The 72,089-nt window shown below is 39.7% G+C and overlaps 2 protein-coding genes across 3 annotated transcripts in view; both read left to right on the top strand.

Moving 5' to 3' along the window:
* LOC128701831 (apolipoprotein D) overlaps positions 1 to 14,314 on the top strand; it is a 73,395-nt gene extending 59,081 nt beyond the window's left edge. The window contains exons 2-6 of one of the 2 annotated variants that reach the window (XM_070099854.1): positions 411 to 541; positions 5,636 to 5,760; positions 9,922 to 10,016; positions 10,610 to 10,720; positions 14,049 to 14,314. In XM_070099854.1, the coding sequence (XP_069955955.1) occupies positions 413 to 541; positions 5,636 to 5,760; positions 9,922 to 10,016; positions 10,610 to 10,720; positions 14,049 to 14,179 (591 nt within the window). In that variant the 5' untranslated portion in view covers positions 411 to 412 and the 3' untranslated portion in view covers positions 14,180 to 14,314. Of the gene's footprint in view, positions 1 to 403; positions 542 to 5,635; positions 5,761 to 9,921; positions 10,017 to 10,609; positions 10,721 to 14,048 lie in introns of both variants that reach the window. The other variant, XM_070099853.1, reaches the window with a different exon arrangement.
* A 6,486-nt stretch (positions 14,315 to 20,800) lies between these two features.
* Positions 20,801 to 67,167, top strand: LOC128701832 (apolipoprotein D). The gene is made up of 6 exons (XM_053795753.2): positions 20,801 to 21,007; positions 49,512 to 49,645; positions 54,439 to 54,563; positions 61,922 to 62,019; positions 64,032 to 64,142; positions 66,721 to 67,167. Exons 2-6 carry the CDS (start codon positions 49,514 to 49,516, stop codon positions 66,888 to 66,890), a joined length of 636 nt encoding a protein of 211 aa, XP_053651728.1. The 5' UTR covers positions 20,801 to 21,007; positions 49,512 to 49,513; the 3' UTR covers positions 66,891 to 67,167.
* The last annotated feature ends 4,922 nt before the right edge of the window (positions 67,168 to 72,089 follow it).

Genomic DNA, 72,089 nt, shown 5'->3' with positions numbered 1-72,089 from the left:
TGGACAAATAACAATTTTTAATTTTTTTTTGGGTAGAATAGTTTGTTGGTGAGTTGTGCAAAGGACCTGTCCAGTTGGGCCGGCGCGCGTCACGTGTTTAACCGTTGTGGGATCTGATAGTGAGGTGTTGGCCAGACCCCCTTATATAGCTTCCTTGGATGCTTCACTTTCATAGTTCCTTGATAATGTGAGTAGTCACGAAAGCGCTTGGAATTTCTCTATTCTTTCACAGTGTTTTTTTGCATATTCTGAAATCACCTGTTTACTGTGATCTTATTGCATATATATATATATATATATATATATATATATATATATATATATATATATATATATATATATATATATATATATATATATAAAACAAAATTAAAGTTAAGAATAAGTATTAATTAAGTTACAGGTTACAGATATGATGCCACTGAGTCTATGTCTGATGGTGATGATGGTGGTGATAGTGGCGCCACCAGCAGCCACTCAGGTCATCTTCGGAGGTCGGTGTCCCGTTCAGAACGTTGTCCAGAACTTTAACGCAGCCGGGGTGAGTACAGCCGTGTTTATTCGTCTGTGTTAGTGGAGGTCCAGTACCAGCCTCCTGGGTGAGTACAGCCGTGTTGACTCGTCTAATGTGTCAGTGGAGGTCAAGCTCCAGCTCTTGAGATTCCACCCTCCGTTCATTAGATACTCATTTACTCACTGGTCTTGATAGAACTATATATATTTTACACTACGTGATGCACTACGTTAAATGTCTTCTCACAGTTTAGTAATATAGTCTGCCAGTCATCTTCATCCTTGTCTTCCTCCATCCTATCATAAAACAATATTATTCAAGCATAGATTTTTTTTTCGATAAACTTTCTTCATTGTACTGCTCTTGCTGCAATTTTTTTTAAATGGTATATAATACTGCAACATTAACACCACTCTGAAGGAGGGGTGTTAATGTTGCAGTTTAAAAGCTGTAGTGTAAAGCACCCTTCTGGCAAGACAGTGATGGAGTGAATGACGGTGAAAGTTTTTCTTTTTCGGGCCACCCTGCCTTGGTGGGAATCGGCCAGTGTGATAATAAATAAAAATAATACTGATAAATTGAAGACCTATTACATTATATTTACTTGGCTAGCACACCTGTTGCCTCTGTAACTGACTGAAGAAGTCTACTGTGTAGGCGAAACGTTTCAATCAACAATAAAAATACCCAACTGTTGCACAACTGTCTTACTCTTCAATTTTTTTTTTTTAGGCAGTTTATGTTTAGTGTTCCCGTCCATTAATGAACACTGAGGGACGATGTAATACTTTAATAAACTTTGCACTAAACTTTTATTCTGTTAAGAGTCACTTTTTGTAAATTATTTTGGGTTGCTCCTCGTAGTACACCTTTCTACCCCAGTCTTGAAGTATACAAGTGCCCACTGGAGGGTGGCACCGTACAGGTTTAGCAAGCACTGATTTCTAACTTATTAATATCAATGAGTCTGGCTTGGAATTTAGGATTTCTTGTAGATCTTTTATTAACATTTACACTACACTGTGTTTTATACTACACTGTGTTTTATACTACTGTGTTTTATACTACACTGTGTTTTATACTACACTGTGTTTTATACTACACTGTGTTTTATACTACACTGTGTTTTATACTACACTGTGTTTTATACTACACTGTGTTTTATACTACACTGTGTTTTATACTACACTGTGTTTTTCGTTACACTGTTTTACTCTACACTGTTTTACACTGTGTTTTACACTGTGTTTTACACTGTGTTTTACACTATATTGCGCTTTACAATACACTGTGTTATGCGCTACACTGACTTTTAGTTATCAGGCTGCAATCTCATTTACCATATTCTTCCTCCTTTGATACTTGTGAAGGTCTCTTGATCCAAGAAAGTGCATCGAAAACAAGATACCAGACATACTAAGCAAATTTCCTAAATCTGGTTGCAACAGATAGCTGAACTGTAGATATAAATCCAGATGTATTTCTGTTAACTCTCTTGGGGCCTAGTTCCTAGGCCTATTGTGTATCCATGTGCCTTTGCACTACCATCCACAGGATGGTTATGGGGAGCACAATAAACCAGCCACTTCGCCAACAAAATAAAAAATCTTCTACAGCAAAGGTTGTTGTATTATTCTTAAAGGGATGACCATTGTACACTGATGATAATCTTCAGTATAGACGGTTATATCTTCTTCGAACCTTAAATAAATGTCTTGAACAGTCGTTTAGACTAGTAGTTCTTTGAGGGGGCGTTCGCCCCTCTAGGGGGGCGTTAGTAATTTCAATCGGGAGTGTCACTACAGAGCAAAAAATAGGGAATATGTTTGTGTTTTTGCTCTTTAAACAGATTCTTTTCAGTAGTTGAAAATAATAGCATTAACAAAGACAATAAGTTTCTCAATTTTCCTATTTAAGATATTTTTTTTTATATAATTTTTAAATTTAGAACTTTATATGAAGGAAGAAGATGGAGGATCAGAGAAGAGGACCAACTGTGGTAGGTGGCGCCACTTGAAATAGCTTAAGAACCACTGCTTTAGATAAGTATTTTTTCTTGGGCTACTTTACCTCTGTGTTTGTGTTCTCAGAGCGAGTCTTGATGATGGAGTTTTGAATTAAGGAATTACCGCAACCCTCGTCTTCCTCTACCAACCCTGACTATCTTCTAATGTCCAGATTCACTGAATGGCACGTACACACACTGACTCACTGAATGGCATGTACACACACTGACTCACTGAATGGCATGTACACACACTGACTCACTGAATGGCATGTACACACACTGACTCACTGAATGGCATGTACACACACTGACTCACTGAATGGCATGTACACACACTGACTCACTGAATGGCATGTACACACACTGACTCACTGAATGGCATGTACACACACTGACTCACTGAATGGCATGTACACACGCACTGACTCACTGAATGGCATGTACACACACTGACTGAATGGCATGTACACACACTGACTCACTGAATGGCATGTACACACACTGACTCACTGAATGGCATGTACACACACTGACTCACTGAATGGCACGTACACACACTGACTCACTGAATGGCATGTACACACACTGACTCACTGAATGGCACGTACACACACTGACTCACTGAATGGCATGTACACACACTGACTCACTGAATGGCATGTACACACACTGACTCACTGAATGGCATGTACACACACTGACTCACTGAATGGCATGTACACACACTGACTCACTGAATGGCAAGTACACACGCACTGACTCACTGAATGGCAGGTACACACGCACTGACTCACTGAATGGCAAGTACACACGCACTGACTCACTGAATGGCAAGTACACACGCACTGACTCACTGAATGGCAAGTACACACGCACTGACTCACTGAATGGCAAGTACACACGCACTGACTCACTGAATGGCAAGTACACACGCACTGACTCACTGAATGGCAAGTACACACGCACTGACTCACTGAATGGCATGTACACACACTGACTCACTGAATGGCAGGTACACACACTGACTCACTGAATGGCAGGTACACACACTGACTCACTGAATGTCATGTAGACACACTGACTCACTGAATGGCAGGTACACACACTGACTGAATGGCATGTACACACACTGACTCACTGAATGGCATGTACACACACTGACTGAATGGCATGTACACACACACTGACTCACTGAATGGTAGCGCTCAAGTTCTTTTAAGGGAGAGAAGTGAGTTCTTAGTTCTTCCCCTCTTCCCAGGTGACGAGATATTTCATGGATCGCCTCAAAATAGTACAATTTCTGTCTACAGTAGTTAATCTACATTAATTTTCTGATAGGTTGTTACAAATCGTTTCCTCCCAGGCCATGAGTTCATTTCCCCGCCTCACAGCAGCCTGTTTCAGCAACCGTAACAAAGTAAAGCGAGTCTCTGGTCAGATTCATTTCAAAATATTACAATCAGTCTATGACAAGGATGAGAGAAAATATATAAACTTTAGTTAAATCTATGAGATATGAATGTACAGTAGAATAATCAGACGATGTTTTTCATATTCATAGATGTCTAGGTATATCATTGTTACCTTTAACTAGACAGTTATGCGAGAGAGCAGATGGAAGGACTCTAACAGTAGCAGATTTGTGCGCTGGGAAGATAAGACTGATCAGAAGCCAGAATATCAATGGCTTGAGACATCCATAACTTCAGTGCAGATCAACAACTGTGTGGAGTAACAGGAGGCGTGTCAGAGACTAGAATGAAGACTGGCTTGCTCTGGTAAAATCTTTTATCTTCCCTCCCCTGTGCGTTCACCACATATTATTTTTTTTCTTACCTTCCTGGGAAGTCCCTAAGAGTAATGTTTCTCTCTCCTTCCGTACCTGAAAAATCACATACTCTATGAACTTCTGTTCTGTTTTTCCTTCAACACTTCCAGTCACACACATGCAGCAGCAGAGTACACTAATGGCTTCAAATCCCCGCAGGGAGTATAGGTATGCACATTTTTTCCCAAATAAATTAATTCAGAGATACTACAGTCAGCCAGCACATTCTCAGTGGAGATGTATGCATTACTTACCACTCTCATAAATAATACAACTAGGCCCAACCTTTCCTACGTTATTTGAGTCTCACTCAGAACCTTAGGAGCTATTATGAAATTTGACTCCCGATATGTACAAACCTTTGTTACAGCGTGTTTCCAGCAAGCACAAAAGCACATTTTTTTTTTTGCTGGGTCTTTAGATGCACTGATGTTAAGAGTAACGAACATGTAGACTCGGCCTCTCGATCCCGTCATTCACAATTAACGATCTTCCACAGGAAAAAGTCCCACTTTTTTGGCAGCAGCGTTGATCCAAGTTAAAACACAACAGTCGTTCTCCATTAAACCACAACAAGGTACATGAATGTCTTCATTCCAACATTGTCGTTTGTGGGGAAACTATCATCGGACCAGTGGCGTGCAGAGGTCTGGTGATGCCCGGGGCCAACTCCTTGATTGTATGCCTCAAATCACTATCTTATTTACCTTTCTAATTGGATCCCCCCCTCCCCCATTGGGATGCCCGGAGCCACCGCCCCATCGCCCCCCCCCCATCCTCTGCACGCCACTGCATCGGACGAATACAAATCCATCAAACACGCCTAAAACCTGGATACCTCAGAGACACCAGGGACCTTTCTGTGAAGACTGTCAGGCTATACTGTCAATCCAACATTTATCAGTAAACTGTCCAATGTATCATAGAGCAGAATATATTTTCAACAGCTAGAACAACACTCGCTGTTTATTTTCACTGAAACAGACCTTTTACGACATTTTTATTTTATTTCACACATTTTCTAACCCCAAACCCCATTAGCTCCCGAAAAGTTTAGATGTACACCACCGCAGATGTGTATAACTTGTCAGGGTTTATCAAGTATTATTTTAATAGATTTTCAAGGACTAGAATAATTATATTTCCAGCAGGCTACCACTGGAAAGACAGCTATGGAAAGAGTAATGATGAACGTGTCTTCTTTGGGTCACTCCACTTTGGTGGCACAACAGCCAGTATATTGAAGTGCCTAAGCAAATATATCCGTTAATTTTTTTTTTTGCAGTACCTGGGTAAATGGTATGAAATCGAGAAATACTTCACCATCTTCGAGGTGGGAGGCCGGTGCATCACTGCCACCTACTACGACCTGGGCACCATGATCGGGGTCCTCAACCAGCAGACTTCTGTGTAAGTAAATCTTACTAGCATGTTCGAATAAACAAAAATAATATAAAGAAGAAGAAAAAGGCACAATACCATGACTGGAACAACACAAATATTCTACAATTCAATTCAATTCAAAGTTTATTCTCTATAAGTATTACAATGCTGAGTTTACAGAATTTGGTTATTGTGTGGTTTACATGTAGTAAAATAATAATTACAGAGTGTACCACTAGAAAGAAACTTGTGGCGACATTTTGGTCAGACTTGGATTAGTTAATGGTCAGAGTCGGAGCAAAACGTCTTCATAAGTTTCTTTCTCCTACGTGCGGGTTATTTGTGTAAAACAATAATAACATTTTCTCCATGGGGAAGTGGAACAAAATTCTTCCTTTATAAGTCATGGGTGTAGTAAGAGGCGACTAAAATGCCGGGAGCAAGGGGCTGGTAACTCCTTCTCCTGTATACCTTAATAAATTTAAAATGAGAAGCTTTCGTTTTACTTTTTAGGTCACACTTCCTCGGTGGGATGCTGCTGGTGCGTTGAAAAAATATAGCATTTTGCTACTGTACTGCACTCATTTGTTTGCGCGCGCGCACACACACACACACACACACACACACACACACACACACACACACACACACACACACACACACACACACACACACACACACACACACACACACACACACACATGCTTGCAGAAGTCAGATTCCAGCTCCTGGACCTGCCTCTTAATTGGGTTTTACCGGGTTCACTCCCTCCTATATCTACAGTACATTCAGAGTCTGCCTACAGGAAGTCTCACTATATTGACAAGGTCAAGATAATTAATAGTACAATGAGCTTTGTCTGAACAAGAGGCTATAACCATAAACCTGGGAGGGTTAATAACCCAAGACAACCAAAGAAAACCAAGCAGTTTGGCTCATCTTCGTTGGGATGTTTTTCTACCATTGTACGAGACCAACATCGTTCAACTAATGCTCAAATATCTGTTTAATCCTACACTATGAGGGGCATCAAGTGTTAGGAAACTTGCCCATATATTTGTTTTCCGGGAAATAATCTGGATTCAGAGACGTAAACTGAAATTTGTTTAGCGTGATTTTTAATAGAAAAAAAGTCACACTACACATAAAATTTGCAGATGTGAGGCTACATTTATGAATTTCATTTTCAGTCATCATCGGATTCGGAGGAATCTTTTCTGAACCTTTTAACTACGCCGCCTGCCACGGGTTTTAGAAATTATTGGAGACATTCCGGAATGCCGGGAATGAGTTCAGCAACTTTGGTCATAGGGCAAGTGCTGTCGAGAAATGGTATTACCAGCTAAGTTTAAAGAGTTTGTACTTAACTTAGAAAGACAGCTCATCGCCTACACAGCCGCCCCTGCAGACGAGGTCTTGAGAAGCTGTCGAAGTCATCTCTCAACGGGCTGTAAATGAGTTATAATTTGTAAGATTATAAATTACCCCTAGGGGGTGTTATGTCAGCATATTTCATTCACTGATTGCTGACAAACTTACTTGTGTGGACTCAAAAGTCCGCCCCTTACTGCCGACTATAGGTTGATTACAAACTCCTTGCGACTCAAGAACTGCGCAGTCCCCCGTACTACAAGAAATTCGTAACCTACCTTGCTCTTGTAGCATGAGCTATGGTGTTCTTCACACCTTCGACAGATATCGGTGACTTGATAGAAGCTGAAGTGTCCTTGGATGTCCACGTCTTCCATAGTCTAGGAATACGCACACTGGTACACTATGTTTCACAAGATTTGTCTTTATTGTTCACAATCTTATCACTAAAGAAGCTGATCACACTTCTCTTAAGTGTTTATTGTGTTTTATGAGACACTTTGTTCACACTAACGCACAGATCGTTCTTTGTTGGTTATCCTGGCGTCAGTGTCACTCTCAGTAGAGTCAAAAGTAATCTGAAGACGCCACAGCGCCCCACGCCCTCACTGCCCCCAGCACAAAGGAAAAGCTGACCTAGTACCTTTGCTTCCTTGCCACTTCCTCGATGAAGCAAAGCAGAATGTTTGTTTCTTGCTGTCTTAAGCATAGACAACAATGTACACTATCTTTACTATGGTAATAAAGTGGGAGCAGGATTTTTCTTAATTGTCCTGCTAAGGTAAGAGATGTACTGACTCTTATTAAACTACACTCTGCAACACTGGTGCAAGGAGCAGCGGTCGCTTGACCACGTTGCATAGTCGTACTGCATCTGCGATCAATTACTCACTGTAGCAGTAAACAAGATATTTGCCCCTTCTGAGAGGGCTGGGCCCCTCAGGGCTGAAAGGGGCTGAAGGGGCTGAAGGGGGCTGAATGGAGCTGATACCCCCCTCCTGGAGAAAATTTCTCCACAAGTGCCCTTACCAGTTGCTTCAAGAATCTGGTACTAGTTATCGTACACACGCATTAAAAGTTTGAAGCCGATTGGAGGAGGCCTCGAGTCATGAGCGAAATAAAAACGAAAAGTAGGAGGAAAAAAATGCTCAGGCAGATACACTTCAAACTCCTCTTCCAGAACGCCTAATATTCAGGTCTTCACTCACTCACCTCTAACTTTCTTCAGTTTAAGGCTCCTTCGACTGAATTATTTAATGGTGCTACCCCTGTCCTTGATAAATGCATTATATCCCTGGCACTCATATCAGTTCTGCTGTCGAAGAGATCTCAGTTATTAATAAATGGTACTGTAATTTTGTTGTAATACTTGCCTTAACCATTTGTCCCCATGAACTTCTAATTTTTCCCTCTACAGCCTCTCTATGTTTATATTTTAATGTTCGCTTGTTTCTTCTTTTAATTTGTCTGCCTCTTTGAATCTGTTTACTGTAGTTGCCGCATCAAAATCGTAGAAAAATCAATAACAAATATTTGTTGGTTTAACGGTTTATTTGTTTCATTAGTTGCTTTCCTGCTTTCTGTTTGCTTATCACAACATTTGTTGGTGATAATGTTGTTATTTTAATTTGCTATAATTTGTTAAGTTTTGTTAATCGAGGTTAACCTAACCTTTCCTAACATATGTTTAGTTAACCTAAGTAACACGTAGAGAGGAATCGCATCAACTTATAAAGTACGAAACTAATAATAGAGAATCAGTCAAAATATCACGACTGAAACAATACACAAATAACCTGCTAATAGGACACTAAAACTAATGACGTTTCGGTCTAACTTTGACTGTTAACTAGCCACACACAGAACACTTCTGTGTGGCTAGCTAATAGTGCGGGTTATTTATGTGCCAATAAGAGTTAATATAACTGGGTGGATGATGACGTGTTTCAAGTGGTGTTATGTTTCAAGTGGTGTTATATTTCAAGTGGTGTTATGTTTCAAGTGGTGTTATGCTTCAAGTGGTGTTATGCTTCAAGTGGTGTTATGCTTCAAGTGGTGTTATGCTTCAAGTGGTGTTATATTTCAAGTGGTGTTATGTTTCAAGTGGTGTTATATTTCAAGTGGTGTTATGTTTCAAGTGGTGTTATGTTTCAAGTGGTGTTATGCTTCAAGTGGTGCTATATTTCAAGTGGTGCTATATTTCAAGTGGTGTTATATTTCAAGTGGTGTTATGTTTCAAGTGGTGTTATATTTCAAGTGGTGTTATGTTTCAAGTGGTGTTATGTTTCAAGTGGTGTTATATTTCAAGTGGTGTTATGTTTCAAGTGATGTTATGTTTCAAGTGGTGTTATATTTCAAGTGGTGTTATGTTTCAAGTGGTGTTATGCTTCAATTGGTGTTATATTTCAAGTGGTGTTATATTTCAAGTGGTGTTATGCTTCAAGTGGTGTTATGTTTCAAGTGGTGTTATGCTTCAAGTGATGTTATGTTTCAAGTGGTGTTATGTTTCAAGTGATGTTATATTTCAAGTGGTGTTATGTTTCAAGTGGTGTTATGTTTCAAGTGGTGTTATATTTCAAGTGGTGTTATGTTTCAAGTGATGTTATATTTCAAGTGGTGTTATGTTTCAAGTGGTGTTATGTTTCAAGTGGTGTTATATTTCAAGTGGTGTTATATTTCAAGTGGTGTTATGTTTCAAGTGGTGTTATGCTTCAAGTGATGTTATATTTCAAGTGGTGTTATGTTTCAAGTGGTTTTATGTTTCAAGTGGTGTTATGCTTCAAGTGGTGTTATGCTTCAAGTGGTGTTATGTTTCAGGTTTGGCAACAAAGTGACCAGTATACAGGGTCAAGCGCAGTTTGTCAACCCAGCCAGCCGCGAGGCCAAGCTCTCTGTCACGTTTGGTAACTCAAGTAAGTAACAGTAACACCCCAGTAACTCTTATTTTGGTGTAGAAAATAAAATGTTACACTGTTATTTTTTACTGTGACAACGTAAACAAAATGAATAAATTATTTCCTCTTCTATAATAAAACTGTGTATACTTGATAAACATTGAACTGTATTAAAAGAATGATAGTGAAGTATTCACCAGTGTATTTATCTGTATGTATGTTGTATGGTATACAATACCATACAACATACATAGAATTAGACTTATGTGTAACATCTGGGTATCTTGAAGACGCTTCAGCATCCAGCCACTGAATGATGCAACGTTTACAATAAACATACCCAGACGTTGCATGTGTCTAATTCATTATATCTGTGTGTGTGTGTGTGTGTGTGTGTGTGTGTGTGTGTGTGTGTGTGTGTGTGTGTGTGTGTGTGTGTGTACAGCGAGGACACTTTAAACCCTGTTTCATGAATTGAATTATTCTTAACTGGCGGTGCACTGATAAAAATACAGTTTGAATGACCTTCAGTTAGTCGACTGATCTTAAACTTTAACAAACCAAGCAGCCAAGAATTCAGAAACCTGAGGACAATTTTCATCTCTTGACAGTATTTGGGATGCTGAGTGCAGGCAATAATGGCAACTACTGGGTGCTCGACACTGACTATTTTAACTATGCCATCGTCTGGGCCTGTCAAGACATCACATTCGCCAACGCACGTGAGTATGCAGCCTCATATGCTTATATGTGGATACCTATGTTTGAGGTGTAAATGCGAAAACACAGTTTCATACATGTGTGTGTGTAGGCTACTATTTTTATTGGATATATAATGTAGCCTCATAAAAATGTATGTAAAATAAGATAACATTCATTCGGATTTTTAACCAGGAGTGTTAGCCACCCAAGATAACACAAAAAATCAGTGTGTCATTGAGGACTGTCCGTCTTATTTCCGTTGGGGTCTTTTAATCTTGTCCCCCAGGATGCCATCCACACCAGTCGAATAACACCCAGGTACCTACTGACTGCTAGGTGATCGGGGACAGCAGGTGTAAGACAACACGTCCATCATTTCCACTCTTGCTGGACATTGAGCCACGGACACAGTGTGTGAGGCGAGGGCGTTGCCACTAAGTTTATGTTTAGTGTATGTACTTGTGAATGCAGCTTAATATCCATATGTATGTGCAGGTACCCATGTTTAATGTAAGTAGCAGGTATATATGGTAAACATGTACACTTGGGTATGTATCTCCATACATGTGTGTAAATTATAGTAATCAAGAGGCTGTCCAGAGCTGTAGTAACGGCATTGTTGACATGTCAACAAGGCACTTGATGCATTGTTGACATGTTTAAAGCACGTGATGCAGAAAATATTGGCATAATTAAAGTCACATAATATCGACATGTTTATATGCACGAAATGCAGACTGTACTGACTTGTATGAAGGAACGTAATTCAAAGGTAACCTTAGGGTAGAGTTCAGTCAGCAACCATGAAAAACTCTTAACCATTATAATGATCTCGGTGGCAGGAGAGTCGACCAATAAACTTGTCTCAAGACTACAATAATTTGAGACGATGATTGTTTTGAGTTGGGATTTCTGTGACTTGTGAGCCTGTACCAGCTTACAAAACATTTTAAAGGGAACCACTGCCACTCCTCCCTTCAAACCAGGAGACGACTAGGTAATTAGGAAGTAGTGAAATTGTGGCACGAATAGCAGATGGAGGAACTTCCAGCACTTGTGCCGAGTGATTCTTATGGGCTTAGCTCTCTACTTTAATATAAATACCTCTACAAGCCACAGATGTCGGGCCCTTCTTCAATCACAGCCTTCTAGAACCAGTCATCATTTTTCATTTTTCCTGCATTTTTCGCGTTCATTAAATAACTCAAAGCAAAACAAATCACTGAAAAATGGTTCACTTGTATAGGTTTTTCCATACCTCTTCATACCTTGCCTGTCTTTGACCTACAAGTTTACACTACCTGGAAGTTTGTTATTCTCCACCGTCTCTGGGACTGCGAGGCCAGTAATTTTTATTTTTTACAGTAACTTCTGAGTAGCAAGTCATTAAAGCTCGTGATAAGACAAAGAAGAAAAAGGCACAATTCCGTGACTGGAACAATATACAAAGAGCCCGCACATAGAAGCTTACGACGACGTTCCGGTCCGACTTGGACTATTTACAAAGTTGCCGTAGTCTTCTCTTCTATGTGCGGGCTATTTGTGTAAATAAGACAAATCTGTGCCACTTGGTATAGCCATAAAGAGAAATGCAGTTTTAAGGGATGGAAAAGAAACACTCAGACGAAGGATATTACACGTTCAGAGGTACGTTCATACAAGTGACAGGCAGAACATGTGTTGGCGTGACGAATTACCATATGGCATCACATTTATTGCTATATCAGTAAACTTTATGGCAAGAGATTGACGCATGTATGCGTCATTATACTATTCACTGTAGTGTTTGTCCTGAAAAAAAAAATTTATGCAACGAAACAGTTAAAACTGTTTTAATAAGAATACAAAACTATATTAGATTGTTATTCACCTAGTGAATAAAGTATTGGTGTGTAATAACAACCAATAAGAAATAAGTGCTATTGACTGGATCAAGATGTCAGTCAAGCTATTGACTGGATCAAGATGTCAGTCAAGCTATTGACTGGATCAAGATGTCAGTCAAGCTATTGACTGGATCAAGATGTCAGTCAAGGTGTACTCAGGATAACATCCATGTAACGTAAACATCAACAAATAAGTGTTATATATGAATATTTAGCATAGAATTTTTTTTATTTCTGTGTAAAAAACACAAGTTATGAGCTCAAAATTTGATGTAAGTGAACCACATAGAGTTCACTACTTATATTCTAAATATTTTCCCACTTTTACATTATTCCTACAAATACACTAATAAAGTAAAAATATTGCCTCTGAAATATTCATTATAATTCAACATTTCCAGTGTTGAATATGCAATCAAATGTAAAGATCTAATAACCTTCTTGTGAATCTATGAGAGTAAATAGAAGAATAATTTTAGGAAGGGACGTATCTCTCCTATTTTAAGATATGTTCCGCAGGTTAGGTTAGGCAAGATTATCCTGGAAACACTTGTTTCCTGGCATAGTCTTGGGCGTATGGTGATCCTTCATTGAGGTATGAGTCATCTGACTGAGACCTTCATCTGGCTTACCGGTCCACCCCTGAAAAATTAGATTAATATCTGTAAATGTTTTAGTAAACATTGTATTTCAAAAATGATGTTGATGGATAAGTTGATATTGATGCCTATACAGTCACTGTATCTGTATGGTTTTAATTCTGCGTTCATTAATAGGAAAATGATCACTAAATTTTGATGAATAAGACACATTAGTAGCACCTGGGTAGCCTTATTCTGAAAGATTTATCTGTTCAGTACAGAGGTTTATTGAAAGCGTTGAAACTAGAGGCAGTAGTAAACGAGGTAATCATTCTCTCAGTCTAGATGAACGTGTTTATCGCAGTCTGGATGAATCTGAAATATAGGCAGGAAAATGGTCAATGTAAGGAGTCAGATGAGGTGGAGCATCAGAAGGCAGAGTGACCGTGGTGGGACCCACTGGCGGAATTACGTCATGTCTAAGAGTTTGACCAGAGGTTAGAAAACCTGCCTACGCTTCAGATTCATCAAGACTATAGTGGTGACTACCTTCATCTAGGCTGAGGAACTGATTTCCTCTTCTAACTGATCCAGTTTCAACACCTTCAGTCAACCTTTGTATTATATTGATAAAGCCACAACAAAGATTCCCAGGTATTGTACATGTCATATAAATCATTTTGCCGTTATTGTATATTATTACAACTATCATTAATATTTATTACATTTTCTTAGAAAATGGGATAATTTTCCACTTGAAATATTAAGCCTAAATATCTCTGCTGGATATCTCCGATATAATGGTAATGTTTATTAATTGTACAACTTCTTCGACACAAACTATATGTATAAAGTTATTTTATTAAAAAAAATTGTTGCAGAGTTCCTGTGGATATTGATGCGACAACAGAAGCCAGATCCTCAGCTGTTGTATTATGTGAAGACCGTTATCAGACAGCGCGGCCTTGATGTCTCCAGACTTCAAGTTACTGATCAAACTAACTGTTTCTAAACACTTATGTGTTTGGTTTTATTACAATAATGGTAAACAATACTGACGAGATGAGGAACTAGATAGTTAGATGTTCTGTATTCTCCTCTATGTTTGTGAGAGTTCTGGGTATGTGTAGCCCAGAGTTCATTGAGGAAGTATTGAAGATTTATAAAATAGTATATGATCTAATTTTTTTTAAAATTGCCATAAGTGCATTTTGGAATTCAAAAAAGGACAAAGAAATATATTGAGTCAATAATATGTTGGTTCAACCTTTCTATGGAAACTTTTTGATATACCTTCTCTAAGAATTTCAATATCAAAGTTGTATTTAAAAATTCACGATACAGTAAAATAAGATTTGATTGAAAATTCCCCCAAAAATGCTAATGGCTGTTCAAGATTCCTGAAAAAATACAATAAAGTTTATTACGGTCAAACTGAAAAAGTCTTGAACTAAGATTACAACATAAAAACAGCACCAGAACTGGACCAATGTCTATTGCTTTATTTATTATGTAAGATGGTTAGGTTAGGTTAGGTAAGGTTCGTCAGGAAACAGGACAAATGTTTCCTGACGCGGGTGTTAGTCAGTTGATGACCCGCCTTTGGAGCTTTTGGTCATCTGACCGAGGCCTTCCGCTGGCTTACCGGTTCACCCCTTTAAAAATTATGGTCATGTAGAACCATTTTTGTAGTAATTATGTAAGATTTCAACAACCCAAATGATGTTGAAAATACCGAGAAGTTTATATCAAGCGAGTCCATGGTTGAACAGAATATAACTGAATCGAACTTCACGAAAAATAGTACTCATTGTAACATTAATTTAAGTTCTGGGTTGTATAAATTAGATTAATTTATAATGAGTAGAATTTGTGATGATTTTACACTATGCCTGACAGGTCAGTCCTAACAAAATTATACTTGATCTGACTAAATCTTAGCTACACTGCCAGGCTCAGAGATCATGTGTGACGTTATATATGAGATTATATTTCACTTATATAAGTCTTTGATGTCCTAGAATTTTTACTATTCTTTGACAATGTGAGAAAACACGAAAGCTTTTAGAACTGTACTATTTTTTTCGCTGATCTTGTGTGTGTGTGTGTGTGTGTGTGTGTGTGTGTGTGTGTGTGTGTGTGTGTGTGTGTGTGTGTGTGTGTGCGTGTGTGCGTGTGTATTTGTATGTGCATATGTATGTATGCGTATATTTATGTTTATATATGTATGTGTATATGTAGTATGTGTATGTATGTATTTATTTTATGTATATGTACTTGTATGTATATTCTTCCTTCAACGCACTGGTCGTATCCCACTGTGGCAGGGTGACCCACTGTGGCAGGGTGACCCACTGTGGCAGGGTGACCCACCAAGGCAGGGTGACCCACCAAGGCAGGGTGACCCACTGTGGCAGGGTGACCCACTGTGGCAGGGTGACCCACTGTGGCAGGGTGACCCACTGTGGCAGGGTGACCCACTGTGGCAGGGTGACCCACCAAGGCAGGGTGACCCACCAAGGCAGGGTGACCCACCAAGGCAGGGTGACCCACCAAGGCAGGGTGACCCACCAAGGCAGGGTGACCCACCAAGGCAGGGTGACCCACCAAGGCAGGGTGACCCACCAAGACAGGGTGACCCACCAAGGCAGGGTGACCCACCAAGGCAGGGTGACCCACCAAGGCAGGGTGACCCACCAAGACAGGGTGACCCAAAAAGAAACACGAAAGTTTCTCTTTTTAACTTAAGTAATGTATACAGAAGGAGTTATTAGCTTCTTGCTCCCGACATTTTAGTCGCCTCTTACGACGCTCATGAATACGGAGGAAGAATTCTGTTCCACTTCCCTATGAAGAATGTATGTATATAATACTCTCTGTAATACTGTGAGTAGATAATTCTTATTTTAAGAAGCGACAATCAAATATAAACATTAATGATTTAGATAACTTGTTCATATATATAATGTTGAACGACATTAACGTCTTGAGATTATAAATTAATAAGAATAATAATAACAATTTTAAATAATAATAATAATAATAATAATAATAATAATAATAATAATAATAATAATAATAATAATAATAATTTTATATCGGCCATTAATAGCAAACTGTGTTCTACTGTAGCTCAATGAATCATTTTTATAATTTGTCAATAATTTTGATGCAGTTTCTTGGTTCACACAATTATTCAGGTTGCATTAACATCATCATTTAAAAATCAAACTTTATTTGAAACGAAATATGAAGCAAATTTTATTTCATGTATTTTTGCTATATTGTATACCCCTATTGACCCTTGTCAGTTTAGCGCTCTCTTTGATTGTAATAATAATGTATACCCCTATTAAAATCTTTACTTGTTCACAATCCTCAATATTTCACTGTAGATGTAATAATTTTGCTGTCGACTGTAGTTCATTGTTGTGCCTTTAGATTAGGATGACAGAGCAAGTCCTTCCACCGGTTGCCCCTGTTTACCTTATTTACCTAACAGTACGTAGGTACTCAGGTGATAATCGTCTATCGAGAGGAGCATCTTGGTAGGCAGAGTGGTGCTAGTATACCTTAAAGCAGATTTTGTTTACTTTTTCATAAAGTACCTTAATTTACAAATAAAATTACCAGAACCTTAACCTAGAGTTAAATTTTAATGATGCAACTAGTAATAAAACATAATTTGTGATGTCATATCTTGGGTGAGTAAGACTGCTTTTCTTACTCACAATATGATAAGTAACGAGAAATAAGCCAGTGAGGACACCATCTCGCCTCACTACAAAATATTTGAAACTTAATGCAATTCCACAATTCCACTTAACTAGTAACATCCAGATCGATCTGATGCAGGATAACAAAATTAAAGATTGGAAAAGTGAATAAATTATTACACATTACAATTTATTAATGTTTAATTAATATACTTGGTCAAAGTGAAGAGGATTTGGTGGTAAGATAACTTGAGAAGATAAAAGATAATACATTTATCTGACGAAACTAAATATGTAATTACAGTATAAAATAGTCCTTAGTAGATTGCTCGTAAAAGACCAGCCAGACTACTGGCACCAGGTCCAAAGATGTCACACACAGCTTCAGTTGTGTCCCTGACAGTGTGGTCACAAAGTCCTCACAAAGCCTCCAGCTCGTCCCGACCAAGGATTCTCATTAAATCCTCTAATAAAAGCTTCCACACCCCCATAACTTCTGGCTAGAGGTCAGCTGCCACGGGCACATTCACCACAAGGTCTCCAAATAGACTCAAGTTTCGTGACAGAACTAGGGCGTGAAGACATTGGGGAAATTGACACTAGATACTACGGTTTTATTTAGAAACCTTAGACCCAGTCTCAGGTTTTTATATATCTGCTCTCCCATTTCTCATATAAAAAGAATATTTGAGTGTCTGCATGAACCTGACGGGTTTAGCTCTTAGTTATGATTATAATAATAGAGGAGAGACAATCTCAACATATCACAATGCTAATATATGTAATATTTACATTTACAGTTAGAAGAGTTGCACCAATATAATGTTTTAAGAAATTTACAAGAATTGAAAGAATTACTTTTGTTAAGCTGTTTATTAGAGAAATAATGAGTGTTAGAATATGTTTATTGTTGGATTAAAGTTTTATATGAAAAATAATTAAAAATGAGTAATTTTTGCAGTTATTGATGTGGGTGAATTTAATTAAGGAAATAAATATTTAATGATTAGAATATAATTTCTTTTCCTTTGAGTAAAAGTTTAGTTTCTGAAACAACTGATGTCTGCAAGCTGAGACAACTTTCTATATTTAGCCTTCTATAGCTGACTGATTTTTGTAGCCTTACATAAAGACGTTAACTAATAAGACACTGCGAGGCTCATGTGACAACTTCAGCATCTAAATTCTGAAATTAATAACATGACATTTCAGTTTTAAAGTGACATCAGTCAAAAATCTATACCGAATATCTCTTCTCTTTTACTGGTAATTTAGGCGCAGTTAACAATGAAATGAAAATTATCATTCTAGGCTACTGTAAGTTATAACAGGAAGTAAATCAAGCAAACTATCTGAATTTTTGACATTTTTCACTGAGACAAACTTCATTCATTAATAAAAAATTACTAACAGGTTGAACAACACCGGAGATGTGTTGCTGAAACACATTCATCCCAAAATTTGAGTTTCACTTGAGTTACATTTTTACTCTGAACTTTGAAAGCAGCGCTGTATGACCCTTGTGGGTTTAGCGCTTAGTTTTGATTATTATAATAATAATAACGAACTTTGAAAATAGTTGCAACAATGCCTTATATTGCAACAAACTTCATGGAAAAGTGTAAACACGTCAGCCATGTTTGTCACCTATGTGCAACATTTTGTGTCCTGATAGGTGGACTAATTCACAAGAAGACTCTGATAAAGTGAAGATAACTCTCTTTTCGCAACTAACAAAACCCAGCCAACTATTTTCTTTTGCGATATCCCACAAGGTAAGTTCCTTGATACAAGGAGGTGCACCTACTCTCCCCTTTCTTGGCTCGAACTTGGAACCTACCATTGCCTCCAAGTGACCCCTACGGAGTTGCGCTTTCCCTTACATATAATAGCTAAATTAATTTCTGTCACTGAGCGAGCCGATAAAGGCATCCCCGTATTTCATAACCCCAGCCCCCTCAAGCTCAGTGCACACGACTGGAACAGTTAAATTTTAGCATTGAATACAGTGAATCAGAAGAGGCATGCACAAGTCGTCACGAGGAAACTAATATCTAAAGGGCTTCAATAAAATGGTAAATTAGGATATTACACAGAATAAATGTAATTCCAAAGATTCAAAAAAAACAAAAGAAAGAATATCCTAAAATACACAAGCACATTAAGCTTGATGCCGCTCAAAAGTTGCATTATTATGTTGCATCTGTTGAGCTTCAGCCGAAGGGATGTCCTACCCTACCCTTCAAGCCGGTAAACCAGCAATCCAGGGTAGTAACGTCACGTCCATCAAGCCACCTCGGTGGACAAAAGAAAAGGCAGCTGGAAACCTGCCACAAGACACACCTCCTTCAGCCACCACCTCCCGGAACCTATAGGTAGCCTTCAGAAATACACCCATCACATGAAGGACACTGTAAGCAACTACTTCCCTGGAACTCGGGGATCGGGACATCCCCAGATGATCCAGTTTCCACGGCAAACAACACCAGCATCAAGGACCTCATCGGAATGTGACGGATAACGACTGTTTCCCTAACGTAGGAGCGAGAATTTCAGAGGTAAAGACCCCAAAGGCCAAACACAGGAAAGAATGGAGAGGGGAGGGATGGGAAAGGAAAATGATGAGAAAGGAGGGATGGGAAAGATGGAGTAGGAAATGGAGGAATGGGGGAGGGTGTAATTAGATTCGGTCGGTGGAAGACTGAAAGGTCCAATTCCTCAGACAAAAAGCCTCTTCGCCTCGTCAAGGAGCCCCCTTGAAGAGGTTTATTTGTCATAGAAATATCTGAAACTTTAATAGCGGAAATAAATGAATTCCTTGTGTGAAAAGCTGTGGATTTGTCTACATTTAAAACACGGAAAACAATTTAATGGTGGCCATCATGTATTTCAAGGCTATCTTGGACGAGCCTTCTGGATAACGTTTACTGTTTTCTTAAGGCTGCCATTCCAGGCGAATCTTGGAAAAGTAAGCTTGTTAGGAGTTTTTTCCCGGTCAAACCTAATGTTGTTGGTCTAATTACTCTAGTACCTTGTTAATATAGGACGCGGTGCTGCTGTCCTAGACTGATTCTTTCCTACTGAAAGGTTTGTTTAATTTTTTTTTATATATCCTTACACATCTCTGGTAGTGAGTCAGCGCATAAACAACATATGTACATGTACCTATGCTACTTATGCACACATACATATCCATATAAGTACATATGCAAAATCGTACATCTACAAATGCAAACATAAAACACCTACATATGAATATACATACATGTGCACACATACATGCACAAATATATGCATTATATACGAAGACGTATACATATTTTTATTTTCTGCTTTAGATTTTTATGACCAGACTGCACTATTCCTTTCGCGTGTATTGAAGTAGAGGGGGCTGGGTTTATGAGATACGGGGATACCTTTTCGCGTAACGCGAAGCGATCATTAATTCTCTTCCCCAAGGATGCGACCACACAACTGTCCGCTAATATCCAGGTGCCTACTTACTGCTGGGTGAACAGGGGCAGGAAGCGAACCTCTTTCCCTCAGTGTGTGAGCTGAGCTCACTACCATTGAGCCGAAAGAGACAGCTGGAAACCATATTACGGATTTTCCGGTGTTACTCTGGCAAACTTTATCAAAGGAACAATTTTCAAATGGCTTAAAAACTATTTACAATAATTGATTCTGTTATGCTTCTGGCAGCTTAACCAATTTACACGCTAAAATAATTTACATCTTGCTGTTGTAATATAAATGTTGTTTTTAAATTATCCCTAGACACGACTCATCCATATTTTGTCATCATTAAAATAAAATAATATAAGGAGTAATTTTATTCTGCTGTACACAGAGTAAGGTTTACCCTAGCAAAAATAAGATCAACTTGTGTGAGTGTGAGTGTGTAGTGGTTGCCAAGTTGGTGTGAGAGAGGGAGGGAGGCCGGGCAAGTGGTCAGTGTTACGAAGGACAAGTAGGAGTGTACACTCCCTCGCCTCCGCCACACTGCTGACATACGTGTGATAGATTTAGAGGCTGATTCCACCTTCGTATCCCAGCCTGAGATCAGATCTCTTTGTGGACTGAGCATTTAGACTATTGCAGGCCTACATAGTCATCACAAACTGGTAGGTCAAACATTAAATGAACTATACATCAACATGATTTATATTGGACCAGGACAGAGGTAACATCGGAGTTACATTACCAGTGCTATGAAAGCTTTGAGTTATATCATGTCGATGTAAGTGGTGTCATTATATTGGATTACATAAACTTGTGCATAAATACTTTTAAATCTATTAGAAATAATATAGCTGAAACAACGTAACGAACTGAAATAACTCGAAACTATTTCTTAATGTCCAACCATTAAATTGGGAAAATTACATTAAGCATAAATCACGGGAAAAAAGAAGTAGTTTACACTCCAGAAATGTGAAACATTCAATTTTCGTCTCTTAAAATCTTAAATAAGACAACTGATTGTTAGTGTAGTGTCACATTGTTATATGTAGTTCAGGTTATCACCGGCTACCTCACTCACAATAATATATACATTAATCTGTATCATTTAATATCAAACCCGATTAGAAAAATGAGCTTGAGAAGGTCGTATGTCAACTGGAAATATTGAGTCTTCAAATAATAATAATAATAATAATAATAATAATAATAATAATAATAATAATAATAATAATAATAATGATGATATTTCAGCATGATACAATGTTTGTACAAAGGAGAATGACCTTTGGGTGTACCTGCCAAAAACCCCGTTATACATAAGAACATAAGAAAGGAGGAACACTGCAGCAGGCCCGCTGGCCCATACTAGGCAGGTCCTTTACAATTCATCCCACTAACAAAACATTTGCCCAACCCAATTTTCAATGCCACCCAAGAAACAAGCTCCGATGTGCAAGTCCCACTCAAATCCAACCCCTCCCACTCATGTACTTATCCAACCTAAATTTGAAACCACCCAAAGTCCTAGCCTCAAGTTCTGGCAAACTTAAGACCAACTGAAGATTAATAAGGCAATAACTATATGAATAATTTTGCACAAAGTCACTTAGGTGAATGTAAGTGTAAATTTAGGAATTTACAACCATGCTTAAGGACTTAGTGTTTTATGAAACAATGAGTTGTCTTGAGGGAGTTGATTTTCACATGATAGAAGAGAATGTGTAAATTATTGTCAGACATTGTTGGTGAGACCAAGTACTGGCTTCCACAACTTTAAACTTAAAGTTTCCTATGCCATTTGGTGGCTTAGAAATCTCAGTTCACTAGCCATTATTACAGGTAGCCTAAGGATATCGGATTACCGATGCGGATTTAGCGCTTCTTCATAAAAAGTATCAATTTAGAATTCAGGAGAAACGTTGGTGTAATTATGAAACAATGGTACATTAATAATTATGTTACATTAATAATTATGGTACATTAATAATTATGGTACATTAATAATTATAGTACATTAATAATTATAGTACATTAATAATTATGGTACATTAATAATTATGGTACATTAATAATTATGGTACATTAATAATTATGGTACATTAATAATTATGGTACATTAATAATTATGGTACATTAATAATTATGGTACATTAATAATTATGGTACATTAATAATTATGGTACATTAATAATTATGGTACATTAATAATTATGGTACAACAATAGGTAGTAGGTTGGTAGACAGCAACCACCCAGGGAGGTACTACTGTCTTGTGGTATTAGGGTGGTAGACAGCAACCACCCAGGGAGGTACTACCGTCCAGTGGTAACAGGTTGGTAGACAGCAACCATTCAGGGAGGTACTACCGTTCTGTGGTAGTAGGTTGGTAGACAGCAACCACTCAGGGAGGTACTACTGTCTTGTGGTATTAGGTTGGCAGACAGCAACCACCCAGGGAAGTACTACTGTCTTGCAGTATTAGGGTGGTAGACAGCAACCACCCAGGGAGGTACTACTGTCTTGTGGTAGTAGGGTGGTAGACAGCAACCACCCAGGGAGGTACTACTGTCTTGTAGTAGTAGGATAGTAGACAGCAACCAACCAGGTAGGTACTACCGTCCTGTGGTAGTAGGATGGAAGACAGAAACCATCCAGGGAGGTACTACCGTCCTGTGGTAGTAGGCTGGTAGACAGCAACCACCAAGGGAGGTACTACCGTCCTGTGGTAGTAGGCTGGTAGACAGCAACCACCCAGGGAGGTACTACCGTCCTACCAAGTGAGTGTAAAACGGAAGCCTGTAATTGTTTTAAATGATGGTAGGATTGCTGGTGTCTTTTTTCTGTCTCATAAACATGCAAGATTTAAGGTACGTCTTGCTACTTCTACTTACACTTAGGTTACACTACACATGCATGTACAAGTATACATATATATACATACCTCTGTTTTCTTACTAGTTCTGTTCTTGTTAATTTCCACTTATCTCCATGGGGAAGTGGAACAGAATTCTTCCTCCGTAAGCCATGCGTGTTGTAAGAGGCGACTAAAACGCCGGGAGCAAGGGGCTAGTAACCCCTTCTCCTGTATATATTACTAAATTTAAAAGGAGAAACTTTCGTTTTTCCTTTTGGGTCACCCTGCCTCGGTGGGATACGGCCGGTTTGAGGAAAGAATAATTATGGTACAAAAATAATGGTACAATAATTATGGTACAACACCCCTCAAGGGACGCTACGCTGGTGAGGTGCTCTTGATCTAGGGAATTGGATCTGTGCTCCAGTTTCCTGAATTAAGCCTGAATACCTTCCAACTCCCCCAGGCGCTGTATAATCCTACCGGTTTAGCGCTTCCCCATGATTATAATAATATGGTACAACAATAATGATACATCAATTATTATGGTGCAATAATAATTATGGCTTCTAGGTCCGTGGTAGAGAGTTCAGCTGTCAACCACAAAGACCTGTTTTCGATACCCGGGTAAGTACTGACACACCTGCTGTCTCCAGAACTTCGCTTAACTGTAAATATCCCTCAAAGAAAGTAAGTGTTTTGATGCCGGAAAGGAGCTCTTCGTGCGAGGAACTGAACTTGCTCTTTCTTTCCTTGTGGGGTTAAGCTTATCTCTGTATACAACAGTATAACTGTTTATGAATGCTAGGAGTGCAACGGACAAGTGAAGTAATAGCAGCAGCAATACACACAGCAAGAGGCATTCTTGAGCTTCCCCAGCGCTCGGGCTTAATGCCCAAAGCTGGGGTGTGGCTCCAAAAGGATCCTGTAGAGTTTGTTGCCTTTGCACCTCCTGACATCGTCTGCTGCTATGCAGCTGCCACACCCTTTGAGCCCAGTGTGGATAGGGTCTGTGGCAGCCGAAGGTGCCTAGCTTCTCTCTCCGAGCCCCGTGGGAGCAGGGAATGGGGCTAGGCCTGGAGACAGCTGGTCCCATAAGACGAGGTACTTGTACCTTCTACCAAGGCAGACATTGGTCTGAGACACTCCCACGACAGGGAGCCAAGGCCGGACCACCTCTTAGAAAAGGCCTGGGCCAGCGATTATGGCGGCGAATCTACAACACAACATTATGAACGCTTACGATGTCGACTGTTGTGGATGGCATCCTGGGGGAAGCCATGATAACATCAAGGTATTTAAGCCCCACTGCTTGGCTTTCATGGATTATCCTGGGTTAATAAACAGTACAAGATCATCTTGGATTACTCTTGCTGTCTCCGGCAAGGACAGGGATAAATATCGTGGCTGACAGCGGAAGGTTAAATATCATAAGATTAAGATATTCTTTCAGCATTAAAGTCTGGTGGAACTGATCGTTGTGTTTGGAAGGTGGAGCAGGAATGACCAGCAGATATAGTTCCCGTTATATTGACACATCCTCTTTACTCCCACTTTCCCGTCATACCCACCGTCACCCGTGCATACCCACTCACCCTGCCCACTACAACCTATCATTACACACTACAACCCACCCGACACAATACAACCCACCCCTACATAATCAAAACCATTCCTATACACTCCTGCTTATCACTATCCAGATCAACTCCCCAAAGAAATGCCAGAACTATTTTTTCATCTTGAACCCCGGAATCACGTTTATGTATTACACCAGTACGATCCTGTATCTTATAGTGTGGTTCATAAGGTTCATATACCTTGGTTCAGAAGGTTCATATGCCTTGATTCAATAGGTTCATATGTCTTGGTTCAGTAGGTTCATATACCTTGGTTCGGAAGGTTCATATACCTTGGTTCAGAAAGTTCATATGCTTTGGCTCAGTAGGTTCGTGAACCCTGGTTCACGAACCTACTGGAAGGTTTGTATACCTTGGTTCAGAAGGTTCATATGCCTTGGCTCAGGTATATATACACCTTGGTTCAGAAGGTTTATATATCTTGGTTCAGATGTTACATATATATCTTCGTTCAGATGGTTCATATATATCTTGGTTCAGAAGGTTCATATCCTTTGGTTCAGGTATATATTCCTTGGTTCAGAACCTCCATATACCTTGGTTTGGAAGATTTGTATACCTTGGTTCAGAAGGTTCATATGCTTTGGTTCAGATGTATATAGCTTGGTTCAGAAGGTTTATATATCTTGGTTCAGATGATTCACATATATCTTGGTTCAGAAGGTTCATATATCTTGGTTCAAAAGGTTTGTGAACCTTTTTTCAGAAGATTCATATATCTTGGTTCAAAAGGTTCATGAACCTTTCTTCAGAAGGTTCATATATCTTGGTTCAAAAGGTTCGTGAACCTTTGTTCAGAAGGTTCATATATCTTGGTTCAGAAGGTTATGAACCTTTGTTCAGAAGGTTCATTTACCTTGGTTCAGGTTCTTACTCCTTGCCTCAGGAGCTTCATATATCTTTCCTCAGAAGGGTCGTAAACTGTAAACCTCGGCTCAAAAGGGTCATTACTTCTGCCACTTTCTGGGCAATACAAACACAGGTGTAGTCAAGTGGCCTGTACACCTGCTCGTAGAACTATAACCCAGGTAGGAATGAGGAATGCACAAAACTCACCAGTTAGTAAATACTCATATTCCTTCACCAATAAGTGCACAAGTACATGAACAATGTATGTACACAATGTACAGATTAACAAGTTTGCAAGTAAGAGACACGGTGAGAACTGTGAGCAACCAGACTTGAGGAAAGTTTGCCAATGTTGAACCAAGAGTCCTAATCACTACTGTAGGAGTGACTGAATGTTTCTCTATGTTATTGAACGATTTCGTATCTTTGCCGTCTGCAAAGATACAAGATAATAATAATGTAGATAATTTGGGATTAGTCACAGGAGGAGTAACAAGGTAGGTAGGGACTCTTCACTTCATTAGTGCAAGACTGAACTCACCGGGAGGTAGTGATTTTATCAGTAACGATTTCTTACTATGTGAGAAATTAACTCATTTATTCTCTCTCTCTCTCTCTCTCTCTCTCTCTCTCTCTCTCTCTCTCTCATACACACACACACACACACACACACACACACACACACACACACACACACACACACACAAAACCAGCAAGACTGGACCTAGCATTCGCCTTGAGTGGTGCAGATATTGAGGACATCAGATATGAAAGGCCCCTCGGAGCCAGCGACCACATGGTTTTGAGCATCGAGTACATAGTAGAGTTACAAGTAGAGAGGGAAACAGGGAGGACAGGATGAATGAAGCCAAACTACAAGAGAGGTGACTACACAGGCATTAGGAATTTCCTACACGAGGTTCAGTGGGACAGAAAACTGGCAGAAAGATCAGTAAATGAGATGATGGAATATGTGACAACAATATGCAAGGAAGCTGAGGAGAGGCTTGCACCCAAGGGAAACAGAAATATCTAGAAGGCCAGGACGAGCCCTTGGTTTACTCAAAGGTGTAGAGAGGCCAAAACCAAGTGTGCTAGAGAATGGAAGTATAAAAGGCGAAGGACCCAGGAGAATAAGGAGATCAGTCGTAGAGCCAGAAATGAATATGCTCAGGTAAAGAGGGAGACCCAACGACAATACCAAAATGACAGCAACGAAAGCCAGATCTGACCCGAAGCTGTTGCACAGCCACATCAGGAGGAAAACAACACTCAAGGACCAGGTAATCAGGCTGAGGAAGGAAGGAGGGAAGATCACAAGAAACGATCAAGAAGTATGTGAGGAGCTCAACATGAGAATCAAAGTATTCACAGAGGAGACAGAAGGGACTCCAGAAAGACGGAAAGGTGGGGTACACCACCAAGTGCTGGACACAATGCATACAACCGAGGAGGACGTGAAGAGGCTGCTAAGTGAGTTAGATACGTCAAAGACGATGGAGCCGGATAAAATCTCCCCAATGGTCATGAGAGAGTGAGCAGAGGCACTCTGTGTACCACTAACAACAATCTTCAACACTATCCAAACAGGGCGACTACCTGAGGTATGGAAGACAGCAAATGTAGTCCCAATTTTTAAAAGAAGGAGACAGACACGAAGCATTAAACTACAGACAAGTGTCACTGATGTATATATTATGCAAAGTCATGGACAAGATTATCAGAAGAGTGGTGGAGCACCTAGAAATCAAATCAAATCAAATTAAATCAAATCAAGTTTATTCTCTATAAGGATTACAATGCTGAGTTTACAGAATTTGGTTATTGTGTGGTTTACATGTAGTAAAATACTAATTACAGAGGGGGCCACTAGAACACCTAGCATGGCTAGGCATTTCGGGCAGACTTAGATTAATTTTTAACTTTAAAATAATACAAATTATGAGGTAAGTTGATATTATGGCTAAGTGACTAAATACTAGTTTGTGAGTTTAGCAATGTGAATGATTTTGTTTTGACACAATACATAGTTTCAGTATTGGAGTATCACAGGCCAACTTATGACTAGTTTGGATTCATTATTTTAAGATTAAGATTGATATTACTGTGTTTATGGTCAAATGGGTGAGTGTAAATGTGAACCACCAGGTGGTATTCATGTAATTAGTTGACGGGGTGTATCAGGGAGATGAGATGTTTTCTAGATAGTTTTGAAGGTGATGAATGTGTCTGCAGTTCTAGAGTTTTCAGGTAGGGTGTTCCAGATTTTAGGGCCTTTGACATACATTGAATTTTTGTAAAGGTTTAGTCGGACACGGGGAATGTCATAGAGATGTTTGTGTCTGGTGTTATGCCTGTGGGTTTTGTCACAACTATCAAGAAAGCATTTTAGGTCAAGGTTAATATTGGAATTTAAGGTCTTGTAGATGTAGATTGCACAGTAGTAAGTGTGGATGTACTGAACAGGGAGTAAGTTTAGATCTATGAAAAGTGGGGGGGGTGTTGCCAGGGATGGGATTTAGTGATTATTCTTGCTGCAGCTTTTTGTTAGGTTATTATTGGCTTTAGGTGTGTTGCTGCAGTTGATCCCCAAGCACAAATAGCATAGGTGAGGTATGGATAAATAAGTGAGTGGAATAGTGTGAGAAGGGCGTTTTGCGGCACGTAGTATCGTATCTTGGAGAGGATCCCAACCATTTTGGATACTTTTTTGGTTATGTGTTGGATATGGGTGCTGAAATTCAGGTTGTTGTCGAGGTATAGGCCTAGGAATTTGCCCTCATTATGTCTGGCAATTAGAGTGTTGTCGATCTTAATGTTAATTTGTGCAACTCCTGCTCTGCTACCAAACATATTATAGTAGGTTTTGTCAGTGTTAAGCATAAGTTTATTGGCTGTCATCCAAGTCGATATTTTGAGCAGCTCCTTGTTAACAATGGTGTTGAGGGTGGCAAGATTAGGGTGAGAGATAACGTAAGTCGTGTCGTCAGCAAAGAGAATGGGGTTCAGGTGTTGGGATACGTTTGGAAGATCATTGATGTATATGAGGAAGAGCAGGGGACCAAGGACACTTCCCTGTGGAACTCCAGTATCATGTGGCCATGTTGATGATGCTGTGTCTTTAATGATGACATACTGATGCCTATTAGTAAGGTAGGATTTGAAATATGCAAGCGCATGGCCTCTTATACCATACTGGTCAAGTTACTGTGTCAAAAGCTTTTCTTAGGTCAATAAAAATTCCTAGTGGATATTCCTTATTTTCCAATGCTGTGTAAAGCAGATCTAGCATTTTTATGATTGCATCATTAGTGCTTTTATTTTTCCTGAATCCAAATTGGCAGGGGTTGAGTATGTTTTGTGCCGTTATAAATGAATATAGTCTCCTGTGCATGAGTTTCTCAAAGATTTTGGATAGCAATGGTAAGTTTGATATTGACCTATAGTTGTTTAAATTTGTAGGGTCACCACCTTTATGTATTGGTGTAACCCTTGCTGTCTTGAGTAGTTTCGGGAATGTGCTAGTTTCTAGTGACTTGTTAAAAAGAAATGAAATGGCATGCGAAAGGACATGGGCCACTCGCTTGTACAATAATGGTGGGACATGAGACAGATTCAATGTGATCAGTCATCTTCTAGGTTTAAATTGTGGTTATTTATATCCTGAGTTGTGTGTTGAGTTCTTGTACTGATATCTGTAGTGGTGGGAAGTTTGGACAAGTATATAGCTAAAGCATTTTGGTCATATAGAGTATAGTCACTAATACACATAATGGAGTTGATGTTGTCTATGTGTTGTGCTAGAATGAGCTAAAGTACAACTAGGTATAAACTAATAATATAAAAATACAAATTAAAAATAGCACAAGACTCTCACTTGTAATTGCACTAAGGTCTAATATAATGACTTTTGTATAGTCTATGTATTGAGCTAGAATGAGCTATAGTACAACTAGGTTTAATCTAATAATATAAAAATGACACAAGACTCAACTGTAATTGCACTAAGGTCTTATGTAAGTTGTTTACAAATTCAAATTCAAAAGTTTATTCTCTATAAGGATTACAATGCTGAGTTTACAGAATTTGGTTATTGTGTGGTTTACATGTAGTAAAATAATAATTACAGAGTGTACTACTAGAACACCTAGCATGGCTAGGCATTTTGGGCAAGAACTAGAGTATAACAAGGACAAGAACTAGAGTATAACTAGATTTAAATTGACAAGATAAAATACACAAGTTAAGGTAGCAAAAGAATAATAAAAACACTAATAAAAATAAAAATGGCAATAACTTGGTTATAATATGCTAGTAAGATGGTAGACAAGATAATATAAAAGTTGTAGGTGAAAATACTAGTTTAAAAAAAAATTTGGTTACAAAAGGTTAAGAAAAGTAAAATAAAGTTGGGTGATAAAGTTTGAAATATAATAGAGCAATTATAAAAAGTTTATAATAAAATTGGGTAATAAGCTTTACAAATAAAAAAGGGCAATAATAAAAGTTTAAAATAAATAGGGCAATAAAGTATAAAGTAAAACTGGGCAAGTGAAGAATGGGTACACAAATAACCCGCACATAAAAGAGAGAAGCTTACGACGACGTTTCGGTCCGGCTTGGACCATTGACAAAGTCACACTAACCAGAGGGGGAGCAGGACGGCTATATATAGGCAGGAAGAGGTGGTGGTAGTAGTGGTGGTAGTAGTAGTAGTAGTAGTAGTAGTAGTAGTAGTAGTAGTAGTAGTAGTACAAGAATTGTATATAATACCGACAAGATGAAATTAAGACACATGCACAACACCCGGGCATCCCCATCGTAGACGCCTCGCCATCCAGCCAGCCACTGGACGGCGAAACGTCCACAACAAAGACAACCAGACGCCGCACATGTGTCTTAATTTCATCAGCAGTTGTAGTAGTAGTAGTAGTAGAAGAAGAAGAGGTAGTAGTAGTGGTAGTGGTAGAAGTGGGAAATAAGGAAGACGAGCCAGTCAAATACAAAGGAAGAGGAGCACTGCAAGAGAGCTAGAAACCCACAGAGGGAGAGCAAGCGCACCGACGTGCGTGAAAGGGGAAGTGGTGAAATAAATGAAGAAGGAACAGAAACACGAGACAGGAGAGAGAAAGACAACAGAGGAGAAAAGGAAAGAGGAAAGGGGAAGAGGAAGAAGAAAAAAGAAAAAAGAAAAGAGAAAAAATGAGGATTCAGGTTAAGTCACGGGTGTTCTTGCAATGCTCCCCTTCCTTTGTATTTACTGGCTCGTCTTCCTTATTTCCCACTTCTACCACTACCACTACTACTACCTCTTCTTCTTCTACTACTACTACTACTACAACTACTGATGAAATTAAGACACATGTGCGGCGTCTGGTTGTCTTTGTTGTGGACGTTTCGCCGTCCAGTGGCTGGCTGGATGGCGAGGCGTCTACGATGGGGATGCCCGGGTGTTGTGCATGTGTCTTAATTTCATCTTGTCGGTATTATATACAATTCTTGTACTACTACTACTACTACTACTACTACTACTACTACTACTACTACTACTACCACCACTACTACCACCACCTCTTCCTGCCTATATATAGCCGTCCTGCTCCCCCTCTGGTTAGTGTGACTTTGTCAATGGTCCAAGTCGGACCGAAACGTCGTCGTAAGCTTCTCTCTTTTATGCGCGGGTTATTTGTGTATCGTTCCAGTCACGGTATTGTGCCTTTTTTGTTATTTAAGACTGGGTAATTAACTCTAGATTAGAATAGTGCAATAATAAGATGAAAAGTTTGCAATAAGGTTGGGCACTAAAGTATAGAATAAAAATGGGCAATAATAAAAGTTTACAATAAGATTAGTCAATATAGTTTAAAGTAAAATTGGGCAATAATAGAGATTTTAAAATAAAATTGGGCAACAGAGTATTTCTTAAAGTGAGGTAGAATAATTGAGGACAAGTTATGACTAGGTTCAAATAAAATAAGAAAGAACAGTGATGTGGTAAGATATAAAAAAGGAGACAGATTCTGTAGATATTAAAAACAATTAAGACTATGAGGTAGAATGGTCACTGAATACAACAGTGACATTCAAAAGTAGTTGGGGTATTGGAGATTTAGGGGGACACAAATTTATGACAGTATAACACTAACGGTGGACTGTGGGTATTATCTGCACTTTACTCTGATTCTGTTAATCCAGCCTCACTTAGGAATGTTTTAAGGTTATGTTCTGTAGAGATGAAGTATCTCTTCCCAGTGGGCTGTTTCCTAACTGCGATTTTTCCGTCCCTCACAAAGCACTGGTGGATTTTTTGGGCATAGCGTAATTTTCTTAGCCGATAAAGAAGGTTTTGTCTTCTTTTGCTAAGGCATCATTGACGTAAACATCAGTTTTCATAGAAATAGATGTTTTTAGTAGGTTGTTTCTTTGTAGGCTAGTTCGGAATTTTATCAGCACTGTTTTTTTACCCGCTTGGTAGCCCATCAGTTTGCAATCCTTTAGGTCATCACTACGTATGTTAAGGCGAAGGTGGTCCTTGATAAGCTGTAGGGTGGTCTCCATGCAGGTTTCTTGGGTGACTGTGGGTGAGAGATGTTTGCTGTTAACTACAACAGCATCAGATAGCTGCTGTTGGTCATTATGGTCTTGGAAGTTGGTGATGACATTGGCAAGTTGTTGGTCCACTCTTGATCTTTCCTCTATAATGTTGGTAGTAAGTAGGGTGACTTGGTCTTTTAGAGTGTTGATGGTGTCTAGGGACTGGGTGTGGGTGTTGCTTTGTTGTTCCAGAGTGTCTAGTTTATGTTCTAGAGCAGTGATCTTGCTGAGGTACTGTGCATTGCAAGCTTTTAGCTCCTGCATTTCCTGGGTTAGTTTGGTGATCGTTTGGTTCTGAATCGTAAGGAGTTTAGCTATTTCTGGGTCGGTGATCTTCTTGACATCAAATCCTAGGAAGGAGTTATCTTGGACTGTGACGGCGGCCATGTTTGTTGTTGTTTGTCGTGTGTTGCGGTGATGCCGGTGGGTGATGAGGGTTGTGTCCTGGCTGACAGTACCAGTAGTTTTCCTCGTGGTATTACTGGTCTCACCTTTGATGTTAGGAGTCCTTAGCTGGTTACTGGATCTTCTTTTATTGCTCTGACCCTTGTCCATTGGCTATGGCTTCGGGTGAATAGTAGGCGATGGGTGAATGGTGTGGAGTATCACTTCAGTGGCAGCGGGGTAGAAGGTGGTAATACAAGTCCTATTAGTTGGTAATTTGTGTACTTTTGGGTGATTTCTGCAGTTGATTTATATCATTCTGGGTATCCACACATGTTTGTGTTATGTGGGTCTTGATTAGGCCATCACAGGGCTGCTGGGAACCTCAGGTAGAAGTAAAAATGGAGGACAAGGTTCCTTTTGCCGGTGCCGCTGCCGCTGCCGCTGGTCTGTTTATCCAGGGACGGTAAATCCTGTCACAAACCTACTGGAGTTCTATGACAGGGTGACAGCAGTAAGACAAAGAGAGAGAGAGAGAGAGAGAGACAGTGGGGTGGTAGACTGCGTTCTCTTGGACTGTAAGAGGGCTTATGACAGTACCACACAAGAACGCTGGAGAACCAGGCAGGTATAACAGGGAAGGCATTGCAATGGATGAGAGAATACCTGACAAAAAGATATCAGTGAGTCATGGTACGTGGCGAGGTGTCAGAGTGGGCGCCTATGACGAGCGGGGTTTCCCAGGGGTCAGTCCTAGGACCAGTGCCGTTTGTGGTATATATGAACAACATGCCGGAAAGAATAGACTCAGAAGTGTCCCTGGTTGCAGACAATGTGAAGTTAATGAGAAGAATTCAATCGGAGGAGGACCGGTCAGAACTACAAAGGGATCTGGACAGGCTAGAGGTCTGGTCCAGAAACTGGCTCCTAGAGTTCAACTCCACCAACTGTAAAGTAATGAAGATTGCTGAAGGGCAAAAAAGACCGCAGCATATGGGCGCCTAGAAAACCTATGACATCTCAGTAAAGAATTTAAGGACCCTGTCCACCGTGTACGTCTGGCCCATATTGAAATATGCAGCACCTGTTTGGAACCCACACCTAGCCAAGCACGTAAGGAAATTAGAGGAAGTGAAAAGGTTTGCAAGGAGAGGGGCATGTCCTACGAGAAGAGGTTAAGGGAAATCGACCTGGAGACACTGGAGGACAGGAGAGATAGGCGGGATAAGATAACAACATAAAATACTGAGAGGAATCGACCAGGACAGAGACAGGATGTTCCAGAGATGGGACACAGCAACAAGGCGTTTCAATTGGAAGTCGAAGATTCAGATGAGTCACGGGGATATTAGGAAGTGTTTCTTCAGTCATAGAGTTGTCAGAAAGTGGAATAGTCTGGAAAGTGATGTAGTGGAGGCAAGATCCATACATAGCTTAAAGAAAAGGTATGCTAAAGGTCATGGAGCATGGAGAGTGACCTAGTAGCGACAGTGAAGAGACGGGGCTAGGAGCTGTGACTCGACCCCTGTAACCACAACTAGGTGAGTACACACATACACAAATAAACATTGGGTATACGTTCCGCTTATGGTTGATCTTTGCCAAGTCACACAGAGTATGTTTTTTACCTATGCAAATATTCACGAAAATTGGGGCATGAACAATAAACAATCATAAATCTGTGCTAACGAATGAGTGTATTCACTATTCCATGACTATGCAGTAAAAAACAATATCCTGGAGAAATATCACGTAACTTCAACATCAAAATTTTGGAACAACAGTTTGCTTGTATGACTCAAAACATAGGCGTCAATAACTGGAAGAAACATGCAAATTCAGGGTGGAAAGGACACAGATCACGATGACAGTGCCTGGTATTAACCATCAGCACAACACACTAGTGAACCAACGTGCCTTCAGCTTAGCAAAACCTTTGATACCACATTATCTTACATGGGAAATCCTGGCCTGTCATCTAATGGGTTAAACCTAAATAATGTAGCAGTAGAACGACAGCAGTGCTGCACTACCCATATCTGTAGCACCTAACATATGATGAAGCTCAATGTAGAGCAAAACATGCCCAATAAATTTTTTTTCTTGTGCTTGTGTCGTTTCACCTCGTACTGATTGAAGGAGCAACCCTATTATCTGAAGCAGTGCTAGAGGTAATGATGTTGGGATGCGTAGGAGAGAGGACCTGCTTAACAGGTATAGAATAGCAAAAGTTTTGATTAGAAAGAGTGGGAAGTATATTTGTCATATGGCAGTGTTGTTCCCAATAATTGGTTGTCTAGTTGCTGGCTGAACAAATACTGTATGGACATTGCAGTACCATTTAGTGATAATTTGGACTACTTTAGAGGCAGGATTAACATATGCCAGAGACTAAGATGTATTTATCACAAGAAGGGGCAGAAGCATTAGCTAGTTCAGTTGAGGGGAAGTTATTGCTGTAGTACACTAATTTTTATATTAAAAGTAAATGTGGGCATTTGTAGGAAATAAAGTATGTGAGATGTGGTTTAACTTAGATACTCGGGTCGTGTCTGCTGATTGTTACATTTAGTAGTTTAAGTTGTTAAAAATAATGGAAAAGGGGATGCAGGGAGAGCAATTTGTCAGGGGAAACTTAAATTACTGCTTTGAAAATAGTTATAATTGTTGTGTGGGGTTTGGTAGGAGATTGATGGATAAGGTAAACTCACTTGTTGGATGGTAACGCTATATTGTCAGACTGTGGTAATGGGAGATGGAGCCCAGCCTGCCATGTTCTGCCTTCTTCTATGCCTGTGCGTCGAGTGAGAATGAGGTAGCTCGTCTCGCTCACTCATGGAGCATCCCGTGATGTCATACAGTCACAGGCCTAAGGGATCTTCTATATAAACACATGGATGGTACTATGATACTCAGCTATTCTATATAACACATATAAGGGATCAGCAACTATGCTGACAGCTCGATCATGTTACGTATGTCGTCTCGACATACACTACTATGCTATAGGCTGAACAGGCAGGTGGTTCTGGGCTGATTCTATACAATAACAAATTCATATATAACTTAGAACTAATGAATGGTATCATAATGGATGTTAACAAAATGAGTTTTACGTAATGGGTGTTAACGATCACTTTTAACGTAATGCATTACAAACTATAAGAACAAATCATGGTACAATATGGGATGGAATTGATCGATCGATCTGTATTCATGCACTCTATGGATTCTGAGGAAATAAATATATGTATATACAAGGTGAAATCAACAGCAAAGGCATCTGGTGCACACTCAGATCATTACTGTCAAATTCTCAGAATACGGAGGGAACGTGAACACGAAAAAAAAAAAATCTGAAAAACTGATCAGTTAATAACAAAGCACACAGTTGACAATTTCCTTCATCTCTGACATCTAATTATACAGACTATGTACATTTAAACCCAATTCTGCGAGGGTGAGGTTTACATATGCAGAATGGTTATCATCTCTGGGAGGATCGAATTCCTCTGCAATGGCTAACACATACCTTGACTGAGGACGATCTGAACGAGTATCTACAAAAGATACAGCTACATGGACGATCTGAACGAGTATCTACAAAAGATACAGCTACATTCACTAGTGACTGTGGAATTACTAACTCTTCTGCTAGGAGTACTCAACTCGACTGTTCGATACAGTAATTCTTGGCTCATTACAAGGTCACTAATGGGTGCTGGTGGCTTCACAGTCAGAATAAGATCTTCCTGGAGCAGGAATCGAATCACCAGAACACAAGGGATTGGCTCTTTCTTACTGGAGGAATGAACAAACTCGGTGGAGTGGATGACTCTCCCCGATTGAAAAAAATAACGCTATAACACACAATAAGAGCAAGGGAGAACGAATCTACTATCTCTCACTGCAAGCACAGGGGAAAAGAAATGAACACGGCGAACAATGCTGTTATTCAATCTGAGTCGCACACAGTGACGTGAGGTATCAACTATAACGAAACTACACTTACAAATGTTAACAACATGTGAAAGTTACTTGAGAAAGAACTTCTTACATTGCACTGATTACTGTCAACGAGGATGGGATCACAATCTGGAACACAAGGGACAACAATAACACTCAAGTGAATACACTAGCCACAGAAACGTCTTTCTGCAATGGCTTGTGGCATCAGCAAGAGATGGCATAACTTGTTGCAAGTAAAGTTCTTCTCAAAGCATCCCCTGGGAAGGAACGAGTGCTTGAAGCAAGGAAAGTAGTCTCAGCACTATCCTGCATGCACGATATTGTGGCTGGAGTCCAGACAGGAGTGACAGTATTACTAGTGCCTGACCGCTCGGCTATATTAATAAGTAATTCACGGATCTATAGAAACTTAATCTGAACTTCACATTTTGCAGCACTTTAACAAATCTCAGATACAAGCTGTGAGAACAAACACATTGCTCAAGGGCTAGGTATTGTCTTTCAGTCAGTAAGGGAATATTGGTACTATGGACTGATTCATATTGACTTTGACTGGCATGATACACTAAGTGAACTTTCAAAAGCGACTGGAACATCTTCTCAGTGAACTTACTCAAGGGCATAAAGGCAAGAAAAATAGAGAGAATGACACAATAAGCTTAAATGGAAAGAAAATGCTTAACTATTCTGCATAAGTAATTAAAAATTGACAGGACACACAGAAAGCAAGGAAACTCACACAAGAAAATACTCAACTGAATAAACAACACTTTGAAAATCAAGAGAACTTGTAATTTACTCAAATCTAATTTACTCAAATTTTACTTTAAAATTGAATGAATAGCACAGTGAGTTGTCTTTACTCTCAGTGCAATAGGGAAATTCAACAATAAAATGATGAATCAATCAAAAAATGTTAAATTGGACTCAATAAAGCTTGTGCAAAATTTAAACAAACTGGGAAACAATTCACTAAAAGAAAAGAATATGGCACACAAAGAATAAAATATTATGCACAAAACAGAGCATAAGAAACTGCACTGAAATAAACTGTAGCAATACTGCAAATAACAATTGCTAATCAAGCGTACTGCACAACACTACTAAAATTTCTGCAAGAAAAATTTGAATGACAACACTATGCGTGCACAAGAATTATTGCAAAATGAGTCAATGTGCAATAATAAAAAAATATTACACACACAAGAAAATACAGTTCACAAGATTAAAAAAAAAATACAGCAAGGAATGAGCTGAGGGAACACTTTAACTCTTAACTGCAGCTCAAGCAACACTTACTTAACAAGCAAAAGAACAATTTACTTTAAATGAACAACTTAAAAATTGCACTAAGAGTGAATTTGTTCAATGAAACATGAAAAATTAATTGATGCAAAAACGCAGAACAAAAAAGGGTTTGAACACTTACAGTGATGCAGAACACAACACATCAATATAAACACAATACTAGAATTTTCTTGCTATGAAACATGATGTGTGAAAAATTTGGAAAATAATTTCTTGCTTGCACAAAACAATGGCACTATTGTCTGTGGAGATAAGACAAATTAGACACTGGCTAAATAAAAGAATTAACACAAAAAATGTTCAACACACAAAGAAAAATGTAATAAACTGGCAAGAATACACAAATGCTAGGATAAAAATGTAACAGACAACACTGAGTTGTGATGCAGAATACAAGGTAATAAATTACTGAATTACTTCACTGGGATACTATGAACACAAGGTGATTCTGAAGTGGAAACACAAGTTCTATACTGCTTATATGTGTTGCACACACAACAAAGGAAAAACACTAAGGTACTTACTTCAAGTGTATAAAAAAAAGAAGCACAACACAACAGGCATAAAATAATAGCACGAAAATTAACACTGAATTAAGAAGATAAAAATATTGCAAACAGTATATAATAAATACTGAGTCCAATCGAGAGTCACTTAATGTCACTAAGAAAAATCACTGGAAACAAAACGAAATGTCTCAATGTGACTCAAGAAATCGTAATGACACTATGACCGCGGGATCAATCCCGGCCGGGGGTATGGTTTGAAATGTCTCAACACTCGCAAATGTCTCTATGAAAAATATTATTACTGTAGCGACTTGGTGAAGAATTAGGTTGATGCTGGTGGATGGTGGTGGAGGATGTTTATGTCGTCTTGCGGCTGGCTACTGTCCTCTGCACACGTGATCATAGAATTGTGCTTACACCGACGATAGACTCACACAGGAGGCTTTTAATGGTGGTGCCGATGACAAAAGACACACTCTAGCTCTTGACCCCTATGTGGTCCTTAAAATATGGTACTAGTACCCGTAGTAAGACTACAAACAGTGGTCGTGGTTGGGTGAGTGGGTGAGTGGCTGAGTGAGGCGGCTGGGGCCGGGCAGGGACAAGACCGTGTGGTGAGTGGGCCTATGGGATGAATGGCATAAGCCTCACTGGGGACACCCTCACTGGCGCAAAGATATTTCTAAGCCGACTGGCTTAAAAACAAACCCACAAAATACCACAACACCACAGGGATGAAAAAGCACTCAGAATGGCTTGGAGCTTGAAGCACAAAGCGATGAGACTGTACCCACGTGGTTTGCTTGAGTACTGGTTTAGTCACTTGGGTTAGTCACCTGGGTTAGTTGCTGGCTGGCTTGGCTTATCTTAACCCTTCTCACAGAATGTTTTGACAACTTCTAACGATGAGCACAGGAGGGGTGGAAAACTGGCTTGGCAGGCAAAAGCTGGATGAAGTAGGCTAGCCTGACTGACTCCCTCACCACAGACTGGTTGCTGGCTTATTTTGCAAACTCAGGTCAACCCCTCGGGAGTGATGCAAATAAGCAGATAAACACTAATACAAGGAGACTGACCAGTGAATATTGTAGAGGCTGGTAGACACTTGCAGGGGTAGCTGGCTTGAGGTAGCTGGCTGGCTAGGTCGGCCTGGCGTCAGGAGATGGCGACAGTCTCAGTAGAAATTTATCTCCAGAAATCACTGTAATCGTCAGAATTACAGGCCCTCCGTTGCCACCAATTTGTCGTGTGGGGTTCGGTAGGAGATTGATGGATAAGGTAAACTCACTTGTTGGATGGTAACGCTATATTGTCAGACTGTGGTAATGGGAGATGGAGCCCAGCCTGCCGTGTTCTGCCTTCTTCTATGCCTATGCGTCAAGTGAGAACGAGGTAGCTCGTCTCGCTCACTCATGGAGCATCCCGTGACGTCATACAGTCACAGGCCTAAGGGATCTTCTATATAAACACATGGATGGTACTATGATACTCAGCTATTCTATATAACACATATAAGGGATCAGCAACTATGCTGACATAATGACTCAAGCAAGAGACAGGGAAGGAAGCTTTCTGGGGTAGATTTTTTACCACATGAAAAGTTGTTTTTAGGTGTTATAAGGACCCCTGAGCTTTCATGTGATCGAGAAAAACCTCTTTGTGACGAAATTGTTCAGGATTCATCACACAATAATTCTAGAGAATTATAATTGCAAAAGTGTTTATTCTTCAGCTTATCGGCTGTCTAAATAATTTACATCAGATCTGCTTGTAACCTGATAAAGTTCACTGTGTGGTCGAAACGTTGTCAATAAAGTCTCACATAATGCATTTGTGTCTATTTTTCCCAAGAGTTCAATGTTGTTTCTTTAAATTTTAATTTAATAAGTTTATCGCTGAATCCCACATAGAAGACTTAAAATGGCAGCACATGTTATTTCAGGTAACTTCTCGTGGACCAGAGTTGGGTTTAGCGTTTCTTTTTTATTATAATAATTATCTCGTGGCCAAGCCAAAATATTCATTCCTCAGGGCGTTCCACAGGGATCAGTGTTGCACCTCTTGTTGTTCATAATCTACATAAATGATTTTGACGATTGAATATTAAGTGACACACGTCAATTCACGAATGACTCAAAAATAAGCCGAATAATAGAGAAAAAATCACGGAATTACAAGAAGATCTGGAAAAAATAATGTCGTGGTCCGAAAAGTAGCAGACACAGTTCAATGCGAGAAAATACAAAGATCTAATAAATAGAAAAGAAAATACTAACTCTTACATTTACAAAGTAGGTGATGCAGAGGTTTATCATACAGAATGTGAAAAAGATTTGAGAGTCATAGTAAACAAAACTATAGAGCCACTACTTGGATTTACATCAGAAGTACAAGAAGTTTATATCAGAAACATGAGCTTCATGGATGTTCTAATATTCTATACATCATTATGCAGCTCAGGTCAAGCCTCTATATTACAGAATGGTTACCAATACATTAGAGAACATACAGAGAAAGATCACAAATTTAATCAACTCAATTAGGAATTTGTAATGCAAAAAATAGGTTAAGAATCTAGAACTTACACTTTCTTGAAAGACGTATAGAAGAGGAAGATATGATTGAAGTATAAATATGGAAGATAGGCTTAAAAAAAGGTGCTAAGAGCATTAGGGAGCATTGAAATTTTGGGCAAAGCTGCACTCTTCAGGCATTGTTCCTTATGTGCATCTTAGATTCAGTGCCAAATATGAAGTTTATTAATTGAGGTTGAACCTGCAGCATTGGTGATTGAAATTTTGGAATATGTATTACTGAGTAGCGTCGAGCAGTGTTTTATGTACTGTATCTATGTACTCTGTAGTACTTATAAACATTAACTAACTTTCTCTCTTTTCAGATACTCTGATTACTTATATAATTTACTATTGATATGGCTACAATGTTAACCAGGAAAACCACAGAACATGTATTGTTTGGCCATGACAGTGTTCTTCCAGCGAACAAACTTCCGTACAAAGGCGATATGTTAAGGAACTGCTGGTGATATAAATGTGATGAAGGAAAGTTTACTGATGTTTCAGTGATTATCAAGATAGCAGCTAAGGATTGTTCTGAACTATGGCAGAAATTAATTGGGGACAGAAAGACTGTTGCTATTCTCAGCCAGAATACTATTGAGGAAAGATTGAGAAAATTGTACAGTAGAGGAATAGAACTTATTAAGAACAAAAATGTCTCCAAAACAGCTACATTTCAGGAAGATATGAACGAGTTGTTTGATATATGTAGTTGTTTCTGTTCTGCTGCCTCCTGTCAAGATGTAAGGGGATGGAGGAGCAGGATGCAGCCAGAGCCAGGAAGCAGCTGGAGAAAAGACAGAGTGAACCAGCAGCTGGAGAAGTTTCTGATTCTGACGATAATTTAAATGATGCCAGAGATATCCCTTATGTCGATACTGATGCTGACTACGTCTTGAGTGATCTGACTGCCAGCAGCTCACAGCAGAACAGAGCAAAACTCCCCAAATTGGTAGCTACATGTGACCGATACTTGATCCGTGATTATGCTGGAGCTAAGGGAGCATTGAAAAAATACAAATTTTAGTGATGCACACTGCACTTTTCAGGCATTATTTGTATGGTCACAGCAAACACCATTGAAAGCAATTAGTTATGATTTATTGGTATTCAGGATAATCAAGTGCACATGGCTTATATCATCTTTGGTTGTAAAGATTTTATAATAAAATGTACATGGGTCATATCAATCATAAACTATTTAATTTTAAACTATTAAAAGTTATAAGTGAAGTCTTTCTTGGTACGGAACTTGGGCATCACTTTCCTGGAAAATATTCTATGCCTGATATATCCATCTCTTGCCTTCTGTCCAGCCACTTCAGTGAAAGATTCAGTCATCAATTTTATCCCTCTCTCGACAGCTTGAGTGTTGTTTGGCCACTTGGACACCTCCAGTGGAGTCTCAATAATTTTCAGAACCTGTTGATCTGATAGAGAAGCAGTGAAAGAAGGCTCAGCTTTGAGTTCAGTCTTCCAGTCAATCATGGAATGATAGTTCTTTGCTTGCCACTTTAGTTTGGGAATCACTACTTTTGATGAGTTAACAATAGGAGCCACATTGTCATACGCATCATTTTCACTGCCATCATCACCAGTTTTGATTAACAAGTCCTCGTCAACAGCATCAGCAGAATCTTCTCCATATTCATCAGAGCTTTCAGTATTTCCTGCTGTCTGGTGATTGTCTTCTCTAACTTTTCTTATCACTGAGACAGCTTTGTCTCTCAAAGTTATGTCTTCATCAGCGCATATACCATGAAGCAGCTGATTTATGAGAGAAAAGTAAGAATTTCTTTGGACAGTCTTCTTTACTATCTTCTTTCTTTCACTGTTCAGTTGTCTCATAAACTACAGTGACTGGAAGAAGTTCTTTGGACCGTGTCTGACATAAGGGTGCACCTTGATGTAGAACCACATTGGAGCACTGAACTTTAAAAATCATAACGACGACTCTTTTCAGCTCCTGACTGGGTCTTGATGTTGCCACATACAGCCTTAGGCTCCTACTCCATAAGTATTCCACCTTGACACACACGGTGGACCTGGTTCAAGATCAGCCATTTCATCATCAACCACACCTGTGATCATTCCTTTGCAAATCATGTACAAGTACTTCTGGTCCCAGGCAAATCCTCTTTGCTTATGTCGCTATTTATTCCCTCATCTATGTCATTTATGTAAACTGTGAACAACAAGGGGCCCAACACTGACCCCTGTGGAACACTGCTCGTGACGTGCCCTCATTCTGATTTCTCCCCATTTATGCAAACTCTTTGCTGCCCACTTGTCAACCATGCCTCTACCCAGGAAAAAAATTCTCCTCCTATTCCGTGTGCCTTAAGTTTCCTTAAAAGTCTCTGATGATGAGAAACTCTATCGAAAGCCTTACTGAAGTCCATATACACAATATCATATTCATTACCATGATCTACCTCCTCAAGCACCTAAGTGAAGAAAGTAAATTCGTAAGACAGGAACACTCCTTTGTAAAACCGTGTTGAGATTCATTAATCAATTTATGCCTATCAAGATGTCTACGAATTGCTTCGGCAATTATTGATTCCATAAACTTTCCCACTATAGAGGCAAGGCTTATTGGTCTATAGTTGTAAATAGGTCCCCTGCCTTGTAAATAGGTATTACATTTGCCATTTTCCACTTATCAGGCACTATGCCAGTTTGTAGTGATGTGTTGAAAAGATTAGCCAAAAGTTTGCCAAGTTCCTCTTTACATTCCTTTAAAACACTCGCAAACAGTTCATCAGGACCTGGGGATTTGTTAGGTTTTAGTTTCTCTATTTGTCTGAGGACCATGTCACTAGTTACTGCAATCGTGCATAGTTTATTATCGTCCTGTTCTACATAATCTATTATTTCAGGAATGTCGCTAGTATCTTCCTGAGTAAAAAATGAGAGAAAGTAGGTACTGAAAATTTCACACATATCCATATCACTGTCAGTTATCTGACCAGGTTACTCTTAAGTGGGCCTATCGTGTCACTAATCTTACTTCTGTATACCTGAAAGAACCCTTTTGGGTTAGTCTTTGAATCCCTTGCGACCTTAGCCTCATAATCCCTTTTTGCTTTTCTTATTCCTTTTTTTATTTCTCTCTTTAACTGAATATATTGATTTCTTAACTGCCCATCCCCTCTTTTGATACGCCTAAAAATGCTTTTCTTTTGACCAATGAGATGTTTTAATCTTTTGTTCATCCATTTGGGATTATTTTTATTAAATCTAATTTCAATACTCGGAACAAAAGTTGACTGAGCAGCTAGAACTATGTTCTGAAAAATGTCATATTGGCAACCAACACCAGCTACCTGACCAATAGTCAGGACATCCCAATTTAGCCCACCCAGGTAATTTTTCAGTCCCATGAAGTTGGCCAAGCGAAAATCTGGGACAGAGATTTGATTGCAGTTATCTGGGTAATTCCATGATATATTGAAACTAAGTGATTTGTGATCACTTTCCCCAAGCTCATCATTAACCTCAAGATTATTAATTAGTGAATCTTTGTTGGCAAGAACCAAGTCAAGCAGATTGTTTCCTATAGTTGGTTCTGTCACAAACTGTTTTAAAAGGCAATCCTGAACCGTATCAAGAAAGTCACTAGACTCAAGGTTTCCTGTCAAATTGCTCCAGTCAATTTATCTAAAGTTAAAATCTCCCATTAACGCAAAATTTTCATATCTAGACGCCTTATGAATTTCGTCCCATAGCAGGTCACTGCACTCCCTATCAAGGTTTGGGGGCCTATAAATCACACCCAAAATTAATTTTTCATGCCCCTCGAGAAACTGTAGCCAAACAGATTCTGTTTGGCTACAACAATTTAAATTATCTCTGACATACATCGCCACTCCACCACCCTTCCTGTTGACCCTATCAGTGTGGAATAGTTTATAACCCTGTATGCTGCATTCAGAAGGCATTTCTCTATTCTTCAAGTTGAACCAGGTCTCAGTTATAGCAATAATATCTATATTACCTGCACTTGCAAGTAATCTTAGCTCATCTATCTTATTTCTTAGACTCCTACTATTTGTATAGTAAACCTTAATTAAGGGAGCTAGTCACTCGTTGCCCTCTACTATCTCTCTTTGTTGAATATTGTCTTTTAAACATATCCCTGAGGTATCCCGGTAATATCTACTGTTTCCAACAATAATACTGTAGCCTGATTGTTTCCCACAAACACCCATACCTCTATAATCTATCAGTTTAAAGTCCTAAACAAGTCATCAATTACCCCCTGAATTGAACTGACTAATGCAACCACTCCAACCCCAGAGAGATGAATCCCATCCCTTGTATACCTGGAGTTTACCTGGAGAGAATTCCGGGGGTCAACACCCCCGCGGCCTGGTCTGTGATCAGGCCTCATGGTGGATCAGGGCCTGATCAACCAGGCTGTTACTGCTGGCTACACGCAGTCCAACGTACGAGCCACAGCCTGGCTGGCCAGGTACCGACTTTAGGTGCTTGTCCAGTGCCTGCTTGAAGACAGCCAGAGGTCTTTTGGTAATCCCCTTATGTATGCTGGGAGGCAGTTGAACAGTCTTGGGCCCCTGACACTTATTGTGTTGCCTCTTAACGTGCTAGTGACACTCCTGCTTTTCATTGGGGGGATGTTGCATCGTCTGCCGAGTCTTTTGCGTGCATATCATGTTTGCCTTAGAATTTGTCTCAGTTATCAATGAGTGGGACTGCAAGTTCCTTGCAGTACCTGTCTAGCCAGCAATTTATACCAGTTGCACTAGACATCCATTCATTGCCCACTCCCTTTCTTGGCAATATTCTACATATAATAGGGATCCCTCCCTGAAACATGATTACTTCTATGGCTGATATGTACTTATCCGATAGCTTCTGTCTCCTGCCCTTCCCAATGTCATTTCCACCAGCACTTAGACAGATAATGGGCTTGTTCCCATTAGCTGACATAATATTATCCAACCTGCTGACTATCACCAACACCAGCTCCTGGGAGGCACACCCAATGTCTGACTTTTCTATTTCTGTTACAAAAAGCACGGTCCATATATCTTACCTGAGAGTCTACCACAATCAGAATATTCTCACCTTGATTAGCAGGAGAGTCAGAGGTACCTTTAATATCACTAACCACTGAAGTACACTCATCTTGGAGAACAAAGAATCGATTTCCTACCTTCACTTCTTTGTTAACCCTCCTTATCTTCCTTCTTCCTGAACTGTGAACCACTTACCACTTAATGCGGCTGCCACTATCACTTCTGGTGACCATTTCCTCCTTACCAGCACCAACTATCTCACACTCACTCCCAAACCCATCTAGGCGAAGTTTCAGCCTCCTATTTTCCTCCTGAAGCAGAAGAACCTCCTTCTTCAACACTTTAACCTGAGATTCTAAAACACTACAACAAGCCATGGTGTGAAGTTTTAAGAGTCAAGTGGGCATTCACACACGGAAGTGACGAGGAGCAAACGTGAATTATCACAACTTTTGAAGGAGGGAGGAAAAAGTAAGATGCAGGACGAACGTAAAGGAGAAAGTAAATTAAGGTTAACCAATGGAGAGGGAATGTGGAAAGGAATGGGGAGAAATAAATACGCCGACGATTAAACAAAATAGCAACACCAATATCCGTTACCATCTTATGCGTGAAAGGGTCGTAAAGGTCGTGCAAGATGATAAAACAGTGGAAACAAGGAGCATCACGTCGATCTTGGAAAGATAGGACAGTCACCTTTGCATATAAACTCTTTCCAGAGGAAGATCAGAAAGCCCAAAGACACGAACCTAATCCTTTGATGGTGAAAGGGATCAAGTTCAGAAAGAGTTCTGGGTAGCTGAAGAATATAGTTGGTCACCATAGTCTCGTTTAGATAAGATCAGGGATGACTGAAGGCATCAGCACAAACATGGCAATCTCTGATGGACGCTGCAACAGGGAAATTATTTCATGCACCTTTTTTGAAATGGGGGCTTTTCCAACTGAAATATCTGTAAGCCAGCACTGCAGCGCGCTCTGGCGCAGAAGCAGTAACGGCACTAGTGAAACTGCGGTCGTGTACATCTGCTTAATCTCCCAGGTGGTCTGGTATATGTAGTGAACCACAATGGATGGTAATGGAATTATAAACAGTTACTTGGCCTCTCAACTACATTCTCAAGGAATAATAAAAGAAATAAAGCAAACAATAGTTATACATAGTAGAGAATCAATAAATTCATCTGTCTCTTAGATGCGGTCAGAATATGAGCCAGACAGCCTATTGTAAGACTTATTCTCAACCCAGAGCTGTCAGGTAAATGGTAATTTGTCAGGTAAAGAGTGACTTGTCAGGTAAAGGTGAACTGATTTATTACTATCTCAAAATTCTCACACACTGAATTTATTGTGAATGAATCTAGTTTATAAATTCATTGAATCAAGTTCAAATTGGGATCAGATTTTTTATAAAACTCGTTTCTCTTATATATTACTCAACTATTCGTTTACATGTAACAACTTATTTTCTAACGAATCAATGAGGCGATTAAAATCTTACACGAATAAACTGAGCACCAAACGCCTGCCCACTTCTAATATTATGTTTGTGTTCTTCCATATAGCGTTAAAATTGGGCACGAGTTTAATGTTTTATTTATTCATGAGAGAGATTTTAATCGCTGCTTTGACTGCTTAAAAACTGAGAAAGTTGTTTCATGCAAATTAATAGCTGAATGAAATATCACAGAATATAATCGAGTTTTAGACTACAGGTCAGAGGCTGACACATCTTTCCCGCAAAACTGGGTACACCAGCACCTTCACGCATTATTCTAGCAATTCTAATTTTTCCTAGGTAGTGTAGGTTTACATCAAAAGATATTACATGCATACAAACCGCGGAAACAAAAATTGTAAACAAATCTCTAAGCCATAAGAGGAAGTAAACCCCAGACACCTCGCTCTTCAGCAAGACTGAGAGTCAAATTCCATGGAATTCTCTCTCTTCCTGTACCGTTAGAGAGAAGCTGCTCTGTTGGACAATGAACGGTCAGAAGAGTTCCTTTGTTATTAGCTTCTTAATTATTTTAACTTGTACTTTGTGTTGAAGTAGTCTGTGTTAAGATCTGACGACGCTTACATAGATTTTTTCTGATTTTCTAAAGCGTTTATTGGTGGATCAGAGTTAATTACCTGACTTGTAGTGCATAATTAATGTTTCAACTAGCAGTGTTTGCTCACTTTTGAATATATATGTCGTGCCGAATAGGCAGAACTTGCCATCTTGGCTTAAATAGCAACGTTCAACTTGCCATATAGGACAAGCGAAAATTTGTGTATGCAATAATTTCGCCAAAATCATTCTGAACATAAAGAAAAAAATATATTTGATTGTGTTTGTTTAGTATTAAATTATTGTAAACAAATCTAAAATATATTTAGTTGGGTTAGGCTAAAATAAATTGCTCTTGTTATAATAAGGTTAGGTAAGTTTTCTAAGTTCCTTTTGGTGCAAAATTAAAAATTTTTACATTAACATTAATGAAAAAAATATATCTTTAAACGTATAAGAGAAAATTTTAGTAAGGAATTAATTTTAAGTGAGTTCTTGCTAATTGACCAGTTTTACATATTCGGCACGACATATATATATATATATATATATATATATATATATATATATATATATATATATATATATATATATATATATATATATATATATATATATGTATATATAATATCAATGTCGTGCAAATGGGTAAAATTGGTAAATTAGGAAGAGCTCATTTAAAATTAAGTCCTTTCTACAATTTTCTCTTATACATTTAAAGATACATTTTTTTCAGTTACGTTAATGTAAAAAAATAATAATTTTGTACCAAAAGTACGTTAGAAAACTTACCTGATGTTATTATAACAAGGGCAGTTTAATTTAGCATAATCCAACTAAATATATTTTAGATAAGTTTACAATAATTTAATAATTATCAAACGCAATGAAATATAATTTTTTTTCGTTAGGTTTAAAATTATTTTTGCAAAATTATTGCATACACAAATTCTCGATTGCCTTATTCGGGAAGAAGAGCGTTGCTATTTAAGCCAAAATCACAAGTTTTACCTATTCGGCACGACATATATACCAATGAAAATAGGAAAAAATCTGAGGACTTTCATGTGCTTTCGCAGCCATCTTCAGAGGAATAGGAAGAAGAGGCAAGAGAAGCACATTTTATATGGTATACAGTGAGATGATGCTTCACTCAGGGGTGACAACTCACCTAGTGAGATGCTACTGGTAGCTGCTGTCATGGACACACCTGTGCAACACAATGTGCAACATTGCAAGCTCTTTAAAAATTATTGGCTGCAACACGAAAGACCTGGAGGTATCAGTCATCTCCCACCTGTACCTGTTATGCATCATTTATCGTTTGTCCTTGATTATGACATTAGAGTATGTGTTAATTGCAGGACATATTACAGGTATGATGTCAGTGATGGGCCGGAGTGTAAGTCTGGTGGTTGTAGCGGTGCTCATACCTCACACAGCAATGCAGATTTTCTTCCTCTTCCACTGTCCTCCACAGACTGCTTTCACCAGCTTTAATGTGTCCTTGGTAAGTAGAACTGTACTCACTTAGTTGTGGTTGCAGGGGTCGATTCACAGCTCCTGGCCCCGCCTCTTTACTGGTCGCTACTGGGACATTCTTCCTGCTCCTTGAACTTTATCATACCTCTTCTTAAAGCTATGTATGGATCCTGACTCCACTACATCACTTGTTGAACACTTGAATTTTCCACAAACAACCCACACACACGAGAAAGAAACTTATGACGACGTTTCGGTCCGACCTGGACCATCCAAGTCGGACCGAGGTTATGAGGGTTTGTGTATTTTTCCAGTCAGGTTAATGTGTCTTTGTATTCTTCACTTGAATCTGTAGATGGAATTGACTACAGAAGATATCGGAAACATTACCAGAGTAAAGGTAGACGAGAGGGTTCCAGACTTAGTATCCATAAAGGGTGACCTATCAGTGGTTACCAGAAATTTTATGCCATTTTTCCTTCTTCTTCCAAAGTCTCGTTTGTATCTCATTCATAACACGAGACCCAATTAGAGCGGCTGCGGATTTTCATCGCTGGTGTAGAGTAACCCGGGTAAGAGTTAAAAGTATTGGCATGTGCAGGTGTCTTACTATCAAAGTTTTAGAACGTGTTCCTAGATCCCTGGACTGGCTTCGATAACTTCCAGGTACCACTATAGCAGAGCTTCAAACACTCAACAAAGGTGCTGCTCCCTATTTCGACGACGGTGGATAGTGAGATTCAAGAGTGTAGGTCCACCTTTGCCAATTTTACATTTAAAATAGTATGAAATATTTATTCCACCAATATCAGGCTAAATAGATTTGTGTCTACTTCTGAACAGCTTCAGTATTTAATACCTGATGCTTCATCTGAACAATAATACTACCATTTAAGTTTATGTACTGGCATTTTCATTTTTTTGTTTACTAAATAGGATAAAAACTTGGAATTGCTGGAATCCGTGCCATAGCTGGAGAATGCCTTTTCTGATCGGCCTCAAACTTATAGTGCTGGTATACCTTCTGCAAAGCAGACTTTACCCTCTTATTGTGCTGCCTGAGTAGAAATTTCTCTCTCATTAAATTGTGAAATTGATTTCCATTCAACAAACAAAGAATGACTATTCTGACTGGCTTCAAACCATCAATGCTGATGCATTTCATGAAATAGATCATGTTCTACAAGTTTATACATTGTTGATACAACTTTGTAATTACACAAGAAGTTAATGAAAACTTGGATTCGTTGGATAACTTGAGAATGCTTCCTGTGGTTGGCTTCAAACTTTCAACGATAGTATGTGTTAAACTATTTTAGCATTTCACTGGGCTTCATGTCCTCTGATTTACTAATAATAATTTACATGAAGGATTATTACTTCTCTGAACCGCTAAATAATTAGAGAGACTTTTAAGGTATAAACCCACGTAATGTACTTTTATACCTACATCATCTACATATAAATTTACATTACGTACAACTAAAACTATATCATGTACATTTAAACCCACGTCATGCACCTTTTTACACATGGAAGATATTAAACTGAGTTTAAAATGGTGAATATTTATAAAAACTTACTGACTGCGGTTATTTGTCCTGTTAACGCAACACACCCTGTGTGTCCTGTCATAGCAACACAACTTGTGTGTCCTGTCATAGCAACACAACTTGTGTGTCCTGTCATAGCAACACAACTTGTGTGTCCTGTCATAGCAACACAACTTGTGTGTCCTGTCACAGCAACACAACTTGTGTGTCCTGTCATAGCAACACAACTTGTGTGTCCTGTCACAGCAACACAACTTGTGTGTCCTGTCATAGCAACACAACTTGTGTGTCCTGTCACAGCAACACAACTTGTGTGTCCTGTCATAGCAACACAACTTGTGTGTCCTGTCATAGCAACACAACTTATGTGTCCTGTCATAGCAACACAACTTGTGTGTCCTGTCATAGCAACACAACTTGTGTGTCCTGTCATAGCAACACAACTTGTGTGTCCTGTCACAGCAACACAACTTATGTGTCCTGTCATAGCAACACAACTTATGTGTCCTGTCACAGCAACACAACTTGTGTGTCCTGTCATAGCAACACAACTTGTGTGTCCTGTCATAGCAACACAACTTGTGTGTCCTGTCACAGCAACACAACTTGTGTGTCCTGTCATAGCAACACAACTTGTGTGTCCTGTCATAGCAACACAACTTATGTGTCCTGTCATAGCAACACAACTTGTGTGTCCTGTCATAGCAACACAACTTGTGTGTCCTGTCACAGCAACACAACTTATGTGTCCTGTCATAGCAACACAACTTATGTGTCCTGTCACAGCAACACAACTTGTGTGTCCTGTCATAGCAACACAACTTGTGTGTCCTGTCATAGCAACACAACTTGTGTGTCCTGTCATAGCAACACAACTTGTGTGTCCTGTCATAGCAACACAACTTGTGTGTCCTGTCACAGCAACACAACTTGTGTGTCCTGTCATAGCAACACAACTTGTGTGTCCTGTCATAGCAACACAACCTGGTGGTGTCTGATGATGTCTTTGACTGTGGTGCATGTAGATTGTAGAGGAAAATGTAATACTGTATTGGATAAGATATATCTACCTCTACATCCACCACAAAGCCATCACTAGTAAGGAACAACACCAGGTTCAATCCTCCACAGGAGTATAGATAATTCCTTGCAGCAATTGCAGCCAATTATCTCTGGGCGAGATATCCAAACACCTTCAAACACTTACATCGGAACGACTAGAGAAACGCCTGTGTTTTACAACAAAACTCCCACAAATCTTTAATCAACTACTCGCCTGTTTGTGGTTTCAGGGGCCGATTCATAGCTCCTGGCCCCGCCTATTCGCTGGTCGTTATTAGGTCCTCTCTCTCTGCTCCACGAGCTTTATCATACCTCGTCTTAGAACTTTGTATGGTTCCTGCCTCCACTACATCGCTTGCCAGACTATTCCAATTCCTGACAACTCTAAAGAAATACTTCCTAACATCCCATTGGCTCATCTGAGTCTTCAGTTTCCAATTGTGGCCGCTTGTTTCTGTGTCCAATCTCTGGAACATCCTGTCTCTGTCCACCTTGTCAATTCCTCGCAGTATTTTGTATGTTGTTATCATGTCTTCCCTGACCCTCCTGTCCTCCAGTGTCGTCAGACCGATTTCCCTTAACCTTCTTCGTAGGACATTTCCCTTAGCTCTGGAATTAGTCTTGTTGCAAACCTTTGCACTTTCTCTAATTTCTTTACATGCTTGACGAGGTGTGGGTTCCAAACTGGTGCTGCATACTCCAGTATGGGCCTGACGTAAACGATGTACAGTGTCTGAACGATTCCCTACTGAGGTATTGGAACGCTACTCTCAGGTTTGCCAAGCGCCCATAAGCTGCAGTACTTATCTGGTTTATGTGCGCCTCAGAAGTGCTCGGTATTATGCTTACCCCAAGATCTTTTCTTTGAGTGAGGCTTGCAGTCTTTGTCCACCTAGCCCATACTTTGCTTGCGGTCTTCTTTGCCCTTTCCGATCTTCATGACGTTACATTTGGAGGGGTTAAACTTTAGGAGCCCGTTGTTGGACCAGGCGTGCAGCCTGTCCAGGTCTCTTTGTAGTCTTGCCTGATCCTCATCCGATGTAATTCTCATAATTAGCTTCACATCATCTGCAAACAGGGATACTTCTGAGTCTATCCCTTCCGCCATGTCATTCACATATATCAGAAATTGCACTGGTCCTAGGACTGACCCCTGTGGAACCCCGCTCGTCACAGGCGCCCACTCTGACACCCCGTCATGTAACATGATTCATTGTTGTCTCCCTGTCAGATATTCTCTGATCCATTGCAGTGCCCTTCCTGTTATACGTGCCTGATCCTCTAGCTTTTACACTAATCTCTTATGAGGAACTGTGCCGAAGGTCTTCTTGTAGTCCAAAAAAAATGCAGTCTACACACCCCTGTCTCTCGTGTCATACTGCAGTTACCTTGTCATAAAACTTCAGTAGGTTTTTGACACAAGATTTTCCTTCCCTGAATCCGTGCTGGTTGTCGTTTATTCCATTCTAGGTGCTCCACCATCCTCCTCCTGATAATCTTCTCCATGATTTTGCATACTATACACGTCAGTGAGACTGGTCTGTAGTTTAGTTTCTCGTGTTTGTCTTATTTCTTAAAAATGGGGACTACATTTGCCGTTTTGCATACCTCAGGTGTTTGTTCAGTTGCAATGGATGTGTTAAAAATTATTGCTAGAGGCACACACAACGTCTCTGACCCCTCTCCTACCTTTGAGGCATCAAGTTCGTTTAGTAGCTTCATCACCTCCTTCTCAGTTGTGTTTATCTCATACAGCACTTGTTGGTATATCCCTTGTTGGTGTACCCTCCTGTTCTGACTTCCTGAAGTCCTTTTTGTCTCCACTGTAAATACTTCCTTAAATCTCATGTTGAGCTCCTCACACACTTCTTGGTTGTTTCGTGTGATCTCCTCACCTTCCTTCCTCAGTCTGATCACCTGGTCCTTGACTGTTGTCTTCCTCTTTATGTGGCCGAGCCTCTCTCCTTATCAGCGCATACTCGTTTCTGGCTCTTCGACTAATTTCTTTATTTTCCTGGGTCCTTTGTCTTCTGTACTTTTCCATTCTGGCACAGTTTGTGTGTAGTCGTACATGAGCATATGATGTTTATATTTCTTTAACAATACACATGTACAGTACAAATCATTGTGTACATTTTTTAGCACTTCAGTGAATCCATTAGGTAAATATTGATTGTATTTCTCAATTTCTTTACTGTCTCCACAGTTCCTGGGTAAATGGTACGAAATCAAGAGATATTTTACCCTATACGAGTATGGCGGCCGGTGTAATGCTATTACCTTCACTGATAAAGGGAACGGATTCTATGGTGTCCTCAACGAGCAGATTGTGTGAGTTAATTTTATCAATTTTTTTTATTAAAGAATGAAGCAAATTTCTTGTGGTTATTTTTTGTTCCGTCCTTGTCCAGATGGAACAATTTGTGTGCTGTTGTAACCATGGTTTTGGGACTATTATCCTTCACAAATGTCAAGAAAGGAAAGTTGTGATACCACTTTACAAAGTGTTTTCAACATGAGAGAGCAGCGCCGAGATTGAATCAGATTTTAAACATAGAAGTTAGGAGTATAGGAATGTTAGATAATAGACACGGGTATTACACTATATATAACAAATAATAATGAATGCAGTGGATCTGAGAAACTTGCATTTATTGCGAAGGAAATTCCATGGTTGATGCTAGAATACAATATACTTCAAAAAGAAAAAAAATTGTGGGATAGACAAACTCTGGGCGAGTTCTATGGACTCACTCAGGTGAGTCCGTTTTTTAAATGTGCGGAAGTTTCCTATGACAATTTTCAGATAAATCTATATTCAGAATGTAAAATTTTGTACATCACATCGAAGTCTCAAGAAATTTTTGATAATTGTTATATTACTAAAGCTACTTTAGTGAGATTATTACTTACTACAATAGCAGTGCTTGTGGGTTGGTTGTATTCTAATGCTTTAATATTCAGTGTTTCGGGCACTGGGTATTGGGCACTGGTATACCAGGGGCACTGGTATACCAGTGTATACATGTAAATACGTTCTCCTGAACGTATTTACATGGACTTCTTTTTCTTTGCAGCAATTTTGCCAGCTACTGATGATGTGTTGATTTCCAACAAGAAAGGCATTCAACTCCCCATTTGTGTTTTTCGTCTAGTATCGTTTGTTCGCGATTATTATTACATATATAATATATATATATATATATATATATATATATATATATATATATATATATATATATATATATATATATATATATATATATATATATATATATATATATATGTCGTGCCGAATATGTAAAACTGGTCAATTAGCAAGAACTCATTTAAAATTAAGTCCTTTCTAAAAAAGTTTCTTATACGTTTAAAGATATATTTTTTTCATTAATGTTAATGTAAAAATTTTTAATTTTGCACCAAAAGAATCTTATAAAACTTACCTAACCTTATTATAACAAGAACAATTTATTTTAGCCTAACCCAACTAAATATATTTTAGATTTGTTTACAATAATTTAATACTAAACAAACACAGTGAAATATATTTTTTTCGTTAGGTTCAGAATGATTTTGGCTAAATTATTGCATACACAAATTTTCGCTTGTCCTATATGGCAAGATGAGCGTTGCTATTTAAGCCAAGATCGCAAGTTCTGCCTATTCGGCACGACATATACCTCTTTAGCTGGATTGGGGACCCTCATCCTCATAGAAGACAATAAACGTACGTCAGGGAAAACTCAAGGTTCTATGTGAATATTTATTAATAAACAGAATGCATTTACAGAAAACACAAACATGAATACAATGGTACAATGTGTTAAAGATCATGAATTTCCTCCAGTTCCTCCGAAGCCGGACGCGAGCCAAGTATGCAGCAAGCATTTCCCCTCTGGATGGCCACACTGAGGTGCTGGAACATGAAAGTGGCTGTCCTTGGGTCCTTGGTGGTGTCGATGAGTCTGGAGCCCAATTCTTTAAGGAAACGTGTGGCATTTTTCCCCATGATCCCAAGGTCTCTGATCCCACTTGGACAAATTGATACTGTTGGCTTATGTCCCTGTACTTGCTGATCTTGTACTCCTCCCCGTGGTCAGCAGCTCTTCCCTGTCGCCCGACACTGTGATGGATATAGGTGTCAGCCAGTGTGGACACACAGGGATAGTCCCTTGCTAAGAGCTTGCCATTCTTCCAAGGATAGATGGTGATCCTGTCGGAGTGATTTGCTGGGTTGTGGGTATTGTTGGCTGCTAGTGATCGGGGCTCCCTCTCGGCTGGGCATCCAGCTGTAGCAAGGGTTCTCTTTATGATGTCGTTGACCTCATTGTGTCTTGCATGCCAACCCTTGGTTTTGGAACAGTTAAGACCATGTAGACCGTATTGGTCTGCTTACACTTCGCCGCAAATACACGTATATTCTGTGTGAATTGGGGCAGCAAGGCTCAGAGCCTCAGCAATACGGAGGGTCTTAGGGTCGAGTTGCGTTCCCATTGCCGATATGGGAACTGTTTGGAGGAAGTCCCCGGAGTGAGGTGTGCTCACAGCCTGGAGACGGGCAGTCTCCCTATCTGATGTTGCAGCCCTGAGCATGTTGGTAAGCACCTTTTCAGCAATCGGGCCATCCCAGCTTGACTGTTCGTCAGCCAGTGCTGCAATAGGGTTTTGTGCTGGAGCAGCAAGAGTCTCCCATTCGGTGATGGCACTGGCATAGCTAGGGTCCTGTATTCCTACTGAGTCACTGAAGTTATCAGGAAGAATTTGTCTTATCAACTCGTTTGATACTATGGAAGAAGATAGGAAAGCTGGTAGAGCAATCTGGGAGGATCTGCGTACTCCCAGCCCCCCAAGCCTGACCGGAAGTGAGGCTTGCAACCACTGCTGAAGGCTGGTGATCATATATATACATATATATATAGATATAGATATATATATATATATATATATATATATATATATATATATATATATATATGCATGTGTGTGTATGTGTGTGTGTGTGTGTATTTTTGTGTGTGTGTATTTTTGTGTGTGTGTATGTGTGTGTGTGTATGTGTGTGTGTGTGCATGTATGTGTGTGTGTGTGTGTGTGTTACTGCGGTATACAAGTTCTTCTTGGCTGAAGTATGGGAGTAGTTGAGCCTCTCTTGTCCGATAAGTTATTTTAACTTTTTGTTGTAGACAGTTCTTTTCTTTTAGTCTGAATGCTAAAAGTTCAGATGCTTCCTTTGACAGACTGAGGTCACATATGAGATCATTAAGTTGTTCTCGGAAGAACTGCTATCACCTGTGTCACATCCTAAACCCTGAGTTTCTTCAACATCTGACAATGGAAGGTCAGGCAGTGTTGTAAACACTGGTATGTGACCGTCTTCACTGTGTGGCACAGGTCTCCTTGCTGACTCCAAATCAGGATATTCCAATGTGATTTTCTTGAATCGATTGTAACCTTTTTCATTCACCATACAGAAATAACACTATAGGCCCACCCAAGTTTACACTTTTCCTTTGTCTATTTTTCCACTGTCATAAGCATTCTACACAGGTTTTGCAAACTTGTGCAGAATGCTTACGAGACTTGTCTTGTTCTCCAAGTGCCACTCCAAAATAAGCAAAATCTGTCATTTTTTCTTTCGTTTGCAAAGAATATTCACCACGAATCTAGCAAACTGCATTTGGACTGTTTAAACAAGCTCTTCGTGAAGAAAAAAAAAGCAAAGTAAAGGTTACAATAATGTCATGTTGTCGTTGTTGATACAACTCCTGTCGTTAAATGTTACATCAGGGAGGTACTACCGTCCTGCCAAGTGAGTGTAAAACGAAAGCCTGTAATTGTTTCACATGATTGTAGGATTGCTGGTGTCTTTTCTCTGTCTCAAAATCACGCAGGATAACAGGTATATCTTGCTGCTTCTGCTTGCACTTAGGTCACACACAGACATGTACAAGCATATATATACACACTCCATCTGGGGTTTTGTACTTTTTCCTTAATAGTTCTTGTTCTCCTTTATTTCATCTTATTTCCATGGGGAAGTGGAAAAGAATCTTTCCTCCTTAAGCCATGCGTGTCATAGGAAGCAACAAAAATGCCAAAAGCAATGGACTAGCAACCTCTTCTCCTGTATAAACTACTAAAAAAGAGAAGAATTTTTTTTATAAAACTGGAATGTTTGTATATGCGTAGATGTAGTGTAGATGATAAAAAAGAGATGATTGGCAATGTTAAGAATGAAAAGAAGTGGGATGTCTTAGCTCTAAGCAAAATAAAGCTGAAGGGGGTAGGTGAGTTTCACTGTGGAGAAACAAATGGGATTAACTCAGGAGTATTTGAGAGTTAGAGCTAAGGAAAGGATAGAAATAATGTTGAAGAATCAGTTATGGAAGGAGAAGAGGGAATATAAATGTATGCATTCAAGGATTATGTGGATTAAAATAAGGGTCGGATGTGAAAAGTGGGTCATAATAAACGTGTATGCACCTGGAGAGGATAGAAGTGTAGAGGAGAGAGAGAGAGATTTTGGAAAATGTTAAGCGAGTGTGTTGAAACTTTTGAACCAAGTAAAGAAGTAACTGTGGTAGAGAATCTAAATGCTAAAGTAGGAACATTTAGAGAGGGTGTGGTAGGTAAGTTTGGGGTGCCAGGAGTAAACGATAATGAGGAACCTTTGACTGAAATTTGCATAGAAAAGGTTTGGTTATAGGTCATACATATTTAAAAAAAAAAGATAAGAATACAAGATATGATAGAGGGCTTAATGACAGTAGTTTGTTGGACTATTTATAGGTAGATAAAAGACTGTTGAGTAGACTTCAGGATGTACATGTTTATAGAGGGGCCACAGATATATCAGATCACTTTTTAGTTGTAGCTACACTGAGAGTAAAAGGTAGATGGAATATAAGGAGAATGGAAGCAGCAAGTAAGAGAGAGGTGAAGGTTTATAAACTAAGGGTAGAGGGAGTTAGGGAAAGATATAAACAATTATTGGAGGATAGATGGGTTAGTGAGAGTACAGGCAATGAGGTTGAAGATGTATGGGGTAGGTTTAGGAATGTAGTGTTAGAGTGTTCAGAAGAAGTTTGTGGTTACAGGAAAGTGGGTGCGGGAGGGAAGAAGAGCGATTGGTGGAATGATGATGTAAAGAGAGAAAATGTTAGCATATGAGAGTTTTTTTCAAAACAGAAGTGATGCAAGGAGGGAGGAATATATGGAGGGGGAAAAAGAGAGATTAAGAGAGTGGTGAAGTTGTTAGATGGACAGTTATAGGTATTGGGATGATGGAGGGAATATTTTAAGGAATTTTTAAACTTTGAGGAGGATAAGGAAGCTGTGATTTCGTGTATTTGGCAGGAAATAACATCTTGTAGGAATGAGGAATAGCTAGTTGTGAGTGTGGGGGAATTTCGTGAGGCAGTGGGTAGAATGAAAGAGGGTAAAGCAGCTGGGATTGATGGGATAAAGACAGAAATGTTAAAAGTAGGTGGGGATGTAGTTTAAGAATGATTAGCTCTTTTATTTAATAAATGTATGGAAAAGGATATGATAGGGATTGGAAGAGAGCATGCATAGTTCCTTTGTATAAAAACAAAGGGGACAAAAGAAAGTGTAAAATTAAAGGGGAATAAGTCTGTTGAGAATACCTGGTGAAGTATATGGAATTAAGAGTAAGACGGAGAGTAGGATAGCAGATGAACAAGGAGGGTTTAGGAAGGGTGGGTGTGTAAACTAAGTGTTTACAGTGTAACATAGATGAGCAATATTTAGCTAAGGTTAAAGAGGTTTTTAATAGTATTTATGAATTTGGAAAAGGTGTCTAATAGGGTGGATAGGGGGGCAAAAATAGATGTTTCATATGTATGGAATAGGAGGTGGGTTACTGAAAACAGTAAAGAGCAGTAAAGTAGGCTTTTGACAAGGATGTGTGATGTCGCCATGGTTATTCAATATATTTATAGATGGGTGTTTGGAAGAGGTGTGGGGTTAAAAGATAAAGAATCTAACACAAAGTGGGAGTTGTCACAGTTGCTCTTTGTTGATGACACTGTGCTTTTGGGAGATTCTGAAGAGAGGTTGCAGAGGTTGGTGGATGAGTTTTCAAAGGTATGTAAAAGAAGTAAATTAAAAGTGATTATAGGAAAAATTAAGGTGATGAGGACAACAAAAAAATTTAGGTAACGAAAGATTGGATATCAGATTGGAGGGAGAGAGTATAGAGGAGGTGAATGTATTCAGATATTTGAGAGTGGACGTGTCAGCAGATGGGTCTATGAAAGATGAGGTGAATCGTAGAATTGATGAGGGAAGGAAAATATAAGTGGTGCACTAAGGAGTCTGTGGAGACAAAAAAAACATTTTCTGTGGAAGCACAGAGAAAGATGTATGAGAGCACAATCATACCAATGCTCTTATATGGGTGTGAAACATGGGTGGTGAATATTGCAACGAGGTTAAGGCTGGATACAGTGGAGATGTCATGTCTGAGGTCAATGTGTGGTGTGAATATAATGCAGAGAATACGTAGTTTGGAAATTAGGAGGTGTGGGGTTACTAAAAGTATTATCCAGAGGGCTGAGGGGGGGCTGTTGAGGTGGTTCGGACGTTTAGACGGGGTGGAACGAAATAGAATGACTTGGAGAACGTATAAATTTGTAGTGGAAGGAAGGCGGGGTAGGGGTCGTCCTACGAAAGGTTGGAGGGAGGGGGTGAAGGAGGTTTTGTGTGTTAGAGGCTTGGTCTTCCAACAAGTATGCGTGAGTGTTTTAGATAGGAGTGGAGACAAATAGTTTTTAGGAGTTGACTTGCTGTTGGAGTGTGAGCAAGGAAACATTTATGAAGGGATTCAGGGAACCCGGCAGGCCGGACTTGAGTCCTGGCAAGACAGTGATGGAGTGAATGATGAAAGTTATGGTGGGAAACGGCCGATTTGTTAATTAAAAATATAGTAAATTGTCACTACATATACATATACACACGTTATGGCTAAGTTTCTTGTTAATTGTAAGTAGTTATGCAATATCTTACAAATCTAAGCCAATCTGAAAAACCTACTGACATTTTCGAATTCAGCAACTCCAAAATACCCTAAATACCTTGCAATATATTTGGTAAAGATTTTTTTTTTTTGTTAATTAGTGTAATCAACAATCAAGTTGTTTTTTAGTCAAACAAGGATTGAGTTCTGCCTATCAGCGACATATGACTGGTACATGAGTATGTCATGGTGGGACTCCTGGTACTTCTCTCTGACACATGGTATGTCTCCTGACACTCTAACGTGGAGTTCATTTATCGTCCTTCTCTGGCTCCCTCGTTCTGCTCTCCTCTCTGACAGTTCCACGTCAATGATGATTCTTTATGACATCTTTGATGTAAGTTTATTACTGCACCAACTTCAACTTTCCTCTTAACATTTACTTCATACTACACACACCTTCCTTCTGATGTTTAACGAAATATAACCAATTTGTGCTTAATATTTTCTTTTAACTAAACTAGTATACTATTATCTATGGATAACTTAAGTAAGATATATTCAAGAAAATAATAAAACGCAACTTTTCAGTTGGAAAATTTCATCGTAGTGTTTCCCACACGTATAATAACTCAGCAGTACACAACATTGTGGTTAGTATTGGAAATATTGTGAACACGTCAGTAAGCTATGTACAGTAACAAAGTGTTTCAGGTTGGGCAGTGTCTGGGACACTATTGAAGGAGAGGCTGCGCTTGTCAGTCCTGGCAGCGGCCAAGCCACGTTTTCCCTCAATTACAGCAGTTTATTATGTAAGTAAATACCAGTAACTTTTAGCGTTTGCTTTCCAAGATCCTCATCTCTGATTGCTTAATATTGTGAGTTTAAAATATTCCAACGTCTTCATGTCTTTTACTGTATGACCCTTGTGGATTTAGTGCTTAGTTTTAATAATAATAATAATAATAATAATAATAATAATAATAATAATAATAATAATAATAATTTATGTTTTACATTACGAATCTTGTAAATCCTGTAACATATCTTTCTGAGAATAAGTCACAACACAACAGTTATTACCTGGAGTTTACCTGGAGAGAGTTCCGGGGGTCAACGCCCCCGCGGCCCGGTCTGTGACCAGGCCTCCTGGTGGATCAGAGCCTGATCAACCAGGCTGTTGCTGCAGGCTGCAAGCAAACCAACGTACGAGCCACAGCCCTGCTGATCAGGAACCGACTTTAGGTGCTTGTCCAGTGCCAGCTATGATAAAAAAGACTACAGATCTTCAATAAAAGTTAAACTACGCTTCATTCCAGTTTTCATTTTCAATTTGTTAGTTTATTATATCTTTTTCATGTTTACACATTTATTTTAATCTCATTTCTCATATGTTCTTAACTCTTATTTAGCTATTTTGCCTGTTTTTACATTCCCTGTAGGCCTATCTAAGCCCTTACTTCAGATAGTCCCTCATAGCAATACTTTTGTGTAGACGATTGCCTGTTAATTCAAGTGTATAAAGTACTCCTTACATGTACGATACTTGTTTATGTTTTATTCCCCCCGGGAGCTGCAACACTCCTGCTGGTCACTGCTTCTTTATGTCTATAATATTCCTTTCAAAGGAAGCGTGTGACCTTGACGATCAAAGCGTCTGGATCCGAGGAATTTGAGCAATATTCGTCTTCCTAAGATCGAATCTGATTGTCTCCAGCTCTTCCTTTTCTTTCTATATCATTAGTTAGGATATTTCCCCAATTTGCAAAATTTAGTTGTTTAATGGAGGGAAAATGTGTCACTGTTGAGGGTAGTGCAGTGATGGCTGTCACTGCCCCTGGTGGCTGCTGCACCAGTGTGGTGAGACTAGTGATCATTCTGAGGGTCTCTGCTGCACCAGTGTGGTGAGACTGGTGATCATTCTGAGAGTCTCTGCTGCACCAGTGTGGTGAGACTGGTGATCATTCTGAGGGTCTCTGCTGCACCAGTGTGGTGAGACTGGTGATCATTCTGAGGGTCTCTGCTGCACCAGTGTGGTGAGACTGGTGATCATTCTGAGGGTCTCTGCTGCACCAGTGTGGTGAGACTGGTGATCATTCTGATCATTCTGAGGGTCTCTGCTGCACCAGTGTGGTGAGACTGGTGATCATTCTGAGGGTCTCTGCTGCACCAGTGTGGTGAGACTGGTGATCATTCTGAGGGTCTCTGCTGCACCAGTGTGGTGAGACTGGTGATCATTCTGAGGGTCTCTGCTGCACCAGTGTGGTGAGACTGGTGATCATTCTGAGGGTCTCTGCTGCACCAGTGTGGTGAGACTGGTGATCATTCTGAGGGTCTCTGCTGCATCAGTGTGGTGAGACTAGTGATCATTCTGAGGGTCTCTGATGAAGTCCTGAAGTCCTGTTCCACGACTTTACTTCACCATTACACATCCTCACACTTTATACGAATTTAGTGATCTTTTTTATAAATACGTTAATAATAATGACTCTTGAACGTGAACTGTCCCACTGAGAGAATTATGATGATAATCATCCTAACTTACATTCATCTCTCCCATACAGATTTAGCGCTTGCTTTTTATTTAATAAAATTATTTCAAACAATACTTCTGGAATGATAATGATATATTGAGCTTAGGATATCATCAAGGAGAGCGCCTTGCTGCTGGCAAATGGCTCTTGATCCAAGGAACTGTAGCTACTTTGCATTTACTTACATATAAGCTTTTATTTCCTTGATACTCAATGACTCCTACGAGTTGAGCGCTTCCCCATGTCTATTATCATAATCAATAATTAAAATGTAATTAAAGTGTTTACAGTTCTAGGGATGGGTGCTGTTGGAAGCAAAGGCAACTACTGGGTTCTCAGCACTGACTATGTGAATTATGCCATCGCCTGGGCCTGCCTAGACATGTCATATATTAATACCCGTAAGTATATAGTCTCTTCCACATACATGTATGCAGGCACCATGATCACTGCACGCATGTATGCAGGCACCATGATCACTGCACGCATGTATGCAGGCACCATGATCACTGCACGCATGTATGCAGGCACCATGATCACTGCACGCATGTATGCAGGCATCATGATCACTGCACGCATGTATGCAGGCACCATGATCACTGCACGCATGTATGCAGGCACCATGATCACTGCACGCATGTATGCAGGCATCATGGTCACTGCACGCATGTATGCAGGCATCATGATCACTGCACGCATATATGCAGGCATCATGATCACTGCACGCATGTATGCAGGCACCATGATCACTGCACGCATGTGCTCACTGTCAAGTTGATGTTGTGACAACAGCAATTCACAACTTACATGTTGGTCCATGCTGGACCATGATCATTTGTAACTTGATAATCTTGGTCCATCCTGATCCAAGATTGTTCAGTTGCAACCTAATAATCTTGGTTAATTCTAGATAATTATTACATGCATCTTTATAATCATGGTCAATCCTGGACCATTATTTATTTCAACCTGATTATCTTTCTTCATTCTAGAACATTAATATTTGAACTTGACAATCCTGCACGACGAACCGAATTTTTGTCTCAACTTTCTAAATTTCCAGTTAAGTGTGCAATCACTCCTATGTATCTGTGTCTCCGGTTAATTTACCTCTGCAGCATTCACAAGTGAATCTATGTATGTGTCTATTACAAAGCTGATCTATGTAAATATATCATATATCAGACAGAGAAAAACATTCGACTGGAGACAGCCCCTTCCACCCCTGTAAGAAAGAAACACTGGGGTGGAGACACTACCTCAACTGTGAAAATGAAACACTGAGCTGGGGACACTACAGTTCTGTGAAAAAGAAACACTGAGCTGGGGACACTACAGTTCTGTGAAAAAGAAACACTGGGCGGGGACACTACAGTTCTGTGAAAAAGAAACACTGGGCGGGGACACTACAGTTCTGTGAAAAAGAAACACTGGGCGGGGACACTACAGTTCTGTGAAAAAGAAACACTGAGCTGGAGACACTACAGTTCTGTGAAAAAGAAACACTGGGCGGGGACACTACAGTTCTGTGAAAAAGAAACACTGGGCGGGGACACTACAGTTCTGTGAAAAAGAAACACTGGGCGGGGACACTACAGTTCTGTGAAAAAGAAACACTGGGCGGGGACACTACAGTTCTGTGAAAAAGAAACACTGGGCGGGGACACTACAGTTCTGTGAAAAAGAAACACTGGGCGGGGACACTACAGTTCTGTGAAAAAGAAACACTGGGCTGGGGACACTACCTCAACTGTGAAAAAGAAACACTGAGCTGGGGACACTACAATTGTGTGAAAAATAAACACTTGGCTGGGGACACTACAATTCTGTGAAAAAGAAACACTGGGCTGGGGACACTACAATTCTGTGAAAAAGAAACACTGGGCTGGGGACACTACAATTGTGTGAAAAAGAAACACTTGGCTGGGGACACTACAATTCTGTGAAAAAGAAACACTGGGCTGGGGACACTACAATTGTGTGAAAAAGAAACACTTGGCTGGGGACACTACAATTCTGTGAAAAAGAAACACTGGGCTGGGGACACTACAATTGTGTGAAAAAGAAACACTGGGCTGGGGACACTACAATTCTGTGAAAAAGAAACACTTGGCTGGGGACACTACAATTCTGTGAAAAAGAAACACTGGGCTGGGGACACTACAATTGTGTGAAAAAGAAACACTGGGCTGGGGACACTACAATTGTGTGAAAAAGAAACACTTGGCTGGGGACACTACAATTCTGTGAAAAAGAAACACTGGGCTGGGGACACTACAATTGTGTGAAAAAGAAACACTGGGCTGGGGACACTACAATTCTGTGAAAAAGAAACACTTGGCTGGGGACACTACAATTCTGTGAAAAAGAAACACTGGGCTGGGGACACTACAATTGTGTGAAAAAGAAACACTGGGCTGGGGACACTACCTCAACTGTGAAAAAGAAACACTGAGCTGGGGACATATATGGTCTACTTTCTTACCACTAAAACCAGGTGTTTTCCGAAGTCATTTTTATTCAAGAAATCTACAAATGACTTTAGAGACAGCAGTGAAAATTTGTACAATGGCTCTTAAGGCTCGTTGATGAGAGGAACATATCAGTGATGAATTATACAGAAGTGACCTAGAATAATCTAGGTAATTCCCGTGAAACACGGAAGCTGACTAATGATAATTTACATTTTCACTATCTGTATAATATAAGGACTTTTTTAACTGCTTTTAAATTAGCAATTAATAATGTATTTATTCAAATATCATCTCTAAAACAATTATTTCCTGTATTTTCTGCTTACAAAATTATATTCTTTCACTTGTTACGTTTTTGCCTACACATCTTATGAGTACCAGGAAAGCGGAACTAACAATTATATTTATATTCACACGGTGAACGATCGCGACGGTGCTATTGTACAGTCAGAGCTCCGTTATGGCAACCCGTTAAGTCATACATAATTCATCATTACTGTTTCAGAGATGCTGTGGATACTGATGAGGAAGAGGCATCCAGATCCCCAGGAGCTGTTTATTGCTGAGAACGTCGTCAGGTCACTCCGTCTTGATGCCTCCTGGCTAGAACCAACTGATCAAACTAACTGTTTCATTCCTGAAAATTGTAACTCAACGTCTGAATATTTCTGTTAATTTTAAATTTAATTTCATTCAGATAAGATATACGTGTCTTCACGCACTCCAGGAACAGAAAAAGTGTTTGACAAACCTTTTCAAATTACTAAGGATCATTCACCAGGCAGTAACACTGTCATTTAATCTTGCTGTTAGAAACTTAAGACTATTCTTACTCAACATAGATTAGTTTAACCTTATTATTACTAGAAAAATAACCCTGTAATGCCCAAGTGTATTTCGTGTCTTGTACGATGAGCTATAAGTACAAAAAAATATAAATATTCTTTCTTTAGTAGTTTTTCAAGTGATTTCAAAAGTATTTCTCCCTGCACCGGTCTTGTCAGAAGGCAGGTGTGGGGGCCTCACATCCCTGCACTTGCGTCAGGACGTAGGTGTGGGGGTGTTACGTCCTGCAACCTAATAATATTGGTTAATTCTAGATAATTATTACATGCATCTTTATAATCATGGTCAATCCTGGACCATTATTTATTTCAACCTGATGATCTTTCTTCATTCTAGAACATTAATATTTGAACTTGACAATCCTGCACGACGAACCGAATTTTTGTCTCAACTATTACAAGAGGTAGGTGTGGGGGTGTTACGTCCCTGCACCTGCCTTGTCAAGAGACAGGTGTGGGGGTCTCACAGTCTTGCACCTGCCTTGTCAGGAAGCAGGTGTGGGGTTTCACATCCCTGCACCTGGCTTATCAGGAGGAAGGTGTGGAGGATTTGTTTTGTACCTGTTTTGCTTTTGTAAAAAGGCCAATGTAGGGTACTTACATCCCCACATTTACCATGTCAGAAAGTGGGTGTGGATGGACTCATACCCCCACACCCACCTTATCAGGAGGTAAGTGTAGAGTACTCACGTCCCTGTATCCATCTTGTCATATGGATATGGGAGACTCATGCCATTACATCCGCCTTGTCAGGAGGCAGGTGTAGGGGACACGTACCCTTGCACCTGCCTTGTCAGAAGGAGGATGTGGCACTGTCCCAAAATAAAAATTTTGAATTGCCGTATATCATTTTGAAATCAGTATAAAAAGAGCTTCACACCAAGGGGCGCCATTCTCAGATTAATATTTTGGAAAGTTGAATATATTTTTGAAATGTTTATTTAAAAAAACTTTTAAATGTTACTCATAATGCATCCAAGAAAATATTCCTCTCAGGGATACCCCCGCCAAAAAAAAATATTCCTCTCAGGGATACCGCCGCCAAAAAAATATTCCTCTCAGGGATACCGCCGCCAAGAAAATGTTCCTCTCAGGGATACCGCCGCCAAGAAAATATTCCTCTCAGGGGATACCGCCGCCCCAAGTTTATAATTTTGAAATTCCTTGTAGCCTGACACCTGCTTCTGGCTACATGAAAGTCTGTGACGAAATTTGGAAGCACTGGATTTCATGAAGACTCAGGCATAGAAAAACACACATTTCCACAGGTGTATATGAGATTAATTAAAATCGCTGATATACATATTCTAGTTAGTTTCAGACTGATTTTCTGAACTTCACTGCATATATTAACTTTCACCAGTACCGCTACTCCAAACATTACTTGTTCACGGTTCGTTCCTGAATTTACTGTACTCCATTATCAAGCACACAAAATCACAGAAAATTAAATAAACAGCAGATTTTAACATGTTCTTAATTATCAATAAAAATTAAATAGCTAAAAGAAAATAACTCAGCTGACTATTATAGACTTGTTTCTGATGGTGTATATAGACCTACGTGTGATCACCTTCAGGGTTTTACTTGGACTGGGTAACGTAGTAAATGGTTTGGTTACACATTACTTGGAGTATACCTAAAGAGAGTTTCGGGGGTCAACGCCCCCGCGGCCTGGTCTATGACCAGGCCTCATGATGGATCAGGGCCTGATCAACCAGGCTCTTAGTGTTGGCTGCACTCAACCCGACGTATGATCCACAGCCCGGATGGTCAGGTACTGACTTTAGGTGCCTGTCCAGCGCCTTCTTGAAGACAGCCAGGGGTCTATTGGTAATCCCCCTTATGTATGCTGGGAGGCAGTTGAACACTTATTGTGTTGTCTCTTATCGTGCTAGTGGCACCCCTGCTTTTCATTGCGGGATGTTGCATCGTCTGCCAAATCTTTTGCTTTCATAGGGAGTGATTTTCGTGTGCAAGTTTGGTACTAATCCTCTAGGATTTTCCAGGTATATATAATCATGTGTCTCTCCCGCCTGTGTTCTAGGGAGTATAGGTTGAGGAACTTCAAGCTTTCCCAGTAATTGAGGTGTTTTATCGCAGTTACGTGTGCCATGAAGGTTCTCTGTACATTTTCTAGGTCAGCAATTTCACCTTCCTTGAGAGGTGCTGTTAGTGTGCAGCAATATTCCAGCCTAGATAGAACAAGCGACTTGAAGAGTGTCATCATAGGCCTTGCATCCCTAGTTCTGAATGTTCTCATTATCCATCATGTCATTTTTCTAGCAGATGCGATTGATACAATTTTGTGGTCTTTGAAAGTGAGATCCTCTGGCATTATCACTCCCAGATCTTTTACATTAGTTTTTCGCTCTATTGTGCAGTTGGAATTTATTTTATATTCCTATATAGTTTTAATTTCCTCACGTTTTACATATAGGAGTAATTGAAATTTCTCATCATTGAACTTCATGTTGTTTTATGCGGCCCATTTAAAGATTTAGTTGACGTCCACCTCGAGTCTTGCAGTGTCTTCAGTGGAAGTCACTGTCATGCAAATTCGGGTGTCATCTGCAAAGGAAGACACTGTGCTGTTTCTTACATCCTTGTCTATGTCAGATATGAGGATGAAAAACAGGATGGGAGGAGTACTGTGCCTTGTGGAACAGAGCTTTTCACAGTAGCCGCCACGTTAAAGCAAATTTCAGTTATTATCTAGGGATAATGGAGACTTAGGCCTATTACTAGATTTGCTTTGAATTACTCATTCCAGCACTAAACCTAATAGAACAGGAATAACTTTAGTATACAGTTATTGCTAATACCATCTACTCAGCACCACCATTGTTACCATATCGTTAACACTGACCAATACCTCTACTACATTATTTCTTTTGGTTTTTCAAGTGATTCGTTGCACCTGTATATGGTGCCCTCGTAATATATGGTGCCCTCGTAATATATGGTGCCCTCGTAATATATGGTGCCCTAGTAATATATGGTGCCCTAGTAATATATGGTGCCCTCGTAAGATGTGGTGCCCTCGTAATATATGGTGCACGGTTAATCCAGTTATTGGGGAAATTGCAGAGACACTGCTTTCAGAGATCACAAGGTTCGTCAACAATTCCTTGGCTGGTCTGATTCCTGATGAAATTAGACCTTTCTTTTATGGTGCAACACTTTGTGCTCTTTAAAAGAAGGATGGAGGAATTCGGCCAATTGCAGTAGGCAACACGTTACGCCGCCTCGTATCCAAAGCTGCTGTCCGAAGTATTCGTGCACAGGCAGCCATGATGCTTCAACCAAACCAGCTTGGCTTTGGGGTCTCTCAAGGAAGTGAAGCAGCAGTTCATGCAACAAGGGCATATATCAACAACCTGCCTGAGGACAATGCAGTGGTAAAATTAGATTTCAAGTATGCATTCAATCTCCTGAAGAGACGTGGTATTAGCAGCAGTACAAGAACATTTCCTTGGTCTCTTCCCTTTTGTTTCAGCTGGGTATAGCAAGGAATCAATGCTTCTCTTTGGAGAGCATGAAATCACATCATCGGAGGGTGTCCAACAAGAATATCCTCTTGCACCATTTCTCTTCTGTATAGCAGTTAGGGAAATCACAGTCAGACTGACCAGTGAGCTAAACATCTGGTTCCTAGATGATGGCACACTAGCAGGTACAAAGGAGTCCCTCCTACATGATCTTAAACAGGTAATGACACAGGGACAGGAAGTGGGTCTCATCCTGAAGCCATCCAAATGTGAAATCATCTCAGTCAATCAACAAGTGATAAATGCAGTGAGAGCAAAACTACCAGGAGCAGCAGTCATTGCCCCCACAAACAGTGTCTTGCTAGGAGCACCTCTAGGAAGCAATGCCATTGACACAATTCTCAGGAAGAAATTGGAAGAGTTAAGGAGAATGGAACAACGAATAGGCAATCTGGACACCCACGATGCCTTGTACCTTCTCACAAAGTACTTGAGTCTGCCCAGGTTGACATATTTCCTAAGATGTGCACCTTCATATGATAACACTACACTGCACGAATATGACAGTATTCTGAGGCAGATTTTTACGAAAGTACTTAACCTTACTCTAGAAGACGGGCAGTGGAACCAAGCTACACTTCCAGACAGACTAGGAGGCATTGGTCTCCGCAAGTCATCACAGATTGCGCTACCTGCTTTTCTGTCCTCGTGTATTGCATCCAGAGAGCTTGTAGCAGCGATTCTCCCTGAACATCTTAGGGACAATATTGAAGTCCAAGACCAAAAATTCATTGACGGAGTCATGATCTGGGATAATCTAACGGGCTCTGAAACCAGACCTGCTCCCAACAACTACAAACAATCGCACTGGGATGGTCCAATAGTGGAAAATATAGCCTCAACAATGCTTCAGAGTGTGTCAGGGAAGGATAGAGCCCGCCTCCTGGCAGTGAGAGCCCCCCATGCTGGGGACTTTCTGTTGGCTGTTCCCAACTCCAGCCTTGGCACACGCCTCGACCCACAGACCATCCGCATCGGTTGTTGCCCTTCGACTTGCCGCCCCTATTCTCGCCGAACACAGGTGTATTTGTGGCAGTGAAGCAGCAGACCGATTCGGGTACCATGATCTTGTGTGCCGTAAATCTGAGGGAAAGATTGCAAGACATGAGGAGGTTAATAACATTATCAAGAGGAGCCTCACAACAGCTGGATGCCCAGCAGTAAGGGAGCCACCCCAGCTATGCAGCTCTGATGGCAGCCAGAAGCATCCAGATGGTATCACCCTTCAAGCCTGGACAGATGGGAAACAGGTGGTGTGGGACTATACATGTGCATCTACCTTGGCTGATACCTATCTCCAATACACCAGGGAGGAAGGAGGGGCAGCTGCCAGCTTCAGGGAGTCCCAAAAGTCTAGAAAATATGGAAAACTTGCCCATCATTATATGTTTGTTCCCATAGGCTCAGAGACCCTTGGCTCATGGGGAAAGAGTGCATCTAAATTCCTAAAGGAGCTGGGAAAAAGACTCATCAGGGTA

This window comes from Cherax quadricarinatus, chromosome 69, assembly GCF_038502225.1.
Source record: "Cherax quadricarinatus isolate ZL_2023a chromosome 69, ASM3850222v1, whole genome shotgun sequence".
NCBI lineage: Eukaryota > Metazoa > Arthropoda > Malacostraca > Decapoda > Parastacidae > Cherax > Cherax quadricarinatus.
The sequence above is the reverse complement of the archived record's forward strand: the minus strand, read 5'-3'. Positions and strand labels throughout refer to the sequence as shown.

What these genes read in the sequence shown, in the direction of transcription:
- LOC128701832 (XM_053795753.2), top strand. Translation starts at nt 49,514, where the DNA reads ATGATGTCAGTGATGGGCCGGAGTGTAAGTCTGGTGGTTGTAGCGGTG. An exon ending in CCAGCTTTAATGTGTCCTTG is followed by an intron (nt 49,646 to 54,438) that starts GTAAGTAGAACT and finishes CTGTCTCCACAG; the next exon opens with TTCCTGGGTAAATGGTACGA. An exon ending in CATGTCATATATTAATACCC is followed by an intron (nt 64,143 to 66,720) that starts GTAAGTATATAG and finishes TTACTGTTTCAG; the next exon opens with AGATGCTGTGGATACTGATG.